The sequence below is a fragment of the Bidens hawaiensis genome, unplaced genomic scaffold (assembly GCF_021521415.1).
Source record: "Bidens hawaiensis isolate Kalapana, Puna unplaced genomic scaffold, B.hawaiensis_p1.1 tig00016126_1, whole genome shotgun sequence".
Lineage (NCBI taxonomy): Eukaryota > Viridiplantae > Streptophyta > Magnoliopsida > Asterales > Asteraceae > Bidens > Bidens hawaiensis.
In genome coordinates, this window is record NW_027492469.1 from 382,315 (window position 1) to 453,125 (window position 70,811).

At 38.9% G+C, this 70,811-nt stretch overlaps 5 protein-coding genes, 1 non-coding gene and 2 pseudogenes across 7 annotated transcripts; 1 reads left to right on the top strand and 7 right to left on the bottom strand.

Annotated features, from left to right (window-relative positions):
- Window positions 1–14,272: 14,272 nt before the first annotated feature.
- On the top strand, window positions 14,273–29,745 carry LOC143550708 (putative glycosyltransferase At5g03795). The gene is made up of 3 exons (XM_077041312.1): window positions 14,273–14,612; window positions 28,363–28,933; window positions 29,253–29,745. Exons 1-3 carry the CDS (start codon window positions 14,273–14,275, stop codon window positions 29,743–29,745), a joined length of 1,404 nt encoding a protein of 467 aa, XP_076897427.1.
- An 87-nt stretch (window positions 29,746–29,832) lies between these two features.
- TRNAE-UUC (transfer RNA glutamic acid (anticodon UUC)) lies at window positions 29,833–29,904 on the bottom strand. Its single transcript has one exon. It is a non-coding gene; the product is annotated as a tRNA-Glu (tRNA).
- Window positions 29,905–30,732: 828 nt separating this feature from the next.
- Window positions 30,733–35,421, bottom strand: LOC143550716 (uncharacterized). Its single transcript, XM_077041319.1, has 9 exons — window positions 35,166–35,421; window positions 34,894–35,098; window positions 34,510–34,600; window positions 34,279–34,424; window positions 33,224–33,467; window positions 33,011–33,115; window positions 32,758–32,940; window positions 32,288–32,489; window positions 30,733–31,235 (listed from the first exon to the last, which is right to left on the bottom strand). The coding sequence occupies exons 1-9, from the start codon at window positions 35,392–35,394 to the stop codon at window positions 30,748–30,750; spliced, it is 1,893 nt and encodes a 630-aa protein (XP_076897434.1). The 5' UTR covers window positions 35,395–35,421; the 3' UTR covers window positions 30,733–30,747.
- Window positions 35,422–43,190: 7,769 nt separating this feature from the next.
- On the bottom strand, window positions 43,191–46,216 carry LOC143550709 (uncharacterized; annotated as a pseudogene).
- Window positions 46,217–47,868: 1,652 nt separating this feature from the next.
- Window positions 47,869–51,913, bottom strand: LOC143550693 (inositol transporter 4-like). Its single transcript, XM_077041302.1, has 6 exons — window positions 51,781–51,913; window positions 51,631–51,701; window positions 51,167–51,502; window positions 50,964–51,071; window positions 49,696–50,307; window positions 47,869–48,345 (listed from the first exon to the last, which is right to left on the bottom strand). Exons 1-6 carry the CDS (start codon window positions 51,911–51,913, stop codon window positions 47,869–47,871), a joined length of 1,737 nt encoding a protein of 578 aa, XP_076897417.1.
- A 3,763-nt stretch (window positions 51,914–55,676) lies between these two features.
- Window positions 55,677–60,459, bottom strand: LOC143550717 (uncharacterized; annotated as a pseudogene). Its single transcript, XR_013138374.1, has 9 exons — window positions 60,168–60,459; window positions 59,443–59,620; window positions 59,110–59,338; window positions 58,871–59,010; window positions 58,500–58,789; window positions 58,111–58,316; window positions 57,536–58,026; window positions 56,262–57,458; window positions 55,677–56,158 (listed from the first exon to the last, which is right to left on the bottom strand). The product of XR_013138374.1 is annotated as an uncharacterized LOC143550717 (transcript).
- A 3,194-nt stretch (window positions 60,460–63,653) lies between these two features.
- On the bottom strand, window positions 63,654–66,901 carry LOC143550710 (binding partner of ACD11 1-like). The gene is made up of 8 exons (XM_077041313.1): window positions 66,893–66,901; window positions 66,701–66,810; window positions 66,517–66,592; window positions 64,802–64,873; window positions 64,650–64,715; window positions 64,212–64,552; window positions 64,010–64,133; window positions 63,654–63,893 (listed from the first exon to the last, which is right to left on the bottom strand). Exons 1-8 carry the CDS (start codon window positions 66,899–66,901, stop codon window positions 63,873–63,875), a joined length of 819 nt encoding a protein of 272 aa, XP_076897428.1. The 3' UTR covers window positions 63,654–63,872.
- A 1,345-nt stretch (window positions 66,902–68,246) lies between these two features.
- LOC143550711 (uncharacterized) lies at window positions 68,247–68,770 on the bottom strand. The gene is made up of 2 exons (XM_077041314.1): window positions 68,623–68,770; window positions 68,247–68,455 (listed from the first exon to the last, which is right to left on the bottom strand). The coding sequence occupies exons 1-2, from the start codon at window positions 68,768–68,770 to the stop codon at window positions 68,247–68,249; spliced, it is 357 nt and encodes a 118-aa protein (XP_076897429.1).
- Between the last annotated feature and the right edge of the window lie 2,041 nt (window positions 68,771–70,811).

Genomic DNA, 70,811 nt, shown 5'->3' on the forward strand with positions numbered 1-70,811 from the left:
ATACCAAACATGTAATTACTTGATATATACGCGACGGGTATCAGGCTCAGGCTGGGCATGAGCTATTATTGTAATCGAATATGAGATTGAGATTACCAATACCTGATTCCTAGCCAAAGTTATGTTTAATCACAATGACTTTTTTCCAGAAAAATAAAAAGTATGCTATTTTTTAATGATATTAATCATGTTTTTTTAACTGTAAGTTATTGTAATGATGATTTTTAAGTGCATTCCAGCCATCAAATTCGTTTTTAGTTATGTAGATATACATGCTAAAAAAAGGAACTTATAAAAATGAAGTTATTGGACATATTCACATGAATCAAAATCAAATGTAAAGATGAAAAGATACACACATGAATACGTGACCCAACCATTAAATAGACCATAGAGAGATGTCTCATTTGCATATATATTCTTCCCACTACTACTTGCAACTTGAATCCTTTAATAAAAGAAAGTATTTCAATTCTTAAGTAAAAAAGGTTTATATAAAACCACAAGTTCTAATTTAGTTTAGATTAGTTATGATTCGTTACATAACTTTAATAATTTCAAGTAGGTTTTAAATAAACAACACTATTTGTAATGTCAAATAAAATTCTAAACTCGTTAATTCACAAACAAATATCACATGTAATTAAAGTAAATATTAGGAAAATAAATATTTTCAAGCTTGTTCTATAGGTGCCACAAGAATTATCTTTTGAGTTTTGTTTGTAACATGATTAATGTGTTTTATAATCGTGGTTTCAAATTGTTGTATGCAAATTCTTTTCGTCTAGATTTGGCCTAGCTAAGTGACTCCAAGTGATAGCTAGTCATGTTTATCGAAATCGATGGTCTCAATTGAAAATGTTTGTTTATAACAATTCTAATGGTAAGAAATAGAATGCGTGCACATGTTAGGTAAATTTTTAAGTTAATATTTTCTTAAATGTATCTTTGTGTTTTTGGCCTTTTTATTTACTGTAAAATAATTATTTTGTAATAAATTAGTTTTCTTAATTACCGTTACCAACGCAGTATAAAAGTGGTTCGTTTGCTTATTACCAAATAGAAGAATTTCAAATATTAGAAGAGTCAAAATATAGTATGAATTTACTTATCATGTTCGGTTGTAATAGTTTTTAATAGATGAATTACTTTATATATTATTTGTGGTAATATACTAATATGAATATTCTGTTTATTAGCATCTTTTTTGTCAAATGTAAGCTACAATAATTGAACGTTAACTATACGTTTGTCTAAAAAAATAACTTAATTCCAATTTGATGTTGCCTTTCAAAAATAAAAAAAAATAAAAAAATTCCAGTTTAATGTCCACGAAGAATCCTCAAACATGGGGACCAAAAGTTTATTGCAATTTTAAGTAAAATAATGCACTACCATAGTTATTATTGTTATTATTATTACTATTATTTTACCGTTCAATTAATAATAAGCAAACAAATTAGTAACACAAGTTATAATATTTTATACATTAGAAATATTTCTCTAGAATAGTTTATGGACTTTAATATAATAAATTAGGTTGAGTGACTTTTAATGTTTAGAAACTTTAATATGTCAAAATTAGTATGACAATCAAACCCGTATATAATGAGTCAACCCGAAACATTCATATTTCATAGTAGGTAATGTGCGTATAGGACGGGTATTGGATTAGGTTATGCATGACTCGTTTACCTGAACCATATACCGAAACATTTGAAAAAATGAAATTTTCTTTTGGAATATGTTTTACTAATATTTTTTTATATCTTTTATGGTATGAAGTACGAACTTATCTTTTAGGATTTATATCATCATGAATTTTACATATTTTAAATATTATAAACTATAATAATTATTGGTGATACGTATGTAATTTATCATATTTTTATCTATTGTAGTTAATGATTATAATTGTAAGAAAAAAGTTATTTGGAAATCTTAAGGGTACATCCAATACCAAACATGTAATTACTTGATATATACGCGACGGGTATCAGGCTCAGGCTGGGCATGAGCTATTATTGTAATCGAATATGAGATTGAGATTACCAATACCTGATTCCTAGCCAAAGTTATGTTTAATCACAATGACTTTTTTCCAGAAAAATAAAAAGTATGCTATTTTTTAATGATATTAATCATGTTTTTTTAACTGTAAGTTATTGTAATGATGATTTTTAAGTGCATTCCAGCCATCAAATTCGTTTTTAGTTATGTAGATATACATGCTAAAAAAAGGAACTTATAAAAATGAAGTTATTGGACATATTCACATGAATCAAAATCAAATGTAAAGATGAAAAGATACACACATGAATACGTGACCCAACCATTAAATAGACCATAGAGAGATGTCTCATTTGCATATATATTCTTCCCACTACTACTTGCAACTTGAATCCTTTAATAAAAGAAAGTATTTCAATTCTTAAGTAAAAAAGGTTTATATAAAACCACAAGTTCTAATTTAGTTTAGATTAGTTATGATTCGTTACATAACTTTAATAATTTCAAGTAGGTTTTAAATAAACAACACTATTTGTAATGTCAAATAAAATTCTAAACTCGTTAATTCACAAACAAATATCACATGTAATTAAAGTAAATATTCGGAAAATAAATATTTTCAAGCTTGTTCTATAGGTGCCACAAGAATTATCTTTTGAGTTTTGTTTGTAACATGATTAATGTGTTTTATAATCGTGGTTTCAAATTGTTGTATGCAAATTCTTTTCGTCTAGATTTGGCCTAGCTAAGTGACTCCAAGTGATAGCTAGTCATGTTTATCGAAATCGATGGTCTCAATTGAAAATGTTTGTTTATAACAATTCTAATGGTAAGAAATAGAATGCGTGCACATGTTAGGTAAATTTTTAAGTTAATATTTTCTTAAATGTATCTTTGTGTTTTTGGCCTTTTTATTTACTGTAAAATAATTATTTTGTAATAAATTAGTTTTCTTAATTACCGTTACCAACGCAGTATAAAAGTGGTTCGTTTGCTTATTACCAAATAGAAGAATTTCAAATATTAGAAGAGTCAAAATATAGTATGAATTTACTTATCATGTTCGGTTGTAATAGTTTTTAATAGATGAATTACTTTATATATTATTTGTGGTAATATACTAATATGAATATTCTGTTTATTAGCATCTTTTTTGTCAAATGTAAGCTACAATAATTGAACGTTAACTATACGTTTGTGAAGAAACACCGGTCGAACCCTGACAGATTACAGGTAACCTGAGGGTTAGATAGACGTTTCCCACGAGGGGTTAGTTCCGGCAAGATGGTTCTTCCGATAACCTGCAAAACAGACACCGTGAGCTCGTCACTAAGAAAGGGGGGGGTTCCTCCTTGTGACCACCCTCCGGCGTGAGAATCAGTCTATATTACTCTTTGAATATAAAAGTATGTTATTAATACTAGAGCAGTTATCAGGTAAATTATACAAGATATTAGATGATGAAATGATATTACCATTTGATGTCTTTTATAGCCGAAGGTGGGTTTCCAAGGAGGTTTAGCCGGCCTACTACTCTGCCAACTGTGGCCTACGCACGTGCTCTGCTGGTAATTGGTGGATAGGCAGCGGCTGACAGTGACCAGGCGTGCTGTTCACTTTTCCTTTTCCACCAACTACAGGCTAGGCACGTGGTATGGCAGGAGTTGGTGAGCAGGCGGCGGCTTTTGGTCACAGTGCTGTGGCGTGTTGTCTGCCATGCTGCTGTCAGTGAGCTGTCGTATCGTTGGTCAGATCTTTTGTCCATACCTCGTCAGGTATCACACAAAAGATCCTCCATTATTATACGGACTGGCTCATTTAGGCGGGAGTTTTCCCCCTCCCGCCTTTATGCGGGAATGTTCCCGGCTTTGCTCATTCCTTCTTCAGGTGACTACTGAATTATTATGAGTCTGAGCCTTATGCGTGTAGCCATGCTGCGCGGAGTGGCCAGTCCCTAATGGCGGGTATCCGCACCTGCGGGAACAGGGGATACTTGGAAACCATAGGGAGGCATTTCCTGCGGGACCAGCTTGCGTACCGCATGTGAGGTCGTCACAACTCTGAGCGTGGTGGGTCCTGCAGGTTTGGTAGGTCGCGGCGCAGACGTCCCTATGGTGAAGTCTGCGGGTTCAACTGCGCAGACGTCCGTTTAAGGAGTCTTGCGTGTTCCACTGCGCAGACGTCTCCTTTTAAGGAAGTCTTGCGGGTCCTAACCGCCTCTGCTGGGACCTACCTCTTCAAGTCCCCCCAGTCCAATGTTCTGCTCATGAATGTTTAATAAAGTGAGGTGAACTTTTGGACTTAAGCAAGGGGTTTTTTGAAAAGGGTTTAGTTTTATGGGTTTTCCGCGGGAAGTCTTACCCACGGGTTTCCCAATGTCACGCAGAATTTCCCAATGTTCTGCTTGATCTCTGGGATGATGCGGATAGGTCTGTAATCTCCCCGCAAGTCAGGAGCGTTTTGAACCTTTTGTGTAGATTCTCCATGAGGTTTTGGTGGTTTTGAACATAGTGATCAATCATGTTATAACCACCAATTCCATCCTGAAGTTTCAAACAATCTAGTTCTTGACGTTCCCGCTATGCGGGGATGTTAATCCCGTTTCTGCAAGCATGGCCCAGAAGATCCTTCTTGGTTTCAATTCCCATGGAGTGCTCGGTATGCGAAGGGTTTTGCCTTGACGCTGTACCCGCACTTCGTCTTATTAGTTACTTTACTCCCAAGGTATCCCTGGCGTTAAATCCCTGCAGGGCTAGGTGCGTGAAGGGTTTTGCCTTAACACTGTACCCGCACCTGACTTATGGTTGCCGGGGTGTTCCTGGCGTTTAATTCCCTGCGAGCGCTAGGTATGTGAAGGATTTTGCCTTAACACTGTACCCGCGCCCGACTTACAATTAGGTGCCGAGGTATGACTTTTTACGGGTGTTAGGTATGTGGAGGGTTTTGCCTTAACACTGTACCTGTGCCCGTTTTGTAGTTGGGTGGAATGCCAAGATTTTCTCGGCTTCACTTCCCTGCGGGTGCTAGGTATGTGAAGGGTTTTGCCTTAACACTGTACCTGTGCCCCTTTTGTAGTTGGGTGGAATGCCAAGATTTTCTCGGCTTCACTTCCCTGCGGGTGCTAGGTATGTGAAGGGTTTTGCCTTAACACTGTACCCGCACTCGGCTTTATAGTTGGGTTTTTCGGGTTTCCGTGCCCTGCGGGTGTTAGGTATGTGAAGGGTTTTGCCTTAACACTGTACCCGCACCCGGCTTCATAATTGGGTTTTTTCCGGTTTCCGTGCCCTGCGGGTGTTAGGTATGTGAAGGGTTTTGCCTTAACACTGTACCCGCAGCCGTCTTACGGTCAACTGGATAGCCAGGGTAAGGGGTTTTTCCCGCTTACTTTTCGAATCGTTGGGATTTGCGCATGCATATTTAAATTTATTTTAGCGCTTTTCCTCATATTCTAGATAGGTTAACCGTTCATCGCGTGGTTGTCAATAGATCTAGGTACCTTTCATGATTTATGCGGTTAAAACCTGCATTTTCATTCAGTAGGGTGACCGACATATAACTATGACTGACCTGCGTGAAGGTTTCCTATTCTTTGGGTTAATGCGGGTTTTGCCGCTTTCCCCATGCAGCGAGTCTGCGTGAAGGTTTACCAATTGTTGGGTTTATGCGGGTTTTACCGCTTTCCCCATGCAACGACTTTTGCACTTATGTACGCGGTGAAGACCGACATATCCGTGTGAACAGTTTATATATGAATGCAAAACCATTAACGTCGATGTTTTAAGGAGAATCATTTCCATTAAAAGCGGCTCTTGGCCGGTACAAACTTGGAATTGATCTACATGTAACATTTGCGTAATTGAGCTCCGTTCCATGTTCGTGGGACGGGAGTGCCATCGAGCCTTTCAAGCCGGTATGCGCCCTTTCCCAGAACTTCTTTGATAATATACGGCCCTTCCCAGACCGGTGCCAGTTTTCCTGGGCGTTCTTGGTTTGAAGCCTCGTTGTTACGCAATATGTAGTCTCCTACATTGAAGTTGCATAGCTTCACCCGCGTGTTGTAGTACTTTTGCATTTGTCGTTTGTAGTTCTCTTCACGCGCTGCAGCTAAGTTTCTGCGCTCCTCGGTTAGCATAAGGTCTAACCGTCTCTCCGCGTCGTTGTCCTCTGGTTTCATCATGACCCTTGGTGAAGGCAGACCAATTTCGACCGGGACCATGGCTTCGGTGCCATAAGTGAGGCTGAACGGTGTTTCTCCTGTACTTGTCTTTTTCATTGTTCTATGAGCCCACAGTACATGTGGAACTTCGTCCACCCAGCCAGATCTGTGTTCCAGCAACCTTCTCTTTATGCCATCAACGATGCTCCTATTTGCTCTTTCCACCTCACCATTACCCTGCGGGTGTGCCACTGAGGTAAAGGTATGGGTGATTTGAAGTTCTTTAAGCCACCGTTGTAGGTTCTTGTCAGCAAAGTTGGTACCGTTATCGCTCACCAAGTTTTGTGGAAGCCCGAAACGACAGATGATAAACTCCCAAATAAATTTTTTAATATGTTTTGCCGTCGTTTGGGCTAAGGGTTTTGCCTCTATCCATTTGGTGAAGTAATCGATGGCCACCACTAGGAATCGAACGTTTCCTGCTGCTGTAGGGAATGGGCCTGTCACATCGATGGCCCACTTCTGAAATGGCCATGAAGAGGTGACTGGAACAAGATCGTTCTTCGGGCGATGCGTGTTAGGTGCGTAGAGCTGACAAGATCTGCACCTTCTGATGTATGCCAGCGCATCCGTATGCATCCCCGGCCAAAAGTATCCCGCGTTGTTCAGTTTGGCTACAACTGCGCGTGGACCTGCATGTATCCCGCAGATGCCTTCGTGTACCTCCCTTAGGAGGTAGTTAGCATCTTGGTTGTCAACGCATCTTAGGAGGGGGCCGAGAAAGTTACGTCTGTAAAGTATGTCATTGATTAGTTGATAATTCAGTGCTTTACAGCGTAGTTTTCTCGCCTGTGCTTTTGACTCTGGCAGTATACCCGCCGCAAGGTAATTTATTATTGGTGTCATCCATGTTTCCGTGCCGGTTTGGATGACACATACCTCTTTGTGCGGGACTGATGGTGCGCCTAGGAGTTCGATGCGGATATCTTTTCCCAGATGGGTGAAAGCCAGTGACGCAAGCTTACTTAACGCGTCCGCAGACTTGTTTTCGCTACGCTTGACGTGTATGACTTTACAACTGTTAAAATCGCGCATGAGGGTTTTTGCTTGAGCGAGGTACAGGGCCATTGTGTCGTTCACTGCCGTGTACGTCCCGTTAATTTGATTGGCGACTAGCATGGAATCTACATGGGCTTCCAAGTTTTTCACTCCCATCTTACGCGCAATCCTTAACCCGGCCAAAAATGCTTCATATTCAGCTTCGTTATTCGTGCTTGGGAAGTCTAGCCGAATAGCATAAGTGTACTCTTGGCCTGTTGAGTTGGTCAGCTTTAACCCTGCGCCTGAGCCCTCGCTGCTGGACGCTCCATCAGTGTAAAGTCGCCAGATATCGTCGATGTCTTGTGCTGGAGAGGGCTGAGCCTCGTCCTGGCACTCCTTCTCTTGCGATGCGGGGACCTCAGCAATAAAGTCTGCCAAGACCTGGCCTTTTATGGCTGGTCGTGGCTTGTATTTTATTGCAAATTCCCCCAATTCTATTGCCCACTTGGCTAGGCGTCCCGACAGTTCGGGTTTGCCCAAAACGTTTGCAAGTTTATAGTTGGTGAGAATAGTAATTGGGTGACCTTGGAAATATCGTCTTAGCCTGCGTGAAGCCTGCACCAACGCTAAGACTAATTTCTCCAGGGTAGAATACCGAGTTTCAGCGTCCGTTAGGAGGCGGCTAACATAGTAGATTGGCATCTGGATGCCTTTTCGCTCGACTAACAGGACGGCCCCGGTCGCTCTGTTTGTTGCGGAGAGGTATAGGATTAACTCCTCTTCTGCTTCCGGTGCTGTGAGCGTTGGAAGTTCGATCAAGCGTGACCGAATTTCCTGAAAAGCTGCTTCTGCTTCTGGTGTCCAGCGGAAATGCGTTTTCTTTAAACAGTTTCTCAGGGTCGACACGAACGGGAACGCCCTTTCCGCATGATTTGCCAAGAAGCGGTTAAGCGCAACTAGGCGTCCGTTCAGTGTCTGAGCTTGCTTGATGGTAGTAGGTGATTCCATTTTGACAATGGCCTCGACCTTTTCAGGGTTCGCTCTAAAACCATCTTTTGTAACGATGACTCCTAAGAACTTCCCTTCTTCCATCCCGAAAGAACATTTGCTCGGGTTAAGCTTCATGTTTATCCTCCTAAGAGTGTTGAATGTTTCTTCGATGTCTTTCAACATCGCTTCCGGGTCAAGACTTTTGATGACCAGATCATCCATGTATACTTCCAGGTTCCTTCCGATTTGGGCGTGAAACTCTTTGTCCATTAGGCGTTGATATGTGGACCCGGCATTCTTAAGTCCGAATGGCATCATTTGATAACAGAATGTGCCATCGGGCGTCCGAAATGCGGTCTTATCTTGATCGTCAACGGCCATGTGGATTTGATGGTATCCTTTATACGCATCAAGGAAGCATTTAAGGCGAAACGGTGCTAACGAATCTACCTTGAGATCAATTTCGGGTAACGGGTAACAATCTTTGGGGCATGCTTTATTCAGATCTTTGAAATCTATACACATGCGCCATTGTTTGTTAGCCTTCGGTACCATAACGGGATTTGCAACCCAAGTTTGATATCTGCTAACGCGTACGATGCCTGCGTCAAGGAGTTCCTTGACTTGGGTTCTACACGCGTTAGCTTGCTCTGCCCCCATTACTCTACGCTTTTGTATGACCGGCGTAAAAGCCGGGTCACATTTGAGCTTATGCTCCGCTTTATCTCGAGGTACACCAGTCATATCTGCTGGTTTCCATGCGAAGATATCAGCGTTATTCTGTAGTAAGCGCTTGAGTAAGGTGCGTGCGGGGTCAGTGATTGTTGGGCCAATGGTGACCGCCTGATCGGGGTATTTGCCATTGAAAGCCCATTCTTCTGGCTCGGTGAATGTGCGTTTGGCCATTTTTGGTTTGGGGTTGGAAGAAACAGATGCGATACATACCTGGGGAACGCCGGTGATCATCGCTACACCTGTCGCTGTTGGCCATCCCATCATGCCATGGACCGAAGATACAACAGCATTGAACCTTGCCATCCCATCTCTTCCGAAGAGGGTGTCATATGTGTGATGTGGCTTTCTCAAGACAACGAAATCCACATCTTCTGTGCGTGAGCGGTTCCCATCCGTAAGAGTGACGGGGAAAGATAAGATACCCAGGGGGTGTTCGTGCTGCCATCGAATCCTTCCATCGAGGCGTAGACCGTTTCTAACCGCCCCTTGTCTTCCTCATCTAGCTTGTCAAAGAACTGTCTGTACATAACCGTTGATGAAGCGCCGTTGTCAACGAGAGTGCGGGAAGTGATGTAATGCCCCAGCTGGGTTTTGATGATGATAGGGCCCTCTTTGCTGGGTCCTCCTGGAACTCGTGGGAAACGTACCTCGGCCTCTTTCCATGCACACGGTTCTGTCGCTCGTCTCTTCCTACCCATGATGTTACCCTGGACCATGTGGATACTGATGTCAACTGGCTTTCGCCCGTTGTTTCTGTATCGGTTGTCATTCTTCCTTCCGTTCTTGATTGATGCCACCAGGTGTCGGAGTCTGCCATCCTTGACAAATGTTTCGATAACATCTTTCAAGGATGAACACGTTTCAGTATTGTGGCCTTTTATGCCGTGGAAGTCACAATACTTGTTTTGATCTGCATCCGGATGTTGTCGGATCTTCGGAGCTCTTGGCCATGGGAGCTTCTCCGTAGCGAATACTTCCGTGACACTTTTAGTGAGCGGCGTCCACCTGGGATGCTGATCCAACAGCTATGTATTACCTCTTTCGCCTGCGAAGGAGCGAGAGCTGGATGAGGTGTCAAAGTTTACCCTTGACTGCCACATGTGTAGCTTCCTCCTTTTGTTCCGCTGGGCGGTTTGGACATTCTCTCTAGTTCTCTGCGTATAGAAGTCTGTAGTCTTGGGCAGATCTCTTCCCAGTTGCTTCTCTGTTTCGGCAAAGCGCTTGGCTGCCGTCATGATGGCATCCCATGTGGATGGCATTCCATCCTTTCCCGTCAACGTGCGGATAAGCTCTGGGTAATCCGCGCCTTGAATGAAAGCTGCGCGAACAAGGTCTTCGCTTATAACACCCAGACTCAGCTTCTTTGAGTTAAAGCGAGTAATAAAATCTAGCAAAGGCTCGTTTTTATCTCTAACGCAGTTGAGTATTGTCCATTGTTCTTCAGTATATTTCCTCTGTTGACTGAAGTGTTGGCTGAACTTGTGTTGAAAGTCCGCCCAATCAAAGATGTGGTGGACCGGTAGACGGTCAAACCACGCTCTTGCTGCTCCAACCAGTGTCATCTGGAACATGTAACACCACGTGGGCTCCGTCCAGTTACTGACGGTTGCCCCCGCTATGAATCTGTTCAGATGATCATCTGGGTCGGATATGCCATCGTAGGTGCCAATGTTGGGCATCTGTTTGGCGCCTTTTGGGGCGATTGCTTCCGCAATGTCCCTTGCAAACTTGGAAGTTTCTGCGTTTGCAACCGTAGGTCTAAAGGTTTTGGAAAAGTCACGAGACTTTGCCTCTGCGTTCCTTTGTTTGAAAGGCTCTCCGAAATTTCTTGTTTGGAAGTCTGTTCCCTTACGCTTCCCTTTCACCCTAAGGCGAGGGTTTGCGTCGGAATCAGATTCCTCCCAATCTTCATCCGAGGATTCGCATTCACTGCTCATGTTGAGCTGGTGTGTGCCTCCGAATTCGTAAGCCTGTTGGACGGAACGCAGGCGTTCGTCCAGCTCGGCTTGGAACTTTTTCTGACGTGCCTCCGCCCACGCCTTAACTTCATCAAGAGTTTGGTAGGGGAGCCTCGTTCGTTGTTTCTCTATCTGGGTATCAGTGAATCCCAGTGAACGATTATTTACTCCACTTGCCCCGGCTTGGGTAGCTGGGGTAGTGTTCGTAAAGTTTGTGTACTCGGTATCTCCCCCAGTAGCTGGGGTTGTGATAACCGGAGTCTCTTGGTTACTCGGTTTTGGGACCGGAGTATCCTTAACCATCTTTCCAGAAGTTTTGAAAAAACTGGAGAAAAATAAAGTTCTAGCTTTATGCACGGATGGCGCCAATGAAGAAACACCGGTCGAACCCTGACAGATTACAGGTAACCTGAGGGTTAGATAGACGTTTCCCACGAGGGGTTAGTTCCGGCAAGATGGTTCTTCCGATAACCTGCAAAACAGACACCGTGAGCTCGTAAATAAAGGGGGGGGGGGGTTCCTCCTTGTGACCACCCTCCGGCGTGAGAATCAGTCTATATTACTCTTTGAATATAAAAGTATGTTATTAATACTAGAGCAGTTATCAGGTAAATTATACAAGATATTAGATGATGAAATGATATTACCATTTGATGTCTTTTATAGCCGAAGGTGGGTTTCCAAGGAGGTTTAGCCGGCCTACTACTCTGCCAACTGTGGCCTACGCACGTGCTCTGCTGGTAATTGGTGGATAGGCAGCGGCTGACAGTGACCAGGCGTGCTGTTCACTTTTCCTTTTCCACCAACTACAGGCTAGGCACGTGGTATGGCAGGAGTTGGTGAGCAGGCGGCGGCTTTTGGTCACAGTGCTGTGGCGTGTTGTCTGCCATGCTGCTGTCAGTGAGCTGTCGTATCGTTGGTCAGATCTTTTGTCCATACCTCGTCAGGTATCACACAAAAGATCCTCCATTATTATACGGACTGGCTCATTTAGGCGGGAGTTTTCCCCCTCCCGCCTTTATGCGGGAATGTTCCCGGCTTTGCTCATTCCTTCTTCAGGTGACTACTGAATTATTATGAGTCTGAGCCTTATGCGTGTAGCCATGCTGCGCGGGTGGCCAGTCCCTAATGGCGGGTATCCGCACCTGCGGGAACAGGGGATACTTGGAAACCATAGGGAGGCATTTCCTGCGGGACCAGCTTGCGTACCGCATGTGAGGTCGTCACAACTCTGAGCGTGGTGGGTCCTGCAGGTTTGGTAGGTCGCGGCGCAGACGTCCCTATGGTGAAGTCCGCGGGTTCAACTGCGCAGACGTCCGTTTAAGGAGTCTTGCGTGTTCAACTGCGCAGACGTCTCCTTTTAAGGAAGTCTTGCGGGTCCTAACCGCCTCTGCTGGGACCTACCTCTTCAGTTTGTCTAAAAAAATAACTTAATTCCAATTTGATGTTGCCTTTCAAAAATAAAAAAAAATAAAAAAATTCCAGTTTAATGTCCACGAAGAATCCTCAAACATGGGGACCAAAAGTTTATTGCAATTTTAAGTAAAATAATGCACTACCATAGTTATTATTGTTATTATTATTACTATTATTTTACCGTTCAATTAATAATAAGCAAACAAATTAGTAACACAAGTTATAATATTTTATACATTAGAAATATTTCTGTTCGATCAAATTAATGCTGCCTTTTGAAGTAAAATACAACTTCCTACACCTTTGTTGTATCTTACCTACTATCATATGCAAGCATGCAACACGTATTTAAGTAATTATAATTTCATCTATAACATGTGATGTTTGAAAGATACTCACATATGTTGAATGTTGAAGTACGTATAAGGTTTAATGCTTTATATTGCATTTTGATTTGAACAAATCCAAGTTTGACAATTTTGTTTTGAGTTATTGAGCTTTGATTTAAATACATAAATTTTAAATGCATAACGGGTTTGATTAAAGAACAATTATAAAAAAAATTACAACAAAACAAACATTTAGTCTACATTTCATAATGTTTTCACTTATGATATACGAAGAAATAAGGTTACCATTTTATATTTATTCTCGTAAAAGTAATTACAATATATTTTATTGGATATTCTTTTATGCTTAGTATTCTCGGATATCTTAATAATATTGGAAAAAAGAGAAGAAATGTTAGGTTAGTGAGAGATATTTATACATGTATGGCTGTACAACATGGAGTTGGTATTGGTCAAGAACTAGGAACACGGACAAAAAGAAATGTAACCGTAGCTTCTACTTGGTGCTCTCTTCGTAAACTAGATCAGTTGACCACTTATTCACCTCGTATCATAAAGTGATAAACCTTTGGCAACTGAATTTTCTTTTTGTGACCAGTTGGATGTCCATAAAGACCTTTCCCCAAACCCAAAAATAAGTGAAGTTGTTGATGCAATAACTCGTACCGTGTGTTGGTGCATATGACGAGGAAGTTGATCGTATGTTCTTTGGGTGTGATTATTCAACGAATGTGTGGAATTGGCACGACATTTGGAGCAGTGTCATGCCTTCATCTCCCATCAACATATCTGACTTTCTTATTTAAGTAAACAACTCTACAGGATCCAAAGATGAATAAACCCAAGGTAGCCATTCTCTCAACGATTTGGAGAGCTCGGAATGTTTGCTATTTAAAAAAGACGCTCATTCGTTTTGAAAACGGACGAAGGAAATCATTTCTTTAGTATATATGCTGGCTAGATTAGTGTTCTTTTCGGTCTTATGCTTATAATTTACCAATTCTTGTCACACATGTCCTGCCACCATTATCCCTTTATTAAACAGATCGACACCAACTTGTAATACAATTAAAAACTGATTAAAAGTACTTGTAAAGCTTAAAGCTTCTATTTAATATTTAGCCACTTTAGTCAACCTTTTGTCATCTAGAATAGTGGAATCCAATAATTTATTTGAATTATTCATGTAGTAACCTGTCTAGGTAGTAACTCAGCACACAATCTTGATTAATCTACATAGCTTTAGAGCAGCCGGCCCCACCAACAAGTCTATATACCTCTTTGATCTTTCTTATGATTGGGTGTTCATGTGTAATTTATAATTATTAAGTTATACATGCACATGTGGACATGGTCATGGTCATATTCCTTCAAGATAATTAATCTTCACACATCCTGATCAATTCCTTATATATCAATCAGTAACGTTTGCTCTTTCATGCTTGCTTTCTGTATGTAGAAAATATGTAACAACCATTTTGCTTAAAAGATCAAAGATTCTCCTTGGCCTCTATTCTTGGTGTATGTGTTGGTTTCCTAGCGTGTGTTCTTGGTGCTATAATATACAAACTCCAAATCAACTTAACTTCAATTCAAAGCTAGCCAAGCCTTCCTTAATGGCGATCGTAAAGCAGGCTTCATTCAAAGGCTTGTTCTTCATGACATCAACCACCTTGATTATTTTAAAAACTATCTTCTTTTTTGTTACACCTATTCCTTCAACTTCAAATTTAATGATGACACATGAGCATGATGATCATCACTTTGACTTAAATCCACCGTTAGTCTCAAACCTTAATCAGTATGACGATGTTGTTAGGGTATTACACGAAGAAGAATCGATCTCCACGGATGATAATAAGCTTGGACCGCCGCATGGAGATGGCGGTGGAAGGTTGCGGGAGGTGGTGCATAAGGACGGTCAACTTTCAGCCGGAGATTCTACGTTCTCAAAAGGTAAATTACGACGTTTTTGGACTTTGTTCTTTTGCTGCCCACATGCAATTATTTATTTTCTTTAGTCAATTAGTTAGGGTGTAAGAAGTAATCTTGTCCATTGATTTTGAATATGGAGGGTTGATATTAGTTTAGAGGGAAATCAAGTGTGAACATAAGGTAAAGGGCATAAAAGAAATAACACATTTATTGACTTTCTCTCTCCACATGTCAAATTCCCCCATCATTTTAAAACATCCATAACTTTTTTACGACGTTTTTATTGAAAAACAAATTCACCATAATAACGAGTGTCTTTTTATCTTTTATATGAGTACCATATTGTAATATAAAATTTTTAAAAAAAATTAGTGGGTTTTCTACAAATTGTGTTTTACCGATTTGTGTTTTACAAAATTGTGTTATACAATATTATTTTTCATTGTGTTTTTTTATTGTGTTATTTACATTGTGTCATATAATTGTGTTTTTTATTATGTTTTTATCATTGTGTTTTTTTTTTCATAGTGTATTTTTTCATTGTGTTTTTCATAGTGTTTTTTCGGATTTTTCCGGCGAGGTGGTGGCGGTGGGCGCTGGAGTGGTGGTGGTTGTAAGAGATGAGTGAAGATGTAATTGGGTTTTATGTAAGTGGATTTTTGAAATTAATTTAATTGGGTTTTGAGATTAAAGTAAGTGGGTTTTGATATTAAAGTATGAGACTAAAATACCCTCCTTCCTAACCTTCTTAGAAAAATCAAACTTCTTATTTGAACCTAACTCATATATATATATATATATATATATATATATATATATATATATATATATATATATATCATTTTAAAACATGTTCTAGAGCAAAAATGCATATTGTTATTCCTTCGTTTTTTATACATAATATTATTTATGATATGATGAATCTTATAACATTGAGAATTATTCTTTCATCTTTGATATTTCTTTTTGCTTAAAATAAAATCTAAACCACTATAAGTGACATCTCTAAAAAAATTGTACATTAACAATCATATCAGACTGGTTGTCAAAATCTTACTGGTTCGTTATTATTTAAGACTTAATTATATTATATTAAAGTTTACACAAAAAAGATAAAATAGTTATATATTTATTTTAAATTAGTTATATACGTTACCAATTTTTAAATTGTTTATGATGTCTAAGTAGTTTTTGGAACATGGTATCGCTAATGGATCGATAAAACAAGCGTTTGACTGGCCTTGCTATAAAAATATTAGGTTGAATTCAGCAAGTTGTGATGATAAGTCTAATACTGTACTATATATACTGAAGAAACACTAAGCGACCCCGGCAGATTACGGATAATCTGGGGGTTAAATAGATGTTTCCCACGAGGGTTAGGTCCGGCAAAGATGGTTATTCTTCTGATGACCTGCAAAACAGACACCGTGAGCTCGTCACTGAGAATGGAGGGGGGGGGTACCTCCTTGTGACCACCCTCCGGCGTGAGAATCAGACTAGATTGCTCTTGAATATAAGTGTATATTAAGAGAAATAGCTAGAGAGAAGATGATGATACCGTTCTAAGGTGTTGGAGTATTTATAGCCGAAGGTAGGTGTCCAAGAAGGTACAGCCGGCTGTATAATATTCCTTTTCTACCAACTGTGGGCTACGCACGTGCCGTGCTGGTGGTTGGTGGGTAGGCAGCGGCTGATAGTGACATGGCCGGCTGTGTACTATTCCTTTTCCACCAACTGCAGGCTATGTACATGCCACGACAAGGGTTGGTGAGTAGGCAGCGGCTGATAGTGACATTAAGTACTAGAGCGTGCTGCTCGTCGTACTGTTTTCAGTGAGCTGTCGCAGCTTTGGTCAGATCTTTTGTCCATACCTTGGCAGGTATAGTACAAAAGATCCTCCAGTAGCGTACGGACTGGCTCATTTGGGCGGGAGTTTTCCCGGCTTTGGGCGGGAGTATTCCCGGCTTGCTCATTCTTTCTTTAGGTGACACTACTGAATTATTTGAGAGTTAGTGCCTTGTGCGTGTAGCCTTGCTGTGCGGGTAGCCTTCCCTGATGGCTAGTATCCGTAGCTGCGGGAACAGGCGGAGTACGTCACCATTGGGAGGCTTTTCCTGCGGGAACAGCTTGCGTACTGCGCGTAAGGACGTCGCGTCTCTGAGCATGGTTGGTCCTGCAGATCCAGTTGGTCTTTGCGCAGATGTCCCTCTAAGGTGAGTCTTGCGAGTTCAACTGCGCAGACGTCTCTCTTCGAGGTGAGTCTTGCGGGTCCAACTGGGCTCTGCCGGGACCTACCTCTTCAAGTCCCCCCAGTCCAATGTTCTTCTCATGAATTGTTAATAAGTGAGGTGAACTTTTGGACTTAAACAAGGGGTTTTGAAAAGGGTTTAGTTTTAAGGTTTTCCATGGGGATTCTTCCCGCGGAAGTCCTAATGTCACGTGCAGAAATTCCCGACTTTTCTGCTTGATCTTTGGGTATGATGCGGGTAGGTCTGTAACCTCCTCGCAAGTCAGGAGCGTTGAGTTCCACTTGTGTAGATTCTCCATGAAGTTTTGGTAGTTTTAAACATAGTGATCAATTATGTTAAACAACCAATTCCATCTTGGAGCTTCAAACAATCTAGTTCTCAACGTTCCCGCTATGCGGGGATGTTATTTCCGTTTCCGCAAGCATGGCCCAGAAGATCCTTCTTGGTTTCAATTCCTTGCGAGTGCTAAGTATGTGAAGGGTTTTGCCTTGACACTGTACCCGCACTCGTCTTATAGTTACTTTACTTCCAAGGTATTGTTGGCTTCAATTCCCTGCAGGTGCTAAGTATGTGAAGGGTTTTGCCTTGACACTGTACCCGCACCTGTCTTATAGTTACTTGGTTGCCAAGGTATTCTTGGCTTCAATTCCCTGCAGGTGCTAAGTATGTGAAGGGTTTTGCCTTGACACTCTACCCGCACCTGTCTTATAGTTACTTGGTTGCCAAGGTAAGGGGGTATAGTCCCGCTTACTTTTGAATCTTTTTGAATTTTTTTTTTTTGAAATTCGAAGAGTTGGTGAAAGGATAAGAACAGTCTAACCGTTGAAGGGACGTCAGCGTGGTCTGACGGTTTCTTCTGACAGTTTCAGGACGTGCATGAAGTTATGGTGACGTGACAGTATATGGTCATTCCAAACGCTTTTTCAGGCGCGTGGGCGCGAGTTTTCGGGCGCGTGGGCGCGAAGTTTACGGCGCGTGTCCTGTCAACAGCTGTTGCCAGCTTGCTTTTTCCACGTGTCATAGTTTCATTGCACCTGCGCTTTTCCGTCTCTCCCGCATTAAATTCATCGCATTCATTGCGATGAGTATATAAAGGGAGGAGAGGATGCATCTCAACTCACAGTTTCACTTCATCTTCTAAGCGATTTCCGGCGAATACTCTAACTGTCGTCGAGCATTCTCTTGAAATCGTTCTTTCCATCCTTCGAAACATGTCTTCCATTCGTGATCCTGAGGCTATTGCCGAGGAGTCCGACGTGTACATCGAGAACCCGACGTCTGACAAGGACGATAAGAGTACTGCTGGGGAGTGCCAGTGTGCTCTTTCCGTCGACGTTTATCAGTACATCGTCAGGAAGTTCATGCTTGAGCCCTTCGAGCCTGAGTTTCCTGAGCCTCACCAGACGGTGTACGATGCCCCCAAGGGCAAGATAGGGGTGTATGCTGCATTCTTCATCTATGGGAATCTCAGGTTCCCATTGACGAAGTTTGTGTACCGTGTTTTGGAGAGACACGGTGTACACCTAACGGAGGTGCACCCGATGGCGATCGCAAAGGTTCGCCATTTTAAATGGGTGTGCCATATTCTGGGCGTTGAGCCCCGCGTCGACCGCCTGATGACCTACTCTTGGAGGTGCATCCAGGGCTGGTATACCTTGGTCAATCGGATCAAGGGTTTGAAGATCTGCGCTACCGAGCGCAGTCTTCGTTCTTGGAAGTGGGAGTTTTTCTGTCTCCGCTCGCGTCGTCCCCATTGCGATGACGTTCAAGAACGGGAGAGCTCTCCCGAACCTTCACGCCTCCAACTACCAGGAGGCGGAATGGTTTACCAAGATCTCCCGGATCCAGACTCCGGTTTACCGCTTTGCGGAGTCTGGGATGGTGATGCTTGGGATGAGCCGGGTATGGAAGGATGCTGGGGCAGAGGCGCCACAGATTCCCATCTTCCTCGAATACGGTTTGAACTCTATCCCTTACGGTATGCTTCATATCTTTTTGCTGATTTAGGGTTTTTCTTCTAACTGCTTTTCTGTTTATTTTCAGAGGGGAACAATTTGCAGTCGCTTCTGCAACCGCGTGAGAGCGGTGGTCCCGCTCGGTTGGGTACTCGTGCTCTCGACGAGAACGAGTTGCCCATCTTGGAGCAAACGGCGGATAGGTTCGTGGAGGTCTACCCGCCGGGCCACGAGATTTTGAGCGCCACGCGGCCAGGTAAGGGTTTCTTTAACCCCCGTCCTCTCCATGCTCAAACCTCTGCTGGAATTCCTCTAATTTTGTCATCTTCTGATGAGGAATCCGCAGACGGTTCTATCTTCGTGAGAAAGAAGGCAGCTGGTGCGAAGGGCAAGGCGAAGGTTGCCTCCACCGCCGATCAGGGGAACCGGTCTGACTCGGAGACCGAAAGTGAGGAGGTGGCGGGGAACCCTGGTGGTGGTGAGACAACTGTCCCGGAGGTTGAGACAGCTGTCACCTCCGATCCGCCCAGTACGACGACGGTGACCGGCGTGAAGAGGCCGGCTCCATCGGGTTCGTCCCCGCCTGTCAGAACCTTCAAGCTCAAGAAAACTCGTAAGTGTAAATTAATCTTACCCGCAATTCTTTCCGCCATTGTTTTTAATATCGTCTTCATGCAGGCGTGGATGCTACCGCATTCCAGAGTGGAGCGGGGAGGAGCGTCTCTCGACCCATGACGGTAGGTTTGGTCAACCTACCCGAGGCGATGACCCAGGCGGCCGCGCCTGTTTCAAGTGTTGGTTCAGTTGCTCACCCGGTTGAGGCAACTGTTCCAATTGTGACGTCATCTCCGCCGGCTGTCAGTGCCATCTTCACTGCATCCTTCACTGAGCCGGCGGTGATTTTTTCTGTGGGCTCCTCCGCAGCGGCGGCCACGGTTGTGAGTTCACCTCCCGTGAGTTCACCTCCGATGGTCTCTACCGCGGCGGCTTCAACCGTGCCTCCGGCACCGGTGACTACCTCGTCTCCGGCCGGTTCAGCAGGTATGTTTGGGGCTTCTAGCCAATCTCTGCCTCCTTCCCATCTGCCTGATGTAACACCCCGACCAAAGGCGGATTATACATCGGGGCGCCACATATTGTTTCATTACTCGTGACACTATTGGGTGTCAATATTTAATAAATACATTTATTCGCGCACGCGCAAGGTAAACACAAGATAACATAAATCATCATAAATCAATATATTATAAATCATAATATTCGAACAGCAATAACTTGTCTTGATACATTTTAATCTAGGTCCAAAATAAAGAAAACTTCCTATGTGTCCACAAGCTCCAAAACATCTACTGCAAACCTGAACATGTGTTAAAATAAACGTCAAACACTTGCGTGTTGGTGAGAAATCAAGTTTAATACAATACATAGATAACAATAAATCTGCGCGCAACATGTGTATGTCTGGTTTTCAACAAGGGTGTAATCTGATCGGGACCAACTCTAAGATTCATAGACTGCCAGTGCTCACAATTGAGCTCACAAACAAGACAAACTGTGCATGTGCAAACAAAAGAGAAAATCATAAACGATAGTTCTCCCGTGTTCATCTAATGGTACCATGAAAACTGCGGAATAGACCGACAAGACGGTTAATGATCCACACATACAAATAAACAGCCAAGTCTACGTCCTCAACACATGGGATACTGCGCGACTAAAGTTCATAAATAGTTTAAGACTCTAAGTTTGTATGAACACATGAACATCCCAAAACATTAAAAATAAAAAGGGATTAGGTACGAGATTACTCACTTGATAAACGATGCGGTGTAAGATAAAGCAAGAACCAACTTTAAACAAGCACAATTTAACCTATAAATAAGATTATTGTTTTAATGATCGGTTTTAAGTCTTGATATAAGTTAGCATAATTAATAAGTAAATTATTATATAATATATATTACCGGAAAAGCAGGGTAGAACAGAGAGGAAGACGGAGGCAGAGAGGGAGGCGGCAGAGAGAGCAAGGAGCAAGAGAGAATAAAGAGATTAAGTGTTTTGTGTGTGTAGTGTTAGGAAAAATAATACTATTATTTATAGAGAAACCCTAGGGAACACAATCCCTAGAAAAAGGGGAAAAGATCTCAAAAAGCAAAAGATTCCAAAAGCAAAAGATATCAAAAGATATGGCAGCTGCAGGGGGCAAGATAAAGCTGTCAGGGAACAGTAAAAAGCATGGGCGGATCAGATAAAGGTACTGGTCAAGCATGGCAAAAGCAGATCTCAAAAGATTATGTCAGTCACTTTATCTGCCAACCAATGGGGTTGGTGCGCATGCTGCGCCGAAAGTAACTTTTCAGACATAAGAGAGGTCAGGTCAACAGCACAGAAGATAAGACAACACAAAAGCAAACGGCTAGATTAAACGGAAGAAAACTCAAAGGGTTCAGCGCGAGGAGGCTCGAGCGCGAAGGCAGACACAGAAGGTTAAGAGAGCGCGAGCGCGAAGGCAGACAGAACCAACCTTAACGCGTCGCGGAAAGAAATACATTTCTAAGCGCGCCGCGGGAAGAATCACATTTCTTAGCGCGCCGCGGGAGGAACTATAATTCTTCGCGCGTCGAGGGATGAACTACGATTCTTAGCGCGCTGCGAGAAGACCTACAAATCCTTAGCGCGTCGCGGGAAGAACTACCGTTCTTAGCGCGCTGCGAGAAGAATTACAATTCTTAGCGCGCTGCGAGAAGAGTTCGTCTCGCGTATCGCTGAAACAGGTGGTCTTCACGCAGGATTCCTTGTAAGGGGTCTGGCGCGTGGAGCTGCGCAGACAACCTTAGGCGGGAAGGAACAAAGGACAAGCAAAGAGTTAGAAGAGGGAAACAAGGCGTAAGGGCGGGACGACGACAAGAGGGAAAAGAAGGCGGAAAGAGAGAAGGAGAGGGACGGGACGGCGGAAAGAAAGAGAGAGAAAGAGGCGGGAAGGAAAATATATATTATTATTAAAAGTAAAATATAAATATAAATATTAAATCATAAAAGAAAGAGATCGGATCGGAGAAACGGGTACCTGGGTCGGGTCGGATCGGGGCAGATGTCACACCTGACCTCTTGGATGGATATCCCTTAGGTTCGGGTGATGGGTTCGGCGGCTACCGGCCTGTTGTCGACCCTACAGGTGCGTAGGGTTATTTTGGCCTCTTTTTTTTTATATCATCTTTTCCTAACTGTTTTTTGTTTTTACAGTGTCGGATTCCAATGAGGTGTATGTTCCACGGTGGAACATCCGCCGGGGAACAACCCTTCGGACGGCTGTGGACTGCGTCGAGTGGGCGCGTCACGCGGCCCCAAGTGGCGCGTTGGGGGAAGCCATGTCTAGCTACCAGGAGGGTAGGCTGACAAATGAGCTTCGGATTCTCCTTGCCCGGATGCAGCCGCGCGTCGAGTTGCTTTGTCGTGAGAACGACAAGTTAAAGGCGACGCGTATCCAAGAAGTGGCTCAGGCGCGGGCCATCCGGGAGGAGAACAGGAGACTTTCCGCCGTTGCTGCGGAGAAGGAAAAGGCCTTCAAGGCCCTCGAGGTTGAAGTTCAGGCCCGTCTCGAGGCTCGTTCCAAGGCTACTCAAGCTGTTAACGAACAGCTTGGGTTGGCTAAGGAAACTGCGCGGAACGCGACCGAGAGGGCCACCAAAGCTGAAGCTGTTGCTGAGCCTCTGCGCGCTGAGAATGAGGAGCTTAAAGCCAAACTAGAGAGGCTTCAGTAGGCTCATGATGCCTTGGCCATGGAAGACGCCAAGAAGCTCCAAGAGATCTTGGATCAGAGGGGTATGCTTGACCACACTGAGCGTAAGCTAAAGGGCGTTGAAGAGGCTGCTGCTAAGGAAGTGTTGCTTGCCAACCTTAACAAAAATGAAGCCGAACGCGCCCGTAACCAAGCTCAAGCTGCCCTCCAGGAGGCTCTGATCACCAATGAATGGCTTCTACGAGAAGCGTTGTCGCAGGTATGCGTAGCTTCATAATATCTTTACGCTTTTCTTTGTACTTAGAAAAGGTTTTGATACTGTATTTTTTCTTGTAGGTTGTGCATCGGATCTTCACGAACACATCTTATGACGATGCCATGAGCGCAGCCCTCAACGCTTCCCATGAGAATGGGGAAAAGGCTAGTTTCTTGCTTGGTCTGGGGTTTGTTGAGAAGGGCATCCCGCCTTCCAACTTCCCTCTTTATGACGTGGACACTGAAGCTGCCTATGACCAAGCAGTGAACCAGTATGCTGCCTTCCCGCATCCGGTGATGGAGAAGGTGAACGAAATTGCTGCTGCTGATGATGGGCTAACCATTCTCAAGACTTTCCTTGATCCGCCACAGCCAACTGATGGTGCGGGTACAAGTGGGTTTGGAGGGAGTGGTCCTGAAGTTTGAACCTTGAGATCCCTTCCCACCGTTAGGATAGATTTATATTTCTGTAGGCGGGTAGATACCTGGCCATTCTTGTAATGTTTGAATTTTTTATGAAATATAAATGTTTGTGCGGGTAGGACCGCCAATTTCACTGGATGACTTGCTTTATAAACGTTATATGACTTGCTCATGCATATTATAGCTTAATTTGGCACTTGTTTTGCCGCATAAACAATATATGATTCGCTCGTGCATACTTTAGTTTAACTTAGCAATTTTCCGAGTGTTTTGAATAAGTTAACCGTTCGACGCGCGGTTGTCAATAGGTTAGTGTTCAGTTTCCTCTATCATGATTGTGCGGGTAGGACCGTCACTTTCATTTAGTGGGATGACCAATCTTCACCTATAACTGACCTGCGTGAAGGTTTGCCGTTTTTTGTGTTTATGCGGGTTTTGCCGCCGTCCACACGCAACGACCCCACTTATTTATGCGGTGAATACCGGCATATCAGTGTTTTGAATAAGTTAAACCTTTCGACGCGCGGTTGTCAATAGGTTAATGTTCAGTTTCCTCTATCATGATTGTGCGGGTAGGACCATCACTTTCATTTAGTGGGATGACCAAACTTTACCTATAACTGACCTGCGTGAAGGTTGTCCTCATCTCTTACAAATTTTTGCCGTTTTTTGTGTTTATGCGGGTTTTGCCGCCGTCAACACGCAACGACTTCCTTTCACACTTATTTATGCGGTGAATACCGGCATATCAGTGTGGAAAGTTCATAAGTATAAATGTAAGACCATCAGCGTCAATGTGATAAGGAGAATCATTTCCATTAGAAGTGGCTCTGGGCCTTTTCTTTACAAGTTTGGAATTGATCTGCATGCAACCTGTGTAATTGAACTCCCTTCCATGTTCTTGGGATGGGGGTGTCATCGAGCCTTTCGAGCCGATATTCACCTGGTTCGGAATCTCGTTGTTTACGCAGTATGTAGTCTCCAACATTGAAGCTGCAGTTTCATTCGTGTTTTCCCCAACTGGGGTTCTACACGCATTAGCCTGCTCAGCGTTCATTACGCCACGAGGTGCGTGAGTTTCCCATCTCTGACAAATGCTTCGACGATGTCCTTCAAGTCTAAGCATTCCTCGGTGGTGTGGCCTCTTGTCCTGTGGAAGTCACAGAATTTGCTTTGATCAGCGTTTGGACGCTGTCGGATAATTGGAGCCTCTGGCCATGGGAGCCTCTCGGTGGCGAATATCTCGGTGACGCTTTTGGTGAGTGGCGTCCATCTAGAGTTCCGGTTCGACGACTGCATGTTATCCTTTCCGCCTAACCGAGGGCGAGAGCTGGATGAGGTGTCAAAGTTTACCCTTGACTGCCAAATGCCTAGCTTCCTCTTTTTGTTTAGTCGGGCGGTGAGGACGTTGTTTTCTTTTGTTTTCTGGGTGTAGAGGTTTGTGCTCTGGGGAAGGTCTCTACCCAATTGCTTTTCCGTTTCCGCGAAGCGTTTAGCTGCTGTCATGATGGCATCCCACAGGATGGCATGCCGTCTTTACCCGTTAAGGTGCGGATGAGCTCTGGGTCCTTCGCGCCCTGGATGAAAGCAGCGCGAACAAGATCTTCGCTAATAGTGCCCAGACTTAGCTTCTTTGAATTGAAGCGCGTGATGAAGTCTAGTAAAGACTCATCTTCCTCCCGGATGCAGTTGAGGATCGTCCATTGCTCTTCGGTATACTTTCTTTGTTGACTGAAGTGTTGGCTGAACTTCTGCTGGAAGTCTGCCCAATCGTAGATGTGGTGGACCGGTAGACGGTCAAACCACGCTCTGGCTGCTCCAACCAGCGTCATCTGGAACATATAACACCACGTGGGTTCCGTCCAGTTGCTGACGGTTGCCCCCGCTATGAATCTGTTCAAATGATCGTCTGGGTCGGATATACCATCATAAGTGCCGATGTTGGACATCTGTTTGGCACTTCTCGGGGCGATTGCTTCCGCAATGTCCCTTGCAAATTTGGACGTTCTCGCATTTGCAGCAGTTGGTCTAAAGGTTTTGGAGAAGTCACGTGGGTTTCCCCCCGCGTTCCTTGGTTTGAAGGTTTCTTCGAAATTCCTTCTCGGTTGGAAGTCCGTTTCCTTACGCTTCCCTTTCGCCCTATGGCGAGGGTTTGCGTCGGTGTCGGATTCCTCCCGATCATCGTCCGAGTACTCGCACTCACTGCTCATGTTGAGCTGTTGTCGAGTGCTTCCAAATTCGTCAGCCTGTTGGATGGAACGTAAGCGTTCGTCCAACTCAGCTTGGAATTCCTTCTGACGTGCTTCCGCCCACGCTTTAACTTGTTCAAGTGTTTGGCGGGGGAGCCTCGTCTGTTGTCTTTCCACCTGGGTATCAATGAATCCCAGGGGATGATTGTTTACTGCACTTGCCCTGGCTTGGGTAACCGGGGTAGTGTTCGTAAAATTTACTGCACTTGCCCCGGCTTGAGTAACCGGGGTAGTGTTCGTAAAATTTGTGTACTCGCCGGTGTTCCTCCCAGTAGCTGGGGTTGTGGTTACCGGGGTTTCTTGGTCACTCGCTGGCCTCGGGACCGGAGTAACGTTAACCATCTTTCCAGAAGTTTTGAAAAAACTGAAAAAGAATAAGTTCTAGCTTTTATGCACGGATGGCGCCAATGAAGAAACAATAAGCGACCCCGACAGATTACGGATAATCTGGGGGTTAAATAGATGTTTCCCACGAGGGTTAGGTCCAGCAAAGATGGTTATTCTTCTGATGACCTGCAAAACAGACACCGTGAGCTCGTCACTGAGAATGGGGGGGGGGATACCTCCTTGTGACCACCCTCCGGCGTGAGAATCAGACTAGATTGCTCTTGAATATAAGTGTATATTAAGAGAAATAGCTAGAGAGAAGATGATGATACCGTTCCAAGGTGTTGGAGTATTTATAGCCGAAGGTAGGTGTCCAAGAAGGTACAGCCGGCTGTATAATATTCCTTTTCTACCAACTGTGGGCTACGCACGTGCCGTGCTGGTGGTTGGTGGGTAGGCAGCGGCTGATAGTGACATGGCCGGCTGTGTACTATTCCTTTTCCACCAACTGCAGGCTATGTACATGCCACGACAAGGGTTGGTGAGTAGGCAGCGGCTGATAGTGACATTAAGTACTAGAGCGTGCTGCTCGTCGTACTGTTTTCAGTGAGCCGTCGCAGCTTTGGTCAGATCTTTTGTCCATACCTTGGCAGGTATAGTACAAAAGATCCTCCAGTAGCGTACGGACTGGCTCATTTGGGCGGGAGTTTTCCCGGCTTTGGGCGGGAGTATTCCCGGCTTGCTCATTCTTTCTTCAGGTGACACTACTGAATTATTTGAGAGTTAGTGCCTTGTGCGTGTAGCCTTGCTGTGCGGGTAGCCTTCCCTGATGGCTAGTATCCGTAGCTGCGGGAACAGGCGGAGTACGTCACCATTGGGAGGCTTTTCATGCGGGAACAGCTTGCGTACTGCGCGTAAGGACGTCGCGTCTCTGAGCATGGTTGGTCCTGCAGATCCAGTTGGTCTTTGCGCAGATGTCCCTCTAAGGTGAGTCTTGCGAGTTCAACTGCGCAGACGTCTCTCTTCGAGGTGAGTCTTGCGGGTCCAACTGCGCAGACGTCCCTGTTTAAGGTGAGTCTTGCGGATCCAACCGCGCATACGTCCCTGTTCAAGGTGAGTCTTGCGGGTCCAACTGGGCTCTGCTGGGACCTACCTCTTCATATACCATGCAACAAGCTACGATTGTGTTGGCAGTACGTATATACTAATATTTAACTATATGTAATGTATATAATATTTACATACGATATTCATTAATTCAAAATATTTGAATTAATGTCAAGCTAATATTATGCCTTAACATATGAAGACAATATCTCTAGAATTTGTTATGAGTTATTATCATAATATAGTCAATCCCTTGATTTATGTCATGTATACTCTTTATATTCTGTAACTTGTTATATGAATAAACAACTTTTCAATGCATATTAGAATAACCTTTCTTAATATATAATACGTTATGAAATCTATATAGTCGGCATGGCCGGCTGGAGGGTGGGGCCGGTCGGACCGTCGGCCGGGGTACGCAATTTTTAGGGGCCAAAACTTTTTGTATCTATATTTTGTATATATATATTTAAAAATATAAAACTTAGATAATATGAATTGCTCTTTACCATCTTATAATTATTGGGCCCAAAATTCTTTTTTATCCATAATTCATTTAATCAAGTTTAAATTATTGGGCCCAAACTAAAACTAAAAACTACAAAAATTAAATAAAAACCCGATGCAAAATAAAAGAAAAAGGCGGTCGATTGAAATTTCTCTTTGGTTCCTTCCTTCTTTACGAATGCTGAGCAACGACCAACCTAGCAAGCCACCACTGTTGGTTTGTTGTTAACCACCAGGCTCCTCCACGGTTGACCGAGCTTGCCACCAAGGACCAATTTATTTTTTTTAATGTTAGGAGAGTTTCACAAATCATTGGTTAATCGTTAATTATTACGGTATTTTTTTAATAATATATTTTTCAATGTTTATTGTTATAACACTAAGGCTTGTTTAAAAAAATTAGCTTATATATTTCTTTACTCATTAAGGTTATGGGCCTTTTTATTTTGGCTCGGCTGAGGTATTCAAATCCTCAGAGACGGCCTTGATAGTCGGCTATAACCATTAACCATAGCGTTCTAGTTTTCTAGTTTTATGGCCGGGACGTATATCACACGTACATATATATATCCATTGTCATATGTTAGTAACTTGATACAAGAAAAGAATCATGTATCATATATGATATTCATATACAAATGCCAAGTTCCTAAAGTAGAAAGTAGAACACTAACATAGAATTGTCCATGTCATATATGTGTTGTCTATGTCCATTATCCAGCCACCTTCAAGACCATCACATGTTTTTCTTGTGGGAAAATTACAATTTTGCCCTTACCCGCATCCACATTTTGACCATTACTTGGGATTCAAGGGTCTACAATATGGTCCTAAAGCTAGCAAACTTTGTGAATTGTGATTACATCTTTTTGCCACTGGCTTAGCTCAAGTGAAGCCTTACTCTTTAGCAAACTAACTTTGTGATATCTTTTTGCTACTTTTTTTAAATTCCAGTTAAGCCTTTGGAAGTCAAAGAAGTATACCATGAAAAAGACATTTTCTTAAAGAATTACATACAAATGAACAAAACCTTGAAGATATACATTTACCCACACGCGGAAACCGACCCGTTTGCCAACATTTTCTTGCCCGACAACCACGGTTCACCAGGGGGCAACTATGCGAGCGAAAACTACTTCAAAATTGCACTCTCAATGAGCCATTTTGTCACACAAGACCCATTTAAAGCAGACCTCTTTTTCTTGCCTTTTTCCATTGCAGGTATGAGACATGATAAGAGAATTGGAGTAGGTGGCATTAAAACCTTCATTAAAGACTACATCTATAATATAAGTCACAAATACCCGTTTTGGAACCGCACAGGAGGTGCGGATCATTTCTATGTCGCGTGCCATTCTATTGGGAGGACCGCAATGGAGAAAGCACCCGAAGTTAGGATCAATGCAATTCAAGTTGTTTGTTCTTCAAGTTATTTCTTGCAAGGGTACACCGCGCATAAAGATGCATCTATACCACAAATATGGCCAAGACCCGGTGTCCGCCCCACCCGTCACCCATCTAAAAGGTTTCCCAACTTTTACAACTTTTGGTTTGTGTTCTAAAAGTGATTTTATATAATTATTCATACTTTTACTTTTATAAAAGTAACGGACTACATTTAAACTGAATTATGTAATTACAATACAGGGTAACACTCAATAAATAGGAAATAAACTAGAAACAGACCTAGAGAAATCTAACTCGGCCCGGGGCCTAAACAAAATAAAAAATTTTAATATTAATAACTTATATATGTTTAACAACTTGATAGAGAAAATATTTGCATGTATCCCATCAAATATTTACTGGGTACGTTTGTTTTTACCTTTACTTGTATGTTGCAGGGAAACGCTTGCATTTTATGCAGGAGCAATGAACTCACGTGTGCGCGAGTCCTTGGTTCAGACATGGATTAACGATTCAGAGATTAGAGTTCACCAAAGCCGCCTGAAAACACCTTACTCGGAGTCACTTCTTGGAAGCAAGTTTTGCATCCATGCAAAAGGGTTTGAAGTAAACACGGCTCGTATAGGTGATGCAATCTACTATGGTTGTGTCCCCGTTGTTTTGGCTGACCATTATGATCTGCCATTTGGGGATGTCTTGAATTGGAGCAGCTTCTCGGTTGTTGTTTCAGTGGAAGATATCGCGTTCTTGAAGAAGATATTGAACAAGATTGTTGATTCTGATGAGTATATGAAGCTGCATAAGAATGTGGTGAAGGTTCAGAAGCATTTTCAATGGCATGAAGTCCCGGTAGATTTCGATACGTTTTATATGGTGATGTATGAGTTATGGGTTAGAAGAAGTTCTATTAGGATTCATTCATTCAACTAATGAAACATTTAAACTTATTGATGATTTAACTATGAATACAATACATGATCAAAAAAGTAGAAACAAATGGACATACTAATAAAAAGGTTCAATTGCCGGGAATCGAACCCGGGTCTCCTGGGTGAAAGCCAGATATCCTAACCGCTGGACGACAATGGATGCTTGTTAGAGAAAGCATTGTCCATTTTTGTTAACCAGGTTCATCACTAAGTACCTGTTATTCTTTCTTAAAATGTTAAATTTTAGAGTAGAGTTTAGTTTTAAAAAAAAGTTGAAAAAAAAAAAATGATGGCCTAGGATTCATTGTTATGATGAAAATTCTAGACGAAACCGCTAACTATGATTTCCATTTTCAATAAACATTAAAGCCAACCCAACCACGTTGGTTGGGATTGCGGGATTGGCAGGTTATGGACCAATATTATTCTTTTTTCCAAAAGCGTGAACTTTCATTAGTTTTTGAAAATGAAAAGGACGACTAGTGAGTATAAGTGTATAAGTTATAACACATATACATTACTGAATATTCTTTAGTGAACCGAACATTATATATTTCAGAACCGAGAAACCGACTGACTTGCTTTGGTTTGAACAGTTAAGTTAGTTTTGTGAACCCCTTACTTCATCCGAGCATACCTTGTTACGGTGTCTGATAACTTTTTTTTATTTACTATACAAGCATCCAGTAGAACAACACTAGTAATAATCAGCTAAAAAGCACTTTTAATACCAGAGCATATGGCAAAGATTATTTGGGCTTTTGATTGCACCTCTTGGATTGGGCCTGTGTTGATGATCACATTGGCCTATTGGATATCAAATCAAATGAATCTTAAAATAAAAAAAAAAAAAATCTCAAAAAACAATGGTTGCCATCAAAAGCCACTGATTTAATTACTTTATTCATACAACAACATTAAGACAAGAGTGTCTGCTAAAATTTGATGTGTGAAGATAAAACTCCCACAAAAAATACTCAAAACATTCAACACATAATCAGGTTCACAAATTCTTCCGAGGCTTAGTAGTGAGCCCGAACCCAAACGGGTACAACGGATCATAATGTGAGTCACCAACATTCATGGGGAGTTGATCAACAGACTTGAACCAAGTACGCGCAAGCTTGCCAGTAAACCCATAGTCACCAAATAGGACATCCGTGACACCTTGACCCTCGGTTCCTGGAAGCCAAGCAGCCACAAGGGCGTCTATGGTTTTAAGATACGGTTGTATTACCACAGGGCGTCCACTAATCAAGACCACCACGCATTTGACTGAGCCGCATACATTCTTGATGGTACTTGGTCCGGGCTCTGGGATTGTCAGATTCACGCCGTCTCCAAATGTCTCGGCATATGGGTGCTCACCAACCACGACAATCGCATAGTCGAATTTGTTGGACTTGACAAAGTTACCACTTGGGTTCTCATTGTAAATCACTTGAGTTTTCGGGTCGACCGTTTTTTTCACAGCGGATAAGATTGTGGTGCCTGCAAGATCACAAGGGTTTAGTTCAAGACTTTAAGGTAGCGTTTGGTATGTAGGAATGGTAGGGGAAATGGAATGATTCATTGTATGGGAATGAAAAAAGTGGTGTTTGGTTGCTCAATGGAATGGAATCATCCATTACACATGGAATCCCATTCCATCAAAACCATTCCTTCCCATCCCCCCTTCTTTTTTTCATTTCATTCCTTCTACACCCTACTTTCTCAACATCACCACTACCTAACAACAACCACCACTACCATCGTCACCACCAACACCTAACCGCCATCGTCACCACCACCTCCGCCACCACCACCCTACCACCAGTGCAACCACCCTCACCGCCGCCGCCACCATTGTCACTGTAACCACCGTAAACAATTTCACCGCCGCGCCTAACCATCACTGCCATCACCACTTTCACTGCCTGACCACCACCACCGTCGCCACCATCACTACCAATGCTATCACCACCACCCCGCCGCCACTGCCACCACCATTTTCGTCGCCAGAGCTAACCCCACCACAGGCGTCATTGATTTTTTATTTTATAATTTTTTTTGCTAAAAAATATTTTTGGATAGGAGTATTTTTATTAAATCTATTTCATTCATACAATTTTTTTGGATACCAAACAACATTAAGTAATAATTCATTTAATTCACATAGGTTAACCAAACAAGACAAAGTAATTGAATGATCCATTTCATTCAATTCTCCATTCCGTTCCTTCTCCCATTCCATTTCCCCTTCATTCCATTACCTCCAACCAAACATACCCTAAGAAGATCAAGGGATTTAGCACAAGATTTAGAAAAGATTAAAGGGATTAACTCAAGATTTCAATAGATCAAATGGTTTAGTTCAAGTCTTCAAGATTTTTTTAAAAATTAAAAATTTAACGGTTTAGTTCAAGAATGTAAAAGTATCAAAGGGCTTATAAGATCAAAGTTTTTAAAATATCAAGATTTATAAAATATCATACTCAAGTTTTTTAAAAAGATCAAAGTGCATAGTTCAAGATTTTTTGAATTTTGCTAGATCATAACTATACCTTCAGTAATATCTCCTGAAAGCCCTTGCCACTCGATTGTCCATCCGCCACATTGATAACCAATATTATCAGCATGGGACCCCGCAACTAGTATCTTCGATGCCTTTTTAGGAAGTGGTAACAATGGCTTCTTTATAGATTTACCATTTTTCAATAATACAAGTGTTTTCCTCACTGCTTCCCTGGCCAGATCTCTGTGCTCCTGTTCATATTTGAGTTCACAAATGAAATAAAGATGTAGTAATTTTTTTAAGGTTAACCACTTTAAAAAAGGTCACTAAATAGTAACAGAGTTACAAAATTTTTCTTTTTAGATCAGTATTAATCTATTTAACCGATTATAAAAAATTTCACAACAATGGGAAAATATCAAAACATGAGTCGTGTTGCAATCGAAAAAAAACTTTGAGTGACTTTATGGTTTTTATCCCCAAGATTCTATCATTAAAAGGTTGAAGGAGCTAAGTTACCTGGCTTCCAAGGTACTTGGTCATGCTGTAATCAGCCAAAGGTTTCTCAAACAAACCCATGGTGAACTTGACCCTTAGAATCCTCTTAACCGCATCGTCTACACGGCTCATTGATATGTACCGGTTCTTGACTAGATAAGTTAGACCGTCGATGAACTCCGTGTAGTTGTATGGGACCATGAACTGCACACGCACAACACTTTGAATTCCGGTAATTTGTATAAAATCAAGAACAAGAAAAAAACAACCATACCATATCAATACCAGTGTTCATCCCGGCTATGATCGAATATGTATAGTTAGCATGTTCAGGAGTAGTGATCCTGTCAATCCCTTGCCAATCCGATATAACAAACCCCTGAAGTCAAAGTCAAAGTCAAAGTCAAACAAAAACTTCATTAGGTGCTTGTTATGTGTGAGGAAGTACTCAATGCAACTGATGAAGCGAATAAATGTGGATTTCGACCTTGAACTTAAGCGTGTTCTTGAGAAAATCAGTTACAAGAAAACGGTTAGCATGCATTTTGACCCCATTCCAGCTGGAATACGAGGTCATAATAGTAGCCACGCCCTTAATGACCGCATCATAGTATGCTGGCATGTGTATTCTGAAGAACCCTTTGGGATCGATTATCGTGTTTCCTTCGTTTGTGCCCAGGTGGGTCCCACCATCTCCCAAGTAATGCTTAGCACATGCTGCTATTTTATCCCTATACAAAAAACATCATTCATACTTCATTGATCAGAAACAAGCTAACAAGTAAGCATGACAACATGGCCAACAATTAAATCTTGAAAACTGACAGTTTGTCTGTTGTGTGACTTCTACTTTTCTTGATCTTTCTAGTTTCATTTTCAAAACTTAAGAAAATAAAACACATGGTCCACATCAGTTAAGATTTAGAGTGATCCATTGATGCAAATTATTGACTAACAAAGGTCAAACTTATTTATCATGATAAGGCCAGCAAGATATGCTTTAAGAAAGAGAAAGCAAAGATTATGTTCCCTTCATCTAAAAATATCAACGTAGGACGACAAATGATAAATGTCTAAAATGCCCTTTTACACAACAAAGCTAGGAAAACTTATAAACCACAATCAACCTCACCAGCATCTTATAAGGAGTGACGAAACGTAAATTTGACAAAGAATATTATAAAGAAAAAAGATGGATTAGATATTGACAAACAAAAACAGAAAGTGGGACACTTTTGGATAGAGAGAATATTACACAAACAAGAAAAAGTCAATGCCACTTTATGTGACCACAATGTTCAATGTTGCTCATATGCCTTTCACACTTGTGAACCATCTCTCACTTATGATGTTCAATAATTTTTTTTAACAATTATGAGCTAGGTTCGGTTCAACTGTACAATAACATTCATAATATGATCCGAACCTGTTAGATTTGTGTCGTGCCAGAAAGTGAAACTAACACAGTAACACCCTAATTCATATAAAAGATTCAAGATTTGTCAAATAAACATATTAAGAACACGCTTGAAAGTAACTTACGGTCCACCGACAAAAGGAACACCCTTTCTTGAACCGGCAGGAATATCTCCTTGTAAACCAGGTATAATCTCGGTCATTAGCTTAACAATCTTGGGATCTTCACTATAACTCTCATAGCAACGACCCCATCTTGGATCTCTACAAACCTGTTTAGCAAAAACCAAAAAGTTCATAAAAATTGAATCTTTTTTACTACCCCAGTAAACAATGTGCAGTAACTTTTTAACTTACTGCAATACAAGGTGCAAAAGCATATTGTATGCCAGTGGCTTTAACTTCACGTGCAGTTGCAGCCCCAATCTTCTTAACTAGAACTGGGTCCCTGTGTACATTTTGGCACACATTTCAAGCTTGTTGCAGATGGGGTGTCATAAGGAGTTAACAGTAAAATATGCTATCAATGCTTGTACAGTACAAGCACCCATAACATGTCTGCCATCAGCACTATGCAAGGATTTTGCCATTAATGAAGATCTTGAGTTGATTTTATAAAGATAACATTTTTACCCATACCCACAAGCATAATCCATAAAAATAATCAAGATTTGTACTTTATTGATCAAAATTTGCAAATTTTGAAAGATAAAAGTTGTTATGACTTATTATACCACTTGCCTGGTAACTCCAAGACCAACATTGTGAGGAAAGATTGTAGCTTTATAAACATTGTTATGACCATGTACTGCATCAATCCCATAAATCAATGGTATCCCCAATCTGGTTGATAAAGCACCCTTTTGGTAATCATTGACCATGTCAACCCATGTTTTTGCAGATGCATGCTTGGCTGGAACACTCCCACCTCCACTCAACACACTCCCTGCAAACACACACAAGTTTATTCAAAAAAAAAAAACATGATTTGAGAGTTTGATTAAATATTGTACCAATTAAGTACTTCTTGATGACTTCATTGGATGCAACTTTTCTATCAATTTGGGTCATTTGGCCAATCTTTTCTTCTAATGTCATTCTTTTTATCAAATCTTTGATTCTAACACCAAGTGGTTGTTTTGGGTCTTTGTATTTGAAGTACTCTGCTTCAGCCATGGAGATCCAGCAGCATATCATCATAACCAACAAAAGTGATAATTTCTTCATGTTCTTGATCCCCATTGCAAATTGAAATGGAGTTCAAGTTACAATTTTGCTGCAGTATAAACAGAAAAATGATTGTATTAAATAAGACTGAGAGTTAGGTGTAGATTTCATATTCAAATTAAAAAAAAATCAATGCAAGTGTTGAAAAGTTTGTCTCAAGATTTGGTCCATATTATTTTATTTTTATTTCTTAAGAGTCAAACAAGCTGATTTCAAATTTCAAATTGAACACTTACTGAATTACTATATTAGCTAAAGTATTTAAAACAGCATTAATCTGTAAAAAAGAATGTGCTTTATAATATAATATTATTTAAACTAAGTTTAAAAATTGTGAATCTGAAAAAGATCAAGATATGTAAATCTCATTAGAAGTTTTTTATATGAAAACTTAACATCCAAAAATATATTCACATGAATCAAGAAAAAGTTCAAAACTTTATGGAGACTTTAAGCTGATTTCCAGATTAAATGTAGTGTACTCAAAGAAACAAAATGAGCATGTTGAAGATGGACATTTCATTTGAGTAGCAATGATGATCAAGAAACAAAGAAACAAAACACCATTAACACATTTTTTGTGCAAAATATGTAGACATTACAGTAAACAGTAGTTATATAGCATAAATCAACACAAGCTAGAAGAGATGTACTTACAGGAGAGAGAGGGAGAAAGAGATTGTTCTAGACTATGGAGTTGCATGAATATATTTGTAGAGAACTAGAAAACTATGTTATTTTTTTGTTAGCTTGTAGGGGCATCATTACTTAAAAATTAAACAAAACTGTTTTTTTTCTAAGTTAAATAGTTTATAAAGGTAGTTAACAAGCTAGAGCATAGAAGAACAATAATACAAAGGGTAAACATGGAGGACGTAAAGAAAAACCTCCAATGCTATTTGTCTATTCTAGGAGGGGGCGAAGTGGAAATACTACAAGTGGCTAAGAGAATTTGTTAGAATATTATTAGCATATATAGAAGAGCATGTGATTGATTGTTTTCAGGATTTAGTTTGTTACAAACGATTGTGGCTCCTTTGAGGAGAGAGGGTTTTTCTCTGGTTATCATTTTGTATCTTTTTTTTCTATGAGAATAAGCTCTCCTATTTCTTATCAATCTCTGAGTTTGTTCTTAATTTTTCTTTGTTAATCGTTCCATTTCCTATCATTGGTCCGACCTCCCTGTTACCGGCAACATGGTTTCCAATTCCGTTCGTTTGGATGCTCATGATCAACAATTATCCCAGATCCAATCTAATGTCACTGCTATGCAATCGTCGATCGACGCTGTCCACACAGAGGTAGCAAATTTGCAGAAGTTGATGGTCTCTTGGATGAATAAGCTAGAGAAACGCCCGGTCGTGTCTGGGTTTTCGTCTCCGCCTCCGAAGGGAGGAGGCGTGTTTGATTTACCCGAAACAGAGGGTCCGTCTTCACCCAAATTCGAGTTCTCCGGCAACTCCATTCCCAAATCGGCGGTACCATGGGCGGTGAAGAAAATTAAGTTACCGGAATTACAGGGTTTCGACCCTCAAGGGTGGATTAAGAAGGCTGATCTCTATTTTGATATCAACAACACACCAGACGGTGTTCGTATTCGCCTTGCTTAATTGAGCATGGTGGGGGTCGCTTTTCACTGGTTCACCATCGTAACTGAGGTGAATCCGTCTCTTTCGTGGACCGACTTTCAATCCGAACTTCTCAAACGGTTTAGTGGCCTCGAGATTCACAACCCGTATGAGCAACTGGCTGCTCTGCATCAGGGTGAGTCGATTTTGGATTATATTAATGATTTTGAATACTTGTTGTCCCTTGTTCCACGTTTACCGGAAGGCCAATCTTTGGGGTATTTCATCGCCGGTCTTCGAGATGATGTCAAGCAACGGGTGCGTTTGCAACGACCTCAATCCTGTCTGGATGCCATGTACTTGGTAAAAGATGTGGAAGCTATGCTTCAGCCATCGTCGGCGTTAGGCTCTCTCTCTCTCGTTTCCGTTATGCAGAGAAGAATGGGCTTCATCAGCATGTGAATCCAAACCTCCAAGTGGGCCGAGGGGAGTTTTCAGGCCCATCTACGGTTAGACCTCTGGATCGGTCCAACTCCAGCCGATGGGAGGGACCTAGGGTTTATACCCCACCTCGTACAGGGTCGTCACCTGCCCTACCCCAATATCCGTCTGTCACACGGGATAGGGGAATGAGATCTTTGTCACGTCCAGAGTATGACGAACGTCGTCAGAAGGGTTTATGTTTCCGTTGCGGTCAGTTGTAAGGTCCGGCTCATAAGTGCCCGGAAGGCCGGCTCCGTATCCTTTTTCTTGGCGAGGATGAAGACGAGGGTTCAGAGGGTTCTAACTTAGGACTCGAGGTACCGAATAGCCCTAACAGTCACTCTGATTTAGAATCTCCTACAGGGGAATGCACTTCTTTGGAATTAGACGGGGTCACAACGATCACAGGGGGTTAGAAAACTCTAAATTGGAACGGGCTCTGTTGGGAATTCCGGTAAGCATGTTAGTGGATAGCGGCGCATCCCATAACTTCATCTCGAGTCGTTTAGCTTGTGCTTTGGGTCTCCCGGTGGTTACTTTTTCAGGTATTCGAATTAAATTGGGGGATGGGCACTTTGTATTGGTTTCTCAGCGTTGTGTAGGGGTCGACATTTGTATTGGATCATGTACTTTTAAAGTTGATGCATTAGTTTTGGATACCGGTAACCTGGATGTCATTTTGGGAATGGATTGGCTCAAGTCCTTGGGTGAGGTTATTCATGATTGGATGAACGCTTGGATGAAATTCACATATCACGGGCAATTAGTAACCTTACACGGTGTTTCTCATGGTCAAACGGGTCCGGATGCCTTGCAAGAGTGGTTAGCCATGGAGGACGGTTTTGCCAAGTGTGGTGTCGTTTCCTCTCTGAGCTCCATGGAGGGTAATTCTTCAAACACCGTAACCGAGTTTCAACATTCTGAATTACAACAGTTACTGAACTCATACCCTGCCCTGTTTTCGGACACCACGGGTCTACCCCCGGTCCGAACACACGACCATGGCATCACATGAATTACCCCCGAATCCTATCGCAGTTCGTCCCTACGTTACCCTCATGCTCAGAAAACAGAGATTGAACGACAAGTTAAGGAACTTTCAAAATTGGGTATGATTCGACCAAGTCGTAGTGCTTATTCTAGTCCGGTAATCTTGGTTAAGAAGAAAGATGGGTCGTGGCGGATGTGTGTAGACTACCGCGCCCTTAATAAGGCTACGGTCCTGGATAAATTTCCCATTCCCATGGTGGATGAGTTATTAGATGAGTTATTTGGGTCTAAATTCTTAACGCAATTGGATTTGAAATCGGGATACAACCAAATTCGAATGCGAGACAATAGTATTGACAATACAGCCTTCCGCACCCACGACGGTCACTACGAATACCTCGTCATGCCATTTGGGTTAATGAATGCTCTGGCTACCTTCCAAGCAATTATGAACAATGTTTTCCGACCCCTGTTACGCCAAAAGGTAGTCATTTTCTTTGATGATATTTTGATTTACAGCCCTTCTTGGGAGACTCACGTGGCTGATTTGCAATTGGTATTCCAACTCCTCACTCAACACCACTTTAGGGTCAACACATCTAAGTGTTCATTTGCTCAGACCACGATGGACTATCTGGGCCATGTAATTAATGGACAAGGTGTGGCTATGGATTCGAACAAAGTGGCAATCGTACGGGACTAGCTAGTCCGGAAAAACATCTAGGGGTTAAGAGGGTTTTTGGGTTTAACCGGCTATTACCGGAAGTTAATAAAACACTATGGTAGTATTGCTCGACCGCTTACTGATTTGACAAAGAAAGATGCTTTTTCATGGAATGAGACGGCTCAACAAGCGTTTGTTCAACTCAAGGATGCGTTGAGTTCAGCGCCGGTGCTAGCCTTACCGGATTTTACCTCACCGTTTGTAGTGGAGTGTGATGCGTCGGGGCGTGGAATAGGGGCTGTACTTATGCAACACAATCGTCAAATTGCATATTTTAGCAAAGCTCTTAGTGACAAGAACCTTTCAAAATCTGCCTATGAATGAGAAATGATGGCACTTGTGCTTGCAGTACAACATTGGAGACCTTATTTGTTGGGCTCTCGTTTCACCATTTTTACCGATCAAAAAAGCTTGAAGTTCTTATTGCAACAACGTGTCTCGACTCTGGATCAACAAAACTGGGTCGCTAAACTTTTGGGGTATGATTTCGATATTTTCTATAAGCCGGGCCGAGAAAACCGAGCAGCCGATGCGTTGTCTCGAAGAGCAGAAAGCGAGGAATTCTTACAATGTATATCTTCTGCAATTTGGGTCCAAGGTGCCTTACTAATTGAGGAAGCGAGGGTTGACCCGACTCTCCAGCAATTAATTACTTCTTGTACCGCATATCCATCCAAACACCCGGGGTATTCTGTGAAAAATGGGTTGCTATATTATCACAATCGTTTGGTTATTCCCAAATATTCCAAGTACATTGCGGCTCTTCTCTATGAGTTCCATTCGGCTGCTTCAAGAGGTCACTCCGGGTTTTACCGCACATACCGTCGTTTGGCAGCCAATTTATATTGGCCAGGTATGACCGCAACTGAAAAAACCTTTGTTCGTGAATGCAACATATGTCAAAGATGTAAGGCAAGTACAACAGTTCCGGGGGGTTTGCTTCAGCCGTTATCGATTCCGGCTGCTATTTGGGAAGACATGTCCATGGATTTTATCTCTGGGTTACCCTCGTCCAAAGGTTACAATGTCATCATGGTAGTCGTGGATCGTTTGTCAAAATATGCTCACTTTGTACTTTTAAAACACCCCTATACAGCCCGTTCGGTGGCCGATGTGTTCATCAAGGAAATTGTTCGTCTTCATGGGATTCCGAGCACTATTGTGAGTGACCGTGACCCGTTGTTCATTAGTAAGTTTTGGCAAGAGATTTTTCAGGCTCAAGGAACGAAACTGCATATGAGTTCGGCTTATCATCCGGAGTCGGATGGCCAAACCGAAGTGATTAATCGATGCCTTGAAGCGTATCTACGGTGCTTTGCGGTAGACCAGCCCAAGTCTTGGGCTTTATGGTTACCTTGGGCAGAATTTTGGTATAATTCGAGTTTCACGTATCTACCGGGGTCACGCCGTTCGAAACAGTTTATGGTCGCTCTCAACGCTATGGGTGAGATTAGGGTGGAGGCCGTGGCATGTGAGTTACGGGATCGAGATGAGGCTCTTCGCCAGTTAAAAGTTCATCTTGCCAATGCTCAAAATTCAATGAAGGTCCAGGCAAACAAGAAACGTCGGGAGGTCAGCTTTTCGGTCGGAGAGTGGGTTTATGTGAAACTAAAGCCATATCGTCAATCGTCGGTCACTTCTCGCATTAATCAGAAGCTAGCACCAAAATTTTTTGGGCCATTCCAGATTGATGCAACAGCGGGACCGGTAGCATACAAGTTAAAGTTACTAGAGTCATCAAAAGTTCACCCAGTATTCCATGTTTCTCTCCTCAAGAGAGCAGTCTCTGAACCGGCCGAGACTGTCCTTCCTCCTGATTTATCGGCTGATATGGGTGATGTTATGATTCCTCAGGAAGTGTTGACTGCTCGTATGGTTCAGTTAGGGGACGAGACAGTCGAACAGTGGTTAATTCATTGGCAGGGGCAGTTGGTTGAAGATGCTACGTGATGACCGTCGTTTGAGTCATGCAAAAACCTAATTAACCTAAGTAGCTAGGGTAAGTCAGGTATCGTATCCACCAGGAGTATGTGGTCAGTGACCAGTGAAAATAATTCCTAACATTATGAAGTAATTCATTTAACGAAGTGCTGATCACACTAGCAAACAAGTTGATTTTAATATTGATTAAACAAGTACTTAACTTTCAAGCAATTAACAAAGACAAGTCACACCCGGGAATTCAAGCAAGTAAGCAAACAACTATCTCATGCAACTTAACAGATTAACAATCAATGATCAATACAGACTGACTAACTAGATAAACCTTAGGCATCCACGCTTACTAACACACAACACTGGTTATCAAACGGTCCCTGCCAGTGTGACTCAACTAAGGGAAAGCGTATGCTTCATCATATTCAACTAATCAAAGCAATCCTATAAGCAATTATCATAGCAACTGGCACAATAATCGTTCTGATCGAAATAAACCTAAAATGATTGAGTGCACAATATTATAGACATCAATACTCATAGATTAATCAAAGATGGTTACAATAAATTCGTTTTTAATACATGAGAAAAACTGAAAGATACAATACTCTACATCCCGGGTATGACTCGAAGGAACTAGCCGCGCATCGGCATCTCTCGGGCCTCGGTTATGATCTGGTAGGCCATGTATGATGCTTAGAGATGATTGGAAGTGATGGGGGCTCTCTCTTCTGTTTTGAAAATTGCCTAGAAGGTGTTAAATGTCGTGTAGGTTCGTCAAAACGTAATATAAAAACAAACCCTAACTTTCACGATTCTGGGGACCATCGCGTAGCGCGATGGTCCTCTCTCCTGGTCCATCGCGTAAAGTCAACACGGTCATTTACAGGGCATCGCGCCACCTTCAACACCCATCGCGCTACGCAATGGGTCACTTCAATCAGCAAGTTCACATGATTGCCTCGGTAAGCGTGCTGGACATCCCGGGTCTTCATTCCATGCTCGTACAGGTCCAAATTAAGCGCGTTAAGTACCTGTGACCTGAAACACAATAAACATGTATGAAGTACCATAGTTTCTAAACTAAACGAGTAAAACAAGTAAGTTAACACACATAAATATGTACAAATAAACCGAACATCACTACGTGGGAGGACAAGGAATGGATAACCGGTAAATTTCCAAACATACGTCTTGGGGACAAGACTCATTTTGAAGGCGAAAGTAGTAATACAAAGGGTAAACATGGAGGACGTAAAGAAAAACCTCCAATGCTATTTGTCTATTCTAGGAGGGGGCGAAGTGGAAATACTACAAGTGGCTAAGAGAATTTATTAGAATATTATTAGCATATATAGAAGAGCATGTGATTGATTGTTTTCAGGATTTAGCTTGTTACAAACGATTGTGGCTCCTTTGAGGAGAGAGGGTTTTTCTCTGGTTATCATTTTGTATCTTTTTTTTCTATGAGAATAAGCTCTCCTGTTTTTTATCAATCTCTGATGTTCTTAATTTTTCTTTGTTAATCGTTCCATTTCCTATCAAACAAGGAGTGGTTACGATATTTATGTGGGTTCAAGTCTCGTCGTTGTAAAAAATGTGTAGTTTAAAAGTAGAATTATAGAGTGTGTGAGTTGACGTTAAAAAAATATTCACGAGTTTACTAGTACAATAATTTATGAATCGAAAGTGAATAGATCTTTATTTCTAAATGCATTTAAATAATTATATTTCTCTCAGGTTTTTTTGTCAATATCATTGTAGGTATAATGTTTTTTAAATTTTACTTTTGTAGAATACCACTTATATTAATTCATTTAATTTACTAATTATTATTAGTATTAAATACATTTGTGTTCTTCAACTTTAAATAAGTAAGTAATAATAGACTTAATTTGACTTCTAGAATTTCAAAACAGAGTTTCATACTTTTCAGGAAAAGCATAGAAACCAGAATTGGGAAAAAAAAAAAGGAAAAACTAATATTTATAAATATTTGTAAGTATAAAATAATATGTTCAAACAAGTCTTTCAATTGCAATAATAAAAACCATCATAATAAAAGTACCGACTTAATAAGTTAATAGTTAATACTAAACTCTGAAGTTTCCTTAAAATCCTTTGGCAGGTTCAGTTGTGAGCCCGTATCCGAACGGGTACAACGGGTCATAACGCGGTCACCAACGTTCATCGGAAGCTGATCAACCGTCTTGAACCAAGTATGCGCAAGTTTACCCGTGAACCCATAATCACCAAAAAAAACATCAGTTACACCTTGCCCTCACTCCCTGGAAGCCATGCAGCCACCAATGCATCCATGCTAGCAACATAAAGCTCAATAACCACAGGCCTGCCAGACATTAGCCCCACCACACACTTCACAGACTCGCATATGTTCTTGATGGTTGTCGGTCCAGGTTCGGGCATCATCAGGTCCTGGCTATCTCCAGTCAACGGATACTCGCCAGTTACCACAATGGCATATGAGTTACCACAATGGCATATGAGAAATTGTTGGACTTGATGAAATCAGGAGTGGGATTCTCTACATATACAACTTCTGTTGCAGGGTCAACCGCGTTTTTCACAGCAGATAAAATGGCTGTGCCTGCTGTTAACATTAAGAAATAAAGATAGTTATTTTCTTGTGGGAATAGAGCCTAGTTTCGTTTGCATAGATTCGTGTATAGTTTTCGTTTTTGTGTAGTTTCTTGCTAGACCTTTCTCCTTTCACTATTTATATATAGTATTAATTTTGTGACCGTTAAAAAGACTACCTTTCGTAATATTACCACTTTCCCCATGTCGTTCAATGGTCCAAGCACCACATTGATTGCCAATGTTATCGGCATGAGTACCTGCTATTAAGTTTTTGTAGATATTTTCTGTAGGGGAAGCATTGGCTGAATACATGATTTTGCATAATCATACAAAGAAACCAGATTTTGAAATGATAACCGAGCTTAACGAACCTGATATCCAAGGTATTTTTCCATGCTTAAATCAGCTAACGCATTTTCAAACAGGCCCATCACGAACTTCACTCGTAAAATTCTTCTCACTGCATCATCAAGCCGACTCATAGGGATGAACTTATTATTCACGAGGTAGGTTAGTCTGTCGATGAATTCAGAGTAGTTGAACCCAGTCATGATCTGCAACAGTTTGACACAATAAGAAACGTAAAGACACCCGTAATTTATATATAGTTGTGTGTTGCACATAAATGTATTTGAAGTTTGAACCAACCATGTCTATGCCAGCACCAATGCTTTCTTGAATTGACCAAGTGTAATTAGCATGAATTGGATCTGTCATCTTGTCGATACCTTGAAAGTCTGAGATCACAAATCCCTTAAAAACATTTAAAAGTTGTTGATTTCTATGCATTTTGACTCCATTCCAGCTAGAGTAAGAAACCATGATAGATGTAACACCCTTCCTAACTGCATCATAACAAGGTGGCATATGAGTACTCAATAAACCATGAAAATCTGTGACTGTATTGTTCTCATTGATGCCTCGTGTCGTTCCACCATCGCTGACGAAGTGTTTGGCGCAAGCTGCAACCTTTCTTCTATAGAATACACAAATAAACTTACATTTAATCAAATAAAAATGTACTTACATAATTATATAATGAAAACCGCGTAATATATTGTAAATTATTAATCAACTATAAATAGGAGGAATATGAGAAAAATTATAAAGGAAGCTTAATAAAATTAAAGTCATATCTCTACTATATATCACTAATTAAAACTTACTGTCCATCAATAAAAGGAACGCCTTTTCGACCATTACTAGGAATATCCCCTTGAAGTCCTGGTATGATCTCCGTCATTTCTCGAACAATATTATGATCTTCACTAAAACTTTCAAAGCAGCAGCCCATCTTGGATCCCTACAAGAACACCGTTTTAGTGACACGCTAAAAGTGTCACTAAGATGTTTAAGCATATAAGTTTTAAGATATTTACAGCAATGCAAGGTGCAAATGCATAGGTAATCCCGGTTGCTCGAACTTCAAGAGCAGTTGTAGCTCCAATTTTCTTAATAAATTCAGGATCCCTATCAAAAAAACAGCCCAATAATCTAACGGCTAATTTGTTAATCTAGAAATTAGTATAAAGTCAATTAATTTATCCGGTGAATATGGTTAAATTTGTGATTTCAAAGGAGCAATAAACTACATTTGATTTAATTTAGCTACCTTGTTACTCCAAGACCTACATTATGAGGAAATTAAGATTGTAGCTTTGTAAGCATTGTTATGACCATGAACTGCATCAATCCCATAAATCAACGGTATTCCTAACCGAGTCAAGAATAAAGTACTTATAAACTTTATGAAGAGTTTGTGCTAATTTTCAGATGAAACAAAATGAACATGCATGTAAAACAGTTAAAGATAGACAGTTTATTTAAGTAGTCATGATGATCAAGAAAAGAAAGTTAAGGGGCTGGGATATTTAGTTCCTAACTGTAGATCAAGAAGCAAAATACCATTAACACATTTTTTTTAGGCAAAAGATGTAGAGATTTCAATAGTGACAACAACACAAATCTACATAATCTAGAAGTAATTTACTTACAGGAGAGGGTGGGAGAGATTATTGTTCTGGGCTATGGAATTGTATGGGATATTTAGAAAACTATGCTTATTTTTTCGTTAGTTATTGTGTTTCAGAGTTCACTTAAGGTCAGAAAGAAAAGGAAACGAAGAGAGAAAGAAATAAAAGTTTGTTTTCTTAAGTTTTTTTAGAGAAAAAAAAGGAAAGATAATTCATTTAAAAGAAGAAAGGAAAGGAAGAGAAAAAGATGGGTTTTAACGAGTAAACGCCCCTCTTTCAATTTGAAAGGAATTGAAAGGAAATAAAAAGGGAAAGAAAGGAAAGGGAAAGAAAGAAAATTTCGGTAAGTGAACTCGAGAACACATCGTTTGAGATATCATTATTGAAGTTAAACATAACTATTTTTTAAATTAAAGAATTTATAAAAGGAGTTTATAAAGCATAGAGGAGTTAGGACTGAGGAGAGCGAGAAGTCAGTAGTTACAGACTGGTCTAATGGGAGTTGACAGACCCCATTGAATATGCTCCACTGCTCCAGCATCAATTTTTGAGGTCCAGATCATGTGGATTCAACCGGAGAAACCCCATTCCTTACGCCACCGGTGTGGACCAAGTTTGCCAAAGAGAAGTCTGTTTTTGCAAACGAGTCCACGAACTGTCTGGTGTCCACACACACTCTCTCTCTCTCTCATACACATATAGATATATTATGTATATATAACTTTAATGTTTTTAATGAGGTTTGTGAATGTTTATTGTTATGGAAGAAAATTAGAGTTGTTGAGAAAAGTTTGGAATCTGTTATAAAGCTGATGTAACGATTTGTAGAAATTTGTTGTTGTAGGTATTATGAGTAATAGCTAGTTTAGATTTTAATACAATAATTTACCTATAGTATTAAAGCAAAATAATTCTTACACATGTATAGAGTAGCCAACTAATACTATTTATAGTATTACTAACAAAGTTAAAAATGCAACTTTAAATATTGTATTAAATGAGGTTTTTATATATTTATGAGTTATAAAATTTTATTATCATTATTTATATCTTATGAATTCATAAGGTATGTCATTACATATATTATTAAATTTAATTTTTTATTATTTTTTTAACCGCCCGCGTATTACAAAAGCTATATCCTAGTTTAAAATATAAATCATCACAAAACAAAATGTGATATAATATAAACTATATAAGGTAATCTTGATACGGCAAAAAAAAAAAAAGAAGAAAGAAAGAAACTCATGATAATCATAGATTTTGCTAATTTTGGGATTTAATTTCAATACTTGATAGCTACTTTTTCTTTTTTTTTTTAAACAATTTGGATCACTGACATGCCACTAACCTATTCGATCATCTCTATTTCATCATCACAAAGAAACACACCAATAGGTGAGAAAACCCCAATGCCCAACTTAAGCCCCCGATTTTTTTATCACAAGTGGGACTTGAACCCAAAACACAGGGCCGTCTTAGACCCCGTCGTACATTGCCTTTTGTTTTCACACATGTGTGATGATAATCTATTGATTTATTTGAAGAAACTGAATATATTAATTTTATCCATTTATGATCAAACAGAACAGGGAAGATTGAAGAACAATTTCATGCAAATATGCAATTAATTTCGCAATAGGTTGAGTTAATTAGTCTTTGTTTACAACTCTTTCTAATTTACTTTGACATGTTATATGGTGTTTCATTTCATTGAAATTCTAATCCATTTAACATATTACCATTCAAGCATTGAAATTCTATATTGGCATCATGCCTCCTAACCTCTAAGAGACCACGTGTGTGTATATATAATAATAAAGAAGGATTAAAAGGTAACACCTACCTATATATCATGCAATATTCAAGCGTTAAAATTGTATCTTGATATACCGAGAGCATGGTTCAATATCCATTTATGTAGGGGAGTGTATGAAAATAAGTTTTTATTTTTTACATGTAAGGAATTACTGGAAAATATGTGAAAAATAAAAATATAATAAACAAATTGTTTTGAGTTTCAACTCAACAATTCAAACAACAATTGATTTTGTTCGAAGCACTTTTGTTTAGTTTTTGAAGTACATATTTTCCATCTTAACAAGAATATCATCACCTTCATATAAATTACTATAACTCTTTCTCATTGTTGTATGCGGTTTTGTACTAATCTACTTCCCACTTATTATTTATGGAAACATAACCATAAATTAACCTAAGAAGCAGACTTGATATCATCTTTGTCTTGAGTGCACCAAAACCTCGGTCGATATCCTTTCTCTAGCATCTTCTCAACCTCCTCAAGCTGCAGCCCTTTCGTCTCCGGGACAAGAAAAAATATAGCCACAAGTCCTACGGTCGAGAGCCCTGCGAAAAGCAGAAACGTACCCGAAGACCCTAACGTCTCAGTTAACGTTAGAAACGTTTCACTTATAACTAGATTTGAAACCCAGTTTGAAACCGCTGCAATCCCCCCGCCAATGCCCCGATATCTTAGCGGGTACATCTCTGAATTCACTATCCAAGGCACTGTCCCGATCCCAGGAGCGTAACATAAGATGTAAAGCCCGAGGAATAGAACCGTGAAAATCCCGAACTTGCTTGGGCAACCGTAGGTGTACCATGTACGATGTTGTGCTCGACAAGCGGCTCTTGAGATGGTGTCCACAGCCAAACATGCCCCAGGATTATACTGTTTGGTTTAGTAGATAGATAGATAGATAATCAGCACCGTGTATAAACATAACAAAATTTTAAATAAAGTATTAACATGGAAGGACACTTTTATCTAGACAAAACATAAATTATTGTAAAAACAACAATAAACCATTCATTCTAACATAATTTAAAGATTTAAATGCATTAATGTAACGGTTGTTATTTCTAATTCAATTGTCCTATATTTCATAAAAAAGTGAATAAATTACTTTGATCGTCCGTTTATATATATAAGCTACACATACATATGTATAGATAATATAACATGTAGTAACCTACAAATGTGTTGGTATAATCCGGCGTAGGTAAACGTTACAATATTAAAATTAAAACATACGAATGTAGTAGTTTGATGCCATGCAATTAAAACATATATGTTACTATTTCTTATTATATTATGACTCATCACCCGTTTTCCTATTATAGCCTATAACCCGTAAGGCTTTATAAAATTTTGAAATTTTTCTATTATAGCCTATAACCCGTAAGACTTTATAAAATTTTGAAAAATAAATTATTGTGTGATACGGGTTTCGAACCCAATACCTCATGTTTCAAACCAAATGTGCTTACCAACTCCACTAAAATGGTAATTGTGTTTGATTTCTTGACCAAACATATATAAATGTGATTTTTCTTCGAGTATAAAACCAAAATTATATTTAATTTTTAACATTTTCACAATTCACAATATCACATTGTCTTCTCATATCTCTTTAACACAACCATTTAAGATTGTTTATCATTTCTCTCTTTATTTTAAAATATAATATATTTTTATTTATTTTCTTTTACAACAAAACCTTAGTCTTTGTAAATTTATTTTTAAATATATAGCAACATTTTGTTATAAATCATTTTTATACACACAATATTTAATATAACAATATCGGTATGAATGTTTTATTTAAAATAAATCAAACATCAAGATTTTGTTTTCAACTTAAAATTATAGTGCATAATATATCAAAATCTTAATAGAAAAAGTCATAAATAAAAATTATTATATGAAAATTAATTTACGTATTGCATATAATAATTTTTTTATTTTTATTATATTTTTTACCCGTGTGGAACACAGGCTCTAACCTAGTATATATATATATATATATATATATATATATATATATATATATATATATATATATATATATATATATATATATGAACAAATTGGTTTGAATCACAACAAAAATATGATCATTCAAAAAATTAAATGATTAATTTTTTTTCCTTCTTTCTTAATAATTTAGCATTGTGTAAGGATTATCACCTATACGTGTTAAATGGTACGAAACAGAATATCTAAAGGATTATAACTTACAATATTTTCGTTACTGGCACAAAAAGCACAGTTGGAGGATGCTCTCAAGCAAGTCATGCAGTTCCATGATGATGGATTTGTTGATGTTTTAAGCTCCGAACACGTATAATTAACCCCAAAATGATTCGACTCCATAATGTCGACACGAGGAGCATGAACCGAAGCTTGAAAGAACATAATTGATAAAGCCACAAGGCAAGTAATAATCCCAACCATTGAGATAATGATCAACTTCCGCCTTCCAAACCTGTCAACGAACAACATACTTAACATGGTACCGAATGAATTGAGGCCCGTGATGACAAGTGATAGTGCTAATGCTGTCCGGTTGGAAGCGAATCCTGCAAGTTGCACAATGATGGGACTGTAGTACATGATGGTATTGATTCCAACAAATTGTTGTGCAACTTGAACAGTGACACCGGCATATAGTCCTCTTCTAACAACCTTATTAGCCCATGCACTTTTTATCTTTGAAAATATACCATCTCCTAAGGATCCTTCGGCTTCCTTCTCGGTTTGGATAGATGATTGCAAAGCTTTCATTTCTTCCTCCACTTCGTTTGTTGGATAAATCTTTTTGAGTATATTGTGTGCCTCGGTTATCTTATTCTGATCAAAGGCATACCATATTAACACATAAACATATATCAGGAAACCAAGTTGGAAGGTTTCGTGTAGAGGTGACAGTTTAGACCCGTTTATTTAACATTAACATGTTGAATTTTTATACGGAGCTAAGTCAAAAGCTAGCAAACTCGTATTTTGGATCAACTAGACAAACCAAATGAGCTAGAATATGTTACAACTTTAAAACAATATAGCTTGCGCTAAATTTGGGGTAACCGGCCATAAGAAATGGTCGGAAACCATCATGGTGGTTTTCCCAAGCATCTAGCATAAACATGTCATATGGAATCCTAATTTTTATTACGGTTTTCTTCCGGTTTTAGTAGTTTTGATTTATTTATTTCTAATTGAAAAAACATTTGATTCTCTGAAAAAACAAATTTATTTTATTTAATAAAAAGAGGGCTTCATGTGTGTTCAATATCATATCAAATTTCCTTCAAAAGGTTTCTCTTTTATATTTGTGCATTTGGTCAGAGCCAAATTAACAAACAATATTAGGATGAACAAGCATTGCTAACTCGTTTATGACCCAAACCTACCCATTTACCCAAAACACTTGCTCGTTCAATTGTGTTTCGAGTCATGTCATGTTGTGTTGTGTGTTAAAGTGTCATGTCACAAATTATGAGCTCTACCTGGCGATACAACCATCTTGGTGACTCGGGTAGAAAGCACATCAATATAAACTGCACCAATGGTGGAACTCCCGCAATCCTAAGCATCCAACGCCAATTCCCCAGTGTCTGTATCAAACTCATAATAAAAAAATTACCAATCCAACAACAAAACAAAAACAAACAAGTTCTCTCGAAAAGCATCATGAATGTGGCTAAATTACCTTAGAAAATGCTAAATTAATGAGGTATGATAAGAACTGTCCTCCCGTAAGGAGTAAACCATTGGTGCTAACAAGTGCGCCTCTTATTCGAGCAGAAGAAACCTCGGATATGTATAATGGTGATGTGATGGAGACGAGTCCAACGCCCAAACCAACTAAAAGTCTACCAAGAATTATGACCCATGGGTTTGGAGCAAGAGCCATGGTAATTGAACCAAGGCAGAACAAAATGTCAGCACATAATATGGTCTTCTTCCTACCGTATCTATCATTCGTCCATCCACCAATTGCTGCACCGACAATAGCTCCAGCTACAGCCGTGCTAACTATGGTTTCCTTCAAGTTCAAATTAAATGCATGGCTTTAACATGAAGAATGACTTGTTTTAATATCAACAAGCTTTAAAGAAAAGAATTAATTAATGTTTCGCATACGAGCCCAAACACAATGATCTAGCTAGGTACCTGCAACCACGTATGCCTTTCGACGTCTTGAAAATCGTCTCGAATATATAAAGAGGCACCCGAAATAACTCCTGAAGAAAAAAGATTCAACCATAAATATGAATTAAAAATATCCAAACCCAAATAACAAAAATGAATCAACTTCACCACCTGTATCATAACCAAATAATAGCCCTCCAATACCGGCTGTAAGAGCAAGCAACATTATATAAGGTGTATGCCAAATGGTCTTAAAACACTCCAAAAACGCGGTCTTATCCGCCTTCACAGCGCCTCCTTCCATATTCCAGTTAATTTCTTCTGGTGTAATGATGCAAGCAAAACTAAACTCTATGATCAACAAACCAATATCAAGATTTGCTAGCTAGTACTACTTACGCATGCAAGATGTACAAAGAACATAATAATAATCTACAATAAAACAGGATGGCGGGCCTACCCCTTTGAAAAAAAAAAAGAAACAAAACAAAACTAGTACGAGTGAAATTTTGATACCGACCCCTATAAAATTTCGAAATCCTATGAGTGCTGAATGAAAAATAAAAGAAAAAATCTTCTCCGACAAGTGCGGCTGTTTTACTTGGGCTTCTTTTAAGTTACATTGTAGGCCTATGGCTTAGTTGAGACTTGAGAAACTAACAAAAAAAACACTCTAATTTATTGAAATTTGAATGTATTTTTGGCCCAGTTAGAGGCTTTATTTGGATATCAACATCCATCTTAATTTCTTATGCAAACTTTAATAATATATGAGTAAGAAAAGAAATCTCTGACTATAGTTATTTATTTATTATGTTGTTCGATTTAGTATTAAAACATATAAATTCTTTTGGTCTTTTTATGGTTTACATTTGATTTAGTTTCACTTACCGTCTTTTCTATTTATTAGATTGTATTTATTTTTTATAACATACATCCATAATAAAAAAACCTTAAAATAAGTAATAATCGGTATAAATGTTTAGCCTAGAATAGCAACTTAAAATCAGCCAGTGATTCAACCAGAAAAATATATATTATATGCATTTAGGCGGCAAGCAAGAATTATATTTTATATATTGTTTTAGATGACTCGACCTAGTTAGAACGGCTTAATCGGACCCAAAAACAAAATTATATACCGATTTGATCCGACCCAACCCGAGCGGCGAACCGGAACGAAAATTTTTGATATATATTGAGTACCGAGTACCGACCACTATAAAAAATTTCTTGATCCGTCACTTGTGTTGGGTATTTGTATTTCATGACATCACATTCAACAATGGTGGTGCAACACCACATTGGCAGTATTATGAAAACACATAGTCAAACCTTTGCCATATTATCTGAACCACGTCAATCACACCCATCAAGTTTAAAGTTTCATATTAAAATGAGTTGTTTAATATTGGTTTGATTCATAGATAAATATGTTTGAAAATTTATGAAAAGTGAATTAACTATATATTTTATATGTATTTAATTTCCGATATAATGTATTTAGATTTTTTTTGAAAAGTATTTCAATAGTATGTATTTTGCGATATAATGTATTTAGATTTTTTTGAAATACTAGGTAATATATTTTATTAAAAATCAACAATTAATATATGTGTAAATGGAAAAAATAAATAAAGTAAAATTGTTATAGGTGAATTCTTTGTCTCAAAGAATATTACTTTGCATGAAGATAAAATGAAAAATCATGCAAATATTATGGAGTGATTGAATACATCATATTGAAAATAGTCAAATAGAAGACACAAACAATATATATTTATAAAGAATTAGTAGACAAATATAAGCAAAAACGCGTATATAAAATCATATAAATCCCACTTTTTGCATGTCATTTATGTGCTTGGTATACCATAAAATCTTCAACCTATCAAAAACCGGAACATAAACATTGGAATCAACAAATGTATGATGAAGAAAGAAAGATAACTTACATGTTGAAGCTAGAGTAGAGAGAGATTGTTAAAAGGATTTGGAATGTGTTATAGGAAATTAAACAAAACTGATTTGATATTTATAGACAAGAAGTGTTGTGTTATTTTGTGTTGTGTTGTGTTGGGATATATAGTGTTGATAGGAGAAGGGTTTTAGGATAAATGTTTGTTAAGGATAAGACACGATTATTCCACACGTAGCAATGCAGCAGCATCTTAATCTTGGTTAATTATTATTATGTTGTTTCTATTTATTTCAAATAAATTAAGATATCTAGATAATTAGCATGTCCTTTACGCTGTGTTCCCGAGCTCACTTAACGAAGGAAAGGAAATGAAAACATTTCTATTCATTTCCTTTCTTTTCATTTTCCTTTCCTTTCATTCATTTTTCTTTTCTTTCCATCCATTCAATTCCTTTCAAAATAGAAGGAAAGAATTTACACTATAAAACCCTTCATTTTCCTTTCCTTTGCTTTCTTTCCTTTAATGAAACTCAGAAACACACTTATTGTTCTTTCCTTCCTTTAATGAAACTCAGAAACACAACATTTTATTTCTATCCCTTCATTTCCTTTCCTTTCCCTTGTTAAATGAAACTTGGGAACAGAGCCTAAGCTTTTAAATGAACAAATGTTAACTAGTAAGGTTTAGGTTATAATAGGAAGTATGTTTTTTTAGAAAGGATAAGAAGTAATCTAATTAATTGATTTTGAATATGGATGATTGATATTTGTTTAGGGGGAAATCAAGTGTGAAATAAGGGGAATGACATTAAGGGAATAATGCATTTGTTGACTGTATCTCTCCACATACAATACGCATGTCAATTCCTCCATCATTTTTAAATGTTCATAACTTTTTATACAACATTTTTAATAAGAAAAAAATCACCATTCTAACTAGTGTTTTTTATCTTTAATATGAGTACCATATTATTATATAAAAATAAAAAAAATATTAATGGGTTTTTCACAAATTATGTCTTAACAAAATTGTGTCATACAATTATTATTAAACTTAGGGATGGCAATGAAACCCGAACTCGATGGAAAAACCCGAAACCCGACATAAATGGGACGGGTAATACCCGACCCATTAGGGTTTGGGAATAGTTTTAAAATTTTTCGCGGGTTTGGGACGGGTTTGGGATTTCTAATATACCCGATTACCCGACCCGATTACCTGATAACATAGATCCATTTACCCGATTATATACCCGATATAGCTTATTATATTATACATAAACTATATTCCAAATATATTATTTGTCGAAACTTGTTTATGTCAATTATTTGAGATATTTTATCTTTATGGTAACCATCTTTGTAATCGATTAGTTATATTTTGTCAAAACCCTGGTAGAAACCCGACAGGTTTTGAGCCGGGCATATCCGACGGGTATTTTGTCAAAACCCGATAGGAAACCCGAAACCCGACGGGTAATTACCCGATTAAAACCCGACGGGTTTGGGACGGGTTTGGGATGCACTTTTATAACCGGGTATGGGTTTGAGAATACCTAAACCCGACCCATTGCCATCCCTAATTAAACTTTTATTATTTATGGAAACATAACCATAAATTAACCTAAGAAGCAACTTGATATCTTTGTCTTGAGGGCATCAAAACCTCGGTCGATATCATTTGTATTTCATGGGTTGATTAAAAAATATATTAAATAGTTAGTAATTCATGTATAATTTGTCAAGAAAATTGGTCAATGAAATGAAAGTAAATTTTCTTTAGTTTTGCGAGATGTAAATTCATTTATTATAAACAGGTGGAGGAAATAATAGAAGCGGAAAAAAATACGTTGAACTCGCGTAACTGTCAATTGTGACACGTGACATTAATGAATATATATAGAACCAATAAAACCAATAAAGATATCGTTTTTTTTCATACTTAGAGTTGAATACCCCATTCAAGAATTGTTTTGGATCCAACCCATAGAAATCAATAGAAAAGACAAATCTTTTATGATACACCAGATCCGCTTCTGATACAAAATCATGGTGTAGCGTGTAGCCTCCCCTTTAACTCACAACGTGACGGTGAATATGTATAGTTTGTGTATCCATGCACTGAACAACTAGTTCATAAATTATCTTAAATGATGTAAAACTGGTTAAGAAAAATGAAGAAAACAAATCAATGTGCAGCCTTAATACTAAAACCTTAATGGTAAGGTTATTACCCTTTTATGATGCTATTTACAACTTACCCAACAGAGATCTTAATTAACCAACCAAGTCTAAAGAAGTCAGTCTTAACAAACTGAAAGAAAACTGTAGACTTCTACTTCTGAAAGGTATCTACAGTTGATGATATACAGAAAACAGAGCTCGAAAATGATCCATAGCTTCTTAAAACTGGTTCTTAACAACTTTAACGCTGCTATAAAAGCGCTTCAGATCCTTCATAGCCGCCTCCTCGATCTGAATTGACCGTATAGAAGATGCTGCTTCAACCTCCGGCTTGAACCACTTGTTCAAACCGCCTGAATCTGATGGCGAACCCTGACCGCTGCTGACTGAGAACCCAGTGGTTTTTGTTTTAGGGCTTTGTGACAGTGTCTGCTGTTTTTTCTCCTGATTATGCAAAAATATAATAATTTTTCATTTTATGCAACAACTTATAAAGAGAATAAAGATCATATTTTTCGCCAAATTTAAGGAACAAAAATCGAGTTACCTGTTGCAACTGGATGCTTTTAAGAGACGGGCGGCCACCGAGAGGTGGGGTCCCTGAAGAAATCCAAGGAGGGGTGCTTCTTTCAGGCTCCTGCGCCTGATGGATCAGGGCGGGCCCCATGGGAATCGGGTTCGATGGCAAAAATGAACTTAACGGAAGCTTTCCACTGGCTTTGACATCCGGTGAACCTTCAAACGGATCTTTCTTTCCAGCAACGGGCTTGTTTACCATCGTTTTTCCCTGCTCGTCCTGTATCTTGCGAAGAGAAGTGAATCCCGTGGGTCCCTTTGGAATACTGGCACCGCCCCATGCGGGTCCCTCACTTTTGGGTGTCGGTGGAGCGACAATCTTAGGCGGGGTGTCATCAAGGGCCCCACTTAAAAACATAGAAAGCCCTCCTTTTCGGTTTTTCTTCTTGGACGATGCGGGTGATGAGGTACTGGAATTCTTGCCTTTCGAGCATGAAAGATCTTTCATCGCTTTAACGGGTGCCACCTCAACTACCAGATTGTCTATTTTACCCTTGCCATCTATCTCCTTCTGCTGAACATTATCATATTCTGGTCAACTTGTGAATCTGCAGAAGGTGAGAAGCCCTTAACTGTATTCAACTTGGTATCGGTTTCATAACTACCATGCGGCACCTCTTCACCGTGCGCCTGTTTCCTTCGGCTCTTCTTCCTCTGTTTCTTGGTTCCCTCGTGTTTCTGGTCAACGGGAGAAGTTGGCTTCGCCTGAATCGTCTCAACAGGGACACCAAGCTCAACGAGTGAATTCTCCAACACGGTTCGGGTTTGTAGCTTTGCAATCTGCTGGCTATCAAGATGATAACCCTTGGACTGTTTTTCCTCCAGAATCTCAATCTGTTGCAATTTCTTTCTTAAGGCCCGGACTTGTTTCCCAATTTCATGATTCGCAACATCGTACGGTTGTAAAAAGCTATCAAATCTTTTGTTCCTTTCCTTCTGTGAATCCATATTTTCACCATTGTTGTTATCGCGTGTGGTTCTGAAATACTCGTTGTCACTATCATCTTCTTCACTGTTGATAACAGCAGGAAAAGTGGCTGTTGGTGTTGGAAGGCGGCGATGACTCCATAATTCAGATGATTTTGTTAGCTAAAACGTCCAGCGAAGCACTAGCAAACACATGCGTCGAGACAGTAAAAATGTAGTCAAGATTACGTATTACAATTTCCTGCAAATATTATCATCGATACATATTACAGTTAGCACCTCTGTCCGATAAACACATAATGATGGGTCAAAAATTACCTCACAATGCTTCCTTAAATCATGTGCCTCTAGTGAGTCGGCAATTTCAAGAAGTTGTAAAGCGCTTCTCGGCTCTACCAAATGTTCAGCTGCCACTTTCTCACAAAGGCTTTTCAAACTTGGTGCTTCCTTCTTTTCATTGTTACCCTTTTGTAAACTTGATGTCGTATTATCAATTTCACTATCATTATAAGCAAAATCTTCATCTAACTCGCTTAAATCATCACTTAATTTTGACTTCAAACACTCGGGACTACCGGAAGGTGGGAGACAATATGGAGGATGATAAAGAGAGCTAATAACCAGTAAATGTGTTTCTCCAACCGAAACTGAAGTAGCCCGTTTGACACCATGTAATCGAGTTATAACTGGCGTTTCGTCTTTTCTTGACCTTCCGTCCCACATATAAACATCACCGGAAGCCGTAACTCCAGCAGTCCAGTATTTTCCAGCCGATACACTAACCATATTTTTCCACAAAGTGAATATAACTACATCAAAGAAAAACCATATATATATTTTAGAACTAAGTTATGGTAATATGAAAATGGCTTATGATGACGGTGATGATGAACCTGTTGACAACGAAGATCGGGATCTGAAAATAAAACAATGCACCATCATAGGTTAAAGCTACGCTATGAGTCATCCCTGCAGCAATTGAGGCCACATGAAGCCGTTCTGATCGGTGAAACTTTAAAGTGGTACCTTCACTTTTTTTAAGCATTCTTGCAACAACTACACGCCTTGGAGTTACAAGCCGGTGACCCCAAGTAAACACCTGAAAAACGCAAATTAGCATAAAAAATTATAATTTTGGAGGCAATATATAATATAATACAACAGACTATTATAAGAATATATATGGAAATTTGAATCATTCGAAGAAAGCATATATATATATATATATATATGAAATTAATCCATAACGTTTTGTATGTTTGTTAACTTTTTGGAAACTTACCTCTCCGTCAGCTCCTAAAACCATGGTGTGATACTTGGCTGCAGATACGTGAATAAAAACTTTTCCTTTCAAGTATTCAACCAGTCTAGGGGTATAATTGGAAGCCGAATTTGAAGTTCCATAACCGAGTTGCCCTTCTTTATTGCAGCCCCACGTGAAAACCTCACCCGAATCAGAAACTACAGCAGTATGCTTGTTTGCAGCAGCAACGGCGACTATCTTTGACTTTAAAGAGCTGACCCTCCGTGGTGTTGCTTGGGTATCGACAGATGTGTACCCAAGTTGACCCTCTGAAAAATAACATTGCACAAGTATTATCAAGTGTACATTTTTATATTAAAAAAATGAAATATGCTAAGGCAATTAATTACCTCGGTTGGAACCCCAAGTGAAGACCTCACCACCATCAGTGACTGCAACCGTATGATGTTTAGCAGCTGCAATAGCCTTGACCCTGAAAGCACCTAACCCTGATGTTACCTGTCTAGGAGTTATGACTGCAGCCTGACCGCTGCAAAAGGTTAACCATAAAATGATGAAACCGATTGTGTGATATTCATTAAAATCTATACAACATCAAATAACACAAGATTTTTTTATTTTTTTTTACCTATGGATATCAAAATCCGGATGGCCAAGGCGGCCCCCACGCCCAAATCCCCAAGTGTAAACCTCACCCTTAGCACTAACCGCCACACTATGGAACTTAGCAGAAGAAATCAACTTGATAAAAGACCCATGAAGTGAATCCACCTTGCAAGGCAACTTCTGAATGTGAGCATTTCCAGTCCCTAATTGGTAATTAACACCGCTTCCCCAACTGTACAACTCTGTCACTACTGAACATATATAACAATGAAAATAAAACATATTCAGTGTATCAATGAAAGAGTACCTGAACAGAAGATTAAATTATTACAATGCATGGTTGTAAAGAGAGTACCTGAACCATCTCCATTGCCATTAGCCTGTGAAACTGGACCAGATAAGAGATCGACAGGTGTCCTCGACTTAGAGTCTTCTATTGAAACAGAAGCTTCAGATTTGAGCAGGACACTAGCAACAGCCAAATGACCAAAATGTAGGGACCGGTGAAGGCTGCTCCATCCAGATTCCCCATCCTAAATAAATAATAAGCAAAATCTTTAACGTTTTGTTTAATTAAACCAAGGGTTATAGCATAAAAGGTAATACAGAATGTTTTGAACCACGAAAAAGGTAACCAGTTTCCAATATTTTGTCTTTCAACGTGGTCAAACTTGAGGAGATGTCATCAGCCATAAGTATCATGTTGACACAATAACCCTCTTTGAAAATTTGAGAGATTTAGTGAAAAAGTTTGGAACTTTAATGATGATAACAAAAGAGGTCGGTCTGACACAAGTGAGTATCGTAAAAGTTAATCGGGACATATTCTTCTGTCACATCATCATTTTGATATAGTAACACGTCCAGATTATGGTGAATCGGGATCTTTAAAAATTTTGAGGGTTTTAATCAATTAATTTGAAACTTTTAATGATTTTGTGAGTGGAAATATATTGGGTTGACCAAAACAGAGATCAGACCAAGTTATGTTACCTTTTTATGCAACAATTACGGTAAACTGCATACAATTAACCGTACGGTTGTAAAACATCTACAAGATTTAAAAAGAAACAAACGAACCCTGGCATTAGGATCTGCACCAGCTGCTAACAGTCGTTTAATAATCGGTATGTGATTTCTCCATGTGGCGATATGAAGAGCAGTAAGGCCAAACGCATTTCTTGAATTGATATTCCCTCCATTTTTCTTCAGTAAAACCAAGGCTGAATCCACATCAACCACACATCCACTTTGCACCGCTAGCCATAGATCCTTGGTGGGCCCACTTGCTGAGATTTTACGACCAGAGGTTTGGTGGTTTTGTCTTTCCATCGCTAGCTACGAATGCTTTCCGAACAACTACTGTTAGTTAATCTAAACGCTGAAGAGAATAAAGATCGGTAAATATCAAACTGCAAACGCCAAGCAACTGCTACAACGCCATATTTATTGTAACTGTAGACCAACTAAAGAAACACTGAAACAGTTCACAAATGCGCCATCACATATTCTGAAGAATCAGCGACACAGAAGTTAGTAGACAACACCGCGCATTTTGAATCACCTACCAGTAAAAAAAAACAATCAGAATTCAAACAACTAAACATAATTTATATATGAGATACAAAAAGAACAAAATGTAGCCCGTTACGCAATTATTACAGATTTAATTCAAATTCCAATTTAACACCCTGACATCAGACAAAATCTTTACTTGATTCAAGATTTCAATACAAGATAGCCATAAATTACACACAGATGCAAACAGAGGTTGCGAAAATAAAAATTATAAAACTGTTGACCCTCAAAAGAGGGTGGTTTTAAATTTTCAATCACAGTTTAGCATACATACAGAAAACTTGATACACAATTGCTGCAATCACAATTTGTCCTAAATGTGTGACACCAAGATCGACCCAACACCAAACCAAAACGTACCAATTGCTAAATTTGCAATGCACGTACGTTGATGTTTCAAGTGTTGATGTACACATCTAAACAACACAAAAAGAATCAATTTTTATTTTATAAAAGTAAAAATTAAACAAACCCTAGAACAAGAAAGCATCTTTTTCATCAAAATTAACCATTCGATTAAACGTTCGCAATCGAATCGAAACAAATTAGTCCAAAATTCCAATTACTGACACAAACCCTAATTCAAGATTCACCCAAATCAAGAAAATTAAACGAAACCCATTACATCAAATCAAGTCAGAATCTTTTGGCGTCAAGAATCAAAACCAACGAAACCCCAATTGAATTGGTACAAAATGACACACATTAAAACTAACCCTAATTCAAGCAAATAACAAAGAAACCCATTACCTTGAATCAAGTGAGAATCTTTTGGTACCAAGAATCAAGAACATGAAAACCCAATTCAATTCAATTCGATTTGATCCGCTCCCTCCCTCTCTGAATTTGGAATGAATGCGTCTAAAATTGATATGTTATTAATGGAAGATAATATTAATATGGGATCGGGAGAATATGCCCAAATGCGCAGAGGGAGGAGGAGAGAGTCAGGGGTGAAAATGGAATTTCACGACTAAGGAAAAGGTTGAAATGTCGCAGGTACGCAAACGGGTGGGTGGGTCGGTGGGTCTCAATAGAGAGATGTGCGGCCACGTTAATCCCATCTTAACTTGTGCCACGTGGATGGGGTGCGTTTAACACCTTTCATGTTTTTAACCCGTGATGACGGTAATTTGTTTTTACGGTTTACTTGTTTGGTTATTTTAAAGGGCTAGCGGCATAACTTGTTTTGTTTGTCTTTTATTTCGATGTAAACATTACCTTTTTTTTTCAAATTGATTATGCTATAGTTTAAGTAAAACATGGTAAATCGATCTTGAGTGTTTGGATAATTTTTTGGAGTCATCTCGATAATATAGTGGGTGAGCAGGAATCCGAATTAACTAAACCGAAACCGAATAAACCGAACCGAAGCATTAACCGACAGTTAATTTTTAGTTTTCTTGAAAAGCCGAATTTTCGGTTTCGGTTTTCCATTTTTCAAAAACCGAAAAAAATCGAACCGTACCGATATGTGTTTTTACTTAAATATTAATACAATTATATGTGTTTTTTTAGATGTTATGACCGGAAACAAAACACCAAAAGGATTTACCGTTGATGGTGATGAAAATTAAGAAGATTATGAAGATTGGGAGAAAACTTTGAAAAAGAATAAGATGAAAAATGAAATTTGAACTAAACTTTTAGTGTTTTTTGATTAAGAACTTTGTTAAATTTTAAACTCTAGTACTCTTGTAAGTTTGTATTCGTTTTGTTCCATGTAACAAATGCATCTTTTTGTGTTTTGAATCTAATATGCATTTTTATTTTTTTTTGGAATTTTTTTGCAATGCTTACACACACCAAAAAAAAAAAACAATTATAACCAAACCGAAAAACCGAAAACCAAAAAGCTGAAAAACCGAACGGTTTGTGTATTTGAAAAATCGACTTTTCGGTTTCACTAAAAACCGAACCAAACCGAACCATGCTCAGCCCTAAATTGCAATGTCATTCATCACCCATGTTTAGATAGATAGTTAACACAAAATCAGGTAGAAGATTAAAGATCAAACATGTCGGCACATCTAGATGCATAGTCACTTCTGTATGGTCATCTGCCTTTTCAACCAAGATTAACAGCAACATACGTTTTCTTTCTTTCTTTTTTTTAATCGGCGTGACAGAAAAAAGTAAATATTCATTTTTTATAAAAGTAAAAACTACTATATAAAAAATACTTGATGAGTTGAACCAAACCAAGCATCATGCTTATAAGGTAACTGATTACATGGGTTTCTTTCGATTTCCATTCTAAAGGAGTGGACCAAGAATTTACTCGAGGCTTCACTCATTCAAGACTACTTATCTTCTTCTAATTAAAACGCTACTTGTTGTATAAGAGCATAGCATTGTTAAAGTTAACTGATCCAGCCGAACAATATAATGTTGAATAGCAGTAATTAATTTTGCTAATCTTGGAAGATTCAAATGCGAATATAGTTCCCGTAGTGACTTCTTATCAATCCATTATCTAGCTAGAGCAAAATATCCCTACGACAACCCACCTCGCCCTTGATGTATCCGTGAATATCCATTGGCTACGTTTATACACAAACCAACTTTGATATGTTATCGAAATCCGCAACCCACCTTGGTGTTCTTCAATCCCATGAGGCTCGTAACCTCATTTAAGCAGTTTAATCATCGACTCGCATGTTTACTCAACATCCACATCCGGCACCCAACATACATAAAACACATTGCATAAATCAACTGATACCTGCTTCTAAACCTTTAGATGATCATTAAAGCAAATAATGAACTTAAATTAAAGCCATCAAAAGTGATTGTTTTACTAGAAAGAATGCATTAGTTATAATTGTTTGCCAAGACATTCCATACTTTGATTAACCATCTAAAATTTCAGATATCCGATATTTTAGATACAAATTTCAGATATCTAAATTAGTTTCATATAGGTGAAATTTGGATATGCTATTTTGAGCACCTTAGTAAATATTCATACCAAGACCATCAACAGTATGTTAAAACCAATTTTACATCATTACTTACGTCTTTGCAGTTGCACACTTGAAAATTACACAGCGTCAAGTAACTAATAAATGAATCACAAAACTGCCCATAAAAAATATGTCCAATTTCACACACCAAGCTTCCAAATCTGAAATAGATCTCAATAATCATTCTGATGATTGAGAACTCCATATGATCAACAAGAATGCAGCCATCTATAAACACAGCTTATGCAGCAATTGGCGAATCCTGCAAATCCAAATTCATTTGCTAATCAGTAAAGCTCAAAACAAGGTTTAAGAATATAATCATGCACCAGCTTTTCTTTTATATTTTTTCCAAATTTCTTTTAAATAAAAACACACCTTTGCAGTTAAATTTGAGACTGCCAAATTCCATTTTTGTCTAGTTTTTGTTCCTGCAACTTGTCCCGCTTTTGCCACTTTACCAAAAGCTCCATTAAGCCAAGCTGCTCCAGCAGTTACATACCTAAACATAAATTAAGATGTTACACTAATGTTTTAAACTCAAATGACTTAGATTGCAAAAAACTGAAGAAGGCGAAACCTGCTTGATTTGACAGCTGATCCCGTGTCATTAAGTTTCCTCTCGGCTGCCAGTAATGCAGCCATTGTTTTGTCTGAAACTTGAAGCTTTTGATCCACAGATTTCACTTTTTCATTTACAACTGAGACCCCAACATTAAATTTCTCTGAAAGCCTTACTCTTTTCTCAAAAGAATTCACTCTAGCGGTTGCATTGGCTCTTAATTGATGTTTTTCATCAAATGCTTTAGCTTTATTCACTGCGTCTTGCTTAATTGCTGAACCTTTTGCCAGAACACTTGACACGACATCTTGTGCTTTACTCATGTACACATTACCACTACGAGGCGAACTACTGTTTGACTGTGTCACACAATATTAATATATCAGTCGAATGCAAATGTAATATCATTCTTATAAGAAAAAACAAAAACAGAATTGTAAGTTAGGATGCTATTACCTCTGGTGCAGATGGTGAAGCGTTTTCGGGAGTCATTCTAGCAACATTATCTACTTCATGAACTTCCTGCAAGAAGTGGAATCACAACATAAGTTCAAACACAATAAAAGAAAATAATTAATATATATTTGCATGTACAGTAATAACTATACCCGCAACTCAGATTTTGGCACATAATTTTCTGCAGGAGTAATGCTAACAATCTGATCAACTATGGTTGCTCCCTGTAAAAATATACATAAAATATAATTGAATAATAAAATTTGATGGCATAAAGTGGGACCTTTTGCATAATAAAGTAAATAAATAGATGTTATAAGTTTGTTTATAATTAAAATGGTCATTATGACAGCCTTACTTTTGGATGATGATAATGCAACCACATCATGCACTTTTAAACACTATTAATAAGCAAGGCAGCAAAACATGCACCCTATATTATAGTGGATAGTAAAGGAGGATGAACTATTCTGCTTTAAAAATATGAAACTTCACAGTAAACTAATGCAGAAAGATTTAGTGAATTATTGCAAAACAATTTTTGGTTATAAAAGAAATACCTAATACAGTTTGACTAAATTCCAACTGCTTGAAGTTGGCAAAGCATGTAACACCATAACCAAAAAGTGTTTAAATTAATAACAAGCCAACTAAATAGTGATAAAAGTGGACCCAAGGTGTGCATAAACAATGACATTAACAAATAATTAAAATTTTGGGTTCCATCCAGTATAAAGACAAACAAAAGGTTAATCAGCAAAACATTTAAAAAACAGTGTCAATATTAATGATTTTTTATTGTAATTTTGGAACTTTGCCTGTGTATTTCAAAGTAGGACCAAAAGTCTGCGCTGGACAAAGTGGAATGACTATGCAGCCACAAATCTGTGGTCATAATTTGCTGACTTGGGTGGTTGCAAAATTGCTAATAGCTATTAAAAATTCCAAATCTCCAAGAAATGGCAATAGATATTATTATGTATATTTAAAATCAAGCATAAATACATATACAACTCACTGAGGAAATTTCAATACAAAATAGAATTGTAACAATATTCAGTATCACAGAAACTATTCAATAAATATCTCTCCTTTTGTCCAAAAAAATTAGACCAGTTATCATTAAAGTAAAACCTACCCTTGACTAATAATTAATTAACCTAATGATTCCATACAGTCCAAACTTTTGAAGATTTTTAACCTTAACTAAATACAAAATAACATGATGACCCTCCATGTACGCCTAAAATCGAAAGAATATTTCCTGAACATCAAAATCTTCAAAGTGCAGAAGTCTTATCGATGGCTGGTGATGCAGAACAATTTTTTTGATTATTTAAAGTTTTTTTTCCGCTTTAAATATGCAATTTTTTTTGTTTTAGCTTCAGTACCGTAACGAACGTGACCGAAAACGACCAATAAGCTTCGACTCATTGCCTCAATGCCCGGGTAGACCAAAAAAATGCCTTCGTAAATAAGTTATTTTTGTGTATCATAAGCTATACAAGTTTTTTAGGTTTTAGCTCCGGTACCGTAACAAATGTACCCGAAACCAACTGAATTCGCATCAACTCACCGCCGCAACGCCCGGGCTTTACCGACCAAATAAACATCGTTTTAAACATGTTACTTTTTTTTGTATCGTAAGCCATACGAGTATTCTACGTGTTACTAATCCAGTTATTGGGTTTAGTGCAAGTACTGTAACGCGATATCATAACTTAACCTATAGCAACCGAACGCACGTTAATGCACACTTCCAAAACATGTCTAGTTTTCCAGAATAATATTATAAATAATAATATCAATTTGAAAACCCTAAAGTGAGTAATAATAATAATAATAAGTAGATAGAGGGATGGATTACCGAAAGCAATAAGGCGATTTCGAGAGCTTTAGGATCTTTAAACGTCACAAAGGCAGTCTTGTGTTGTTGTGAATGACTGCAACCGTCAATTACAATCAATACAACGGTTAAAAAAATAAAAATAAAAAAACTGAATCAATTAAATTAAAAATGAATAATAGGATGGAATAATGAATATACTGACCGACAGATCTCAACTTGCTCGATATCACCGGAGAAGGAGAAAAACTCGTGAATTTCTCGCTCGGTAGCTAGATCTGACAGATGTCCTACGTGTACCGTTCTCGTTGTCTGTAACAAGTTTCAAATACAAATCATAAATTACAATTAATAGCAATATGAATCCGATTAGTAGTGGTTTGAAGTTGGAACTCACCTGCTGCATTTTAATTGGAAGCGTATGAATTACAGGTTGAGAGAGAGAGAGAGAGAGAATAATTTACAGGTAAGCTTTGCTTTGCTTTGATGAAGAAGAAGAATGAGATTAATAAAAATATTTTGTTTTCCTTTTATATTTATATGAATAAAAATAATAATAATAATAATAATAATAATTAAGGGTTTTTGAAAGTTAGAAGCCACCAAAGATTCTTGCTTGCTTGCTTGCTTGCTTGCTTGCTTGCTGATGTGGTGATTTTTTGTCTTTAGTTTTTCTACTTGTATCCTGATCTTTTCATTGTCTTACATTATGCTACCTTATAGTTTTTGTTTACGTTAATTGTGTCATATTGTAAACTTATAAAATACTTGCGGAGCCAAACTCAAGCTTCAGCTGAGGAGCTCTCTTAAGTTAACCATGTTAAGTTCAAGATTAGGCGAGTCGGCTCAGCCTCACTTGGTTACAACCATATTCACCAGGTCATACACTTTGTCACATGGTTAAATAACTTGTCAAGCTAAACATTTTGATTATAATTCAATAATAAATTTATATGTAAATATCGACATCATCAAGTTTTAATATATTATTTTCGTTGAAAAAATAACTTTATATTAGAAAAGTAAATTTATAAGAATTAAAAATGCTTATGTTATTTCTATAATTGCTTTATATTTAACTTACAGAAATTATTTGCCACTTAAGGCTTCTAATTTCTTGATCTAGTGGCTAGCGGTACTAATATGTCGGAAAAGATTGTCTTTTTAAGTGGCCATAAATGGATTTAAGATGGTTAGATATAGTTGTTATTTTGCTTCTTATTTTAGAATTATACCATACTACTTCACTATTTTTCACAATACTATGAAAATGGTCACCAATTCACCACTTTTCTCTCTTTTTAAATTAAATAATAATATTAATATAACTAAAATTAAAACTTAAATATAAAAAAAGTTGCATTCATTGAAAAGAAATAACAAGAAACAAAAATTACTTAACTAAAAAGCCTAAAATAAGAAAAAAAAATGCAATTAAACGTATTTGTTGGCAATTTGGGCTTGCAACGCCTCCAATGCTCATTTATGTTTTTCATCTATGGCGTCGATGCTAGTTTGGAGGATTTTAAAGTCCTCCCTCATCACCACCTCCTCTTCCCGCTTCCTCCGTCATTTTTTCTTTCAGTTTGAGTTTTTGCTCCTCAATTTCCATGTATTTGATGTTAAACACATCTAATTTGTTTGCCAACGATTCCAATTTATCCGCCTAAATTCAATGACGAGCTTCCGGCCGCTCGTTTCCTTTCTCCCGCCCGAGAGGGCGGATAGGTTCGTTTATTTCTAGGATATCATCAACCGTATTTATATTCTCCTCCATTAATCTCAAAAGAAGAATCTGGTGCAACCCCACTTTCAATGTCGCTGAATAATGGTGATTGGTCCAAAACATTTAAGTCGTTATTCGAACAAGCAAAATCAAAATACGCAAGCCATATCCACAAATCGTGTGAAGCTATTGCTTCCAAAGCCACTATTTGATGACAATGATCACCTCTCTGACCTGTCCAAACAGTTAGACAATTAAACCACTCCCATTGCATACAATCCACGCTACCAAAAATTCATGGGAAACCGTGTTTAGACTCATGTGCTTCGTATAATTGTTGAATGTCATTCAAATTGGGTTTTTCAAATATCGGTTCCCATAAATCTTGATGACACGCTTACAAAATTTGTACATGTCTTTGCGTGCAATTCTCTCAGACATTTGCAAATATCCATGCCAAGCGTCAGATGTTGTCTTGTACCCCATTTGATGTAGTGCAACAGTGCATTTTTGGTAGGTTGTAAAACCTCGATGTCCTCTCGCATCCATCGTTTGTCTAAAAAACACGTGGTGCGCTTCTAGATCTTTAGCTATCTTTGTGATTAACTCTTTGCTCAAAAGAAAACGTCTCTTAAACATTTTTATGTCATATACCAATTGTCGTCAAAGTAATCAGCTACTAGGCGCTCATGACCTGCTTCATGGTCTTTGTTCAAAGAAGTTCTTCTCGTTTCCGGTGTTGAAAGTTCGCCCTCGTCAGTTACTATAGCGGCGGCAGCAGACACGATCGTGTAAACAAAAAGTGGAACGACCGAACTCAACTTGTCATATGTTGAAAAGTTTGTAACAAAATTGAATTAAAGGGTTGAGTTGAGAGAGATTTTTAACTTTTCGATGTGAAAAAAAATTGAGAAAGGAGTTTATTTATATGGTTTAATAAAGATTATTTAATTTTTTTATTAGAAAACAACCGTTATCTCAAATCCCACTTGTGTCACTTTTGGGTGGATGTTGGCAATAAAGGATTTGAGCTAGGTCTTGTGCAAAAGGTGTCAGTTCGAACTCTGAGCCCACCCGGGTTTTCATCCCACCGTGTGTTACGACAGAGAGTTCAGCTCTTGTGGTGGCACAACGACTGTCAAGTGACAGTTGACAGTATGGTTTTTCGGGTGAACGCTCAAGCCAAACTCTGAAGCCAGCGTGGACCCGGTTGAGACAATATATTCTGGCAAGAGTGGGGCATCGAGTCTCTCAAAATTTAGAGAGTGCGCTAGCCTAAATACAAAAAAGTCGTCGTTCTAAAAACGGTATTACATGAAATAAAAAAGGGAATTTTTTTTTCTTTGGAAATAGCCCATTTTATTGGTAGTTTCGGCATAAAAAATAATTTTTAACATAAAAAAATCACTTTCAAAATCAGTTTCAGGCTTTCAGCAATAAATTAACGGGGTGATGTGCACCATTGGCACCACCAAGACACCAACCACATCATCAGTTTCATTGACAAATTAGTTCATATATCCAACAGCCTAAATAGTGTGATAGTTGTTTAGAAAAATATTTGCCAAAAAAATATTATAATCGTTATAAATTCGTAATTTTCACGGTTCGACAAAGCGTGGTTCTCATGTTAAACTTCTAAAATTTGCATTCAGGTAATTCCATTGTTTTGTTTTAAATAGTTCATAAGCAAAAAAAAATGTCCAAAACATATAATTATGATTAGTTAACCATTACTAAATAGTTGGTACCAATCACATCTTAAACCCATGTTTAACCAAGTAGTTTCTAATGAAAATAGTGATCAATATGGCCAAATTCCAGCCTAACATCTATTAGCTACATTTGATGTTATCAATCCGGTCTCGCTAACACTTGTATACCTTTTATAGAGGGTTACGTTTTATTATTTTATAAAGTTAAATAAGCCATCAAGTTTGTAATAGAACAATAAAAGACATAAAAGGGATTTGCGATCTTATACCAAACTTATACATATCTATAGAAAAAATCACAAGCATCAAACATAACCCGTGTTTGCAAACGTATTCATAAATGCCCCTCACTCTTCATTACCAATGTTTTAAAAACCGGTATTTTGTTCTTACCAGATTGGACTAAAAAATTGTATAACTTGTTGAACCGAGTTATATCAGGAGGTTCAACCGGGTTGTATAGTTTACCTTATAATTTCATATAAATGCAAATTTAACTTAAAAAAAACCAAAAATACATAATTCCATAATAAAGTATAATTTAAAAGTTAATCCATATTCAAAAAACAATACAAAGTACTTGATTTTCAAACAAAGTTTTTTTAAAATATAGGTTCGCAATAGATTTATGTCATCGGAGTGTTGTATGCATCGGGTTCACGATCGCTTAAAAGATGAATTTCACTCTCATCGACGTCCTCATCAACAAAAGTCTAAGTACTTTCATTTTCTACAATAATAAATAAGAATTTTTAGTTGCATATAATCATAATATACATAAATCACATGAATTAAGTAACATATACAAAAAAAAGGGTCTTAAACATATAAAATCTTGTGGGCTTTTAAACCGGTTTACTGGTATAAACCGGTTT

What these genes read in the sequence shown, in the direction of transcription:
- LOC143550708 (XM_077041312.1), top strand. Translation starts at nt 14,273, where the DNA reads ATGGCGATCGTAAAGCAGGCTTCATTCAAAGGCTTGTTCTTCATGACA. An exon ending in AGATTCTACGTTCTCAAAAG is followed by an intron (nt 14,613 to 28,362) that starts GTAAATTACGAC and finishes TTTAAATTCCAG; the next exon opens with TTAAGCCTTTGGAAGTCAAA. An exon ending in ACCCGTCACCCATCTAAAAG is followed by an intron (nt 28,934 to 29,252) that starts GTTTCCCAACTT and finishes TGTATGTTGCAG; the next exon opens with GGAAACGCTTGCATTTTATG.
- LOC143550716 (XM_077041319.1), bottom strand. Translation starts at nt 35,394, where the DNA reads ATGGGGATCAAGAACATGAAGAAATTATCACTTTTGTTGGTTATGATG. An exon ending in CTTTTGCACCTTGTATTGCA is followed by an intron (nt 34,425 to 34,509) that starts GTAAGTTAAAAA and finishes TTTGCTAAACAG; the next exon opens with GTTTGTAGAGATCCAAGATG. An exon ending in CCAAGTACCTTGGAAGCCAG is followed by an intron (nt 32,490 to 32,757) that starts GTAACTTAGCTC and finishes AAATATGAACAG; the next exon opens with GAGCACAGAGATCTGGCCAG.
- LOC143550693 (XM_077041302.1), bottom strand. Translation starts at nt 51,913, where the DNA reads ATGGAAGGAGGCGCTGTGAAGGCGGATAAGACCGCGTTTTTGGAGTGT. An exon ending in ATTATTTGGTTATGATACAG is followed by an intron (nt 51,702 to 51,780) that starts GTGGTGAAGTTG and finishes TTTTTTCTTCAG; the next exon opens with GAGTTATTTCGGGTGCCTCT. An exon ending in AAAGGCATACGTGGTTGCAG is followed by an intron (nt 51,503 to 51,630) that starts GTACCTAGCTAG and finishes TTGAACTTGAAG; the next exon opens with GAAACCATAGTTAGCACGGC.
- LOC143550710 (XM_077041313.1), bottom strand. An exon ending in TGCCAAAATCTGAGTTGCGG is followed by an intron (nt 64,716 to 64,801) that starts GTATAGTTATTA and finishes CACTTCTTGCAG; the next exon opens with GAAGTTCATGAAGTAGATAA. An exon ending in TCTCAAATTTAACTGCAAAG is followed by an intron (nt 63,894 to 64,009) that starts GTGTGTTTTTAT and finishes TTGGATTTGCAG; the next exon opens with GATTCGCCAATTGCTGCATA.
- LOC143550711 (XM_077041314.1), bottom strand. Translation starts at nt 68,770, where the DNA reads ATGGATGCGAGAGGACATCGAGGTTTTACAACCTACCAAAAATGCACT. An exon ending in CAAAGACATGTACAAATTTT is followed by an intron (nt 68,456 to 68,622) that starts GTAAGCGTGTCA and finishes CTGTTTGGACAG; the next exon opens with GTCAGAGAGGTGATCATTGT.